Below are 71317 nucleotides of genomic sequence, written 5' to 3'. Positions count from 1 at the left end.
CCATAATACGCTGAAAATATTGGAATCCAATACCGTATAAACCCTTATTGGATCCCCATGTGTCGTACGGGGATCCAATAAGGGTTTACGATTCCAATAAACTCAGCGTATTATGGATATTGGAATCCAATATATTATATCGGCTACCAATAAAACTATATGCGAGTTGAAATATCACGTTCAGCATGACATTTCTTTGCAACGCAGTCTCTTGTGTGTATTTCTGAGTGATAAAATAAAAAAGTGTTGTTGTCAAATTATGAATAAAGAAGCAAAACACTGGGCTTATCCATACCAAATATATTTAACATATTCCTGAACTGAAGGATCAGGCATTTACTGCAAAAGAAAGTTAATAATTGTTTAGGACCCTCATTCAAAAACTTGCTGTTTGAAAACAAAATGTGAAATCCTCACCTTTTAATAAAAGCAGCACCTGCTAGCTGTAGCCATATAGAAACTGCAAAATAAAAATTTGTGATTACTTCGCAACAAGTAGCAATCCTTCACTAAGCCGGATAGATTCAAAATTATGTCTGCGTTTGATTGTGGAAAAATAAGCTTCCATTCCACTGCCGCGGATCATTCTGAGCTCCGTCAATTAAATAAACCTATCGGCTCGTCTGGCTTCACAGTTCCTGCTTTGCACCTAACTAAAGTATCTGGAATGCTCACCTTTGAGGAAAAACAAACTGCTGCTTGCTTGCTTGTAGGCCATGGAAACTGGAAGAGAGATTTGCGATTAGTTGCGTTCAAGTTGCAATTACATTGAGTAGCCCCGTAAAGTACACCAAGTCGAAAAGATTAAAACAATTACATGCACAGGCCATAGATAACCTCTTGCAACGTAACTGGGCATACGTCAATGTCGCTCGCGTGTATTACAGAAAAATAAGCTTCAATGCACGAGCCCCCAGTCGTTCCGAGCTCTGACAATTAAAAATGCTGTAACGGTCGTCTGGCTTCAGTATTCCTGCTTCGGGAATCTGGAATTCTCACCTCTGAGAAGAAGCAAACTGGGACCTGCTGGCTCTTAAGCCTTGGAAACTGTCAGAAAGATTTGCGATTAGCTGCGTCCAAGTACCAATTTCTTTGACCAGCCACCTACAGCACACTAAGCCAGATAAAATCAAAATTACATGTGCGTGACATAATATGCCCCTTGTGACACAACTGGGCACATGTTTTGTCGCCTACAGCAACACTGAAGCCAGACAGACAAGCGATACGGCATATTTAATTGACGGAGCTCAGAACGACTCGGGACGCTTTCACTGAAGCTTGTTTTGCTACAATACACGCGTGTATTGCAGCAAAACAAGCTTCAGTGAAAGCGTCCCCAGTCGTTCTAAGTTCCGTCAATTAAATATGCCGTACCGCTTGTTTGGCTTCAGTATTGCTGCTTCAGAGCAAACTAGAAAATCTGGAATCCTCACCATTGAACGAGAGCGAACTGGCACCTGCTGGCTTGCGGGCCGTGGAAACTGCAAGAGAGATTTTTGATTATAGTTACGTACAAGTAACAATTTTTTTCGAGTAGCTGCCTACAGCACATTCAAATTACATGCACGGGACATAGATGCCTCATGCGACGGACCCCCTTCATCCTTGTTTTCCGTTAACTCTGCTCACCTTCACCACCCGCCTCCAATTTCTGCGCTACTTCTTTAATCTCGATTCCCTGGTTCCCAAAGGTCATGCCATGGCTTGTGCCAGTCACAGGTCTGTCAGCTCTGCAACTGGCGCCATTGTGGCAAAGACGCCAAAGCACCTGGCGCTTGATGTGTTCTTTTAATATTTTGAGCATTGCTGAAAACAGGTGGATGGGTGTCTGGTATGCCCTTTGATTAGTTGCGGATCGTTTCGAATCAGAGGGTAGGCGCTTCTGCGATCTGAGCGCATGCTCGGTATTTAACAATAGTTGACATTGAACTCTGCAGGAATCTTCAATCATAACAAACAGAATGTGCATGCCAAAAGGCTTAGCAATTGAAACACTCACCATCTATCTATTTTCGTTTCTTGTCCGCAAGAAGCTGTCGTATATGTAGCCTCCCTTGCTTAAGCCGCTCCTCCCTAGTGTCCCGGTTGGGTCTCGTCCTGATGAATCGTCGGTGGAGACCTGAGGTGCAGTCAACATCAGATTAGACCTCTTGAGACAGAACCATATACTTGCTGGGAGGAAGTACACCCAAACGAATTTTAGCCATGTCATTCATAGGGAGTTTTAAAATGAAAGGCCTGACGTAAAATGAGACGTCAATACTGACGCACCCCTTTTGCGAACCTAAAATTTTGAAGGCCTTGTCCCCCTAGCTAGGGGGACAAGGCACATGAATCCCGGCATGTGGATGAAATTTTTACCTTAAGGTCCTGACTCAATGCCCATCCCCGAATATTCGACCACCACACTTTTAGAAAAAGATAACTTTTTAGAAAACACCAAGTCATCGACCACCCCTACAAAAGCCTGAACCAAGCCTACTCGTACCATGGCTTGTTTGCTCCGGGCCGCCTTGAGTTAATTCGGGCTGACAATTTTTTTTCAAATGGAACCCAGATTCTTAGTTTTGGTTTCACTTGTAGAGGCAGGTGGATACTTTTGTAAAGCTTCCTCCCTATGCGCTTCTGAGTCAACATTTTTGCAATGGCCAACCCCCGGGCTGTGACTTTCGCGCTCCTTGACAAATGCTGAAACTCATATAGCAGTGATGTGATTGGCCTAAGCCGTTTTGGAGCAGAAAAAGTGGCCTTTGGAGCAGCCAAAACAGTGTTTTGGAGCAGCAAAAGTAGCTTTTAAAGCAGATATTCTAATAAAAATAAAAATATTAGTTTTAAATGCTGGACACGCGAAGAGAATCGTGCTCGCCGAAATAAACCAATTATGGTGAAGTTCGGCCACCTGGGAGTCTTTCAAGATGTAACTGAAATGCCAATGACATGACACATTTCTTTTTGCTTTTCGAAACATTCTGCAAGGCTGGAGCAAGCTTTGCTTTAGCTTAGGGTAGTAATGAATGTCCAATTTCAATGTCTCCAAAGAAATATTGCGACATCCCACAAGTGTACAGTGCTGTAGACATTGCCAAGCAATTCGGAAAAACTGCTTGCCACCGTTTTACTGGTTGCCGACGTGCCAGATTTTCGTCAAAACTAATTAAATGTAAAACAATGAATTGCAAGCGTCCCGGCTGGTGCCTCTGTTGTGCAATTATGTTCGCATCGTTGGTTCACATGCACGTGAGGGCAACTCCTGCAGGCTTGCAGGTCACGTGCTTCGTCGCGCGAGCGAAACGGCTGTTCGATCGAAACCAAAACCATGCCTCTCCGCTCTGCCGCCAACTGGTTGCCAAAAGTCTATGCAAAATGTAACTGCACAGCATGCGACAAAAAAGAGTCCAGCGCCGCGTGCTTGCAAGGCCGGCAGGTGAGGTATGAGATAAACACAGAAAAAAAGAACCTGAGCGCATTGATGCAAGACATCGCGAGCCAGGGTCGCTTTGTGCAACGACTGAACTCGAGACAAACAAGCGCGCTCTGTGGGTTCAGCGTGCAGACATTCCCTTCTTTGCTTCAGCTCACTTCAACTTTTCTTCGCGACACATTTTTCACGTACCGGGGTCCCTCTCGAAAGAAAGCCCACCAAAAGAAACCTAGGTAATCAATACTTCGACACAGCAGTCTTTGAGCTAGAGAGGGATTTTGTAGCAGCGTGTTTTAAACAAGAACATGAATGTTGATGAACATGCGGCGGTCCTTATGTTTCAGTTTAGGAAGCTCCACATCTCCAACAGGAGCGAGAGCTTCAGCTCAAAAAGTAACTCCCGCCGCGCCGAAACATAGTTTCGTTTCACAGCGTCACGTCATGGCTGGTACCCAGCACGCTAGCGTCGCAGCACACACACACACGCCGGCAACTATCGTTAAAAAAAAAAAAAAGCGAGACGAGACTTACGCTTACGAGACGACGAGACATGAAAGGAGAGACGGCATGGCGGAGAAAAGCATGCAAAAGACCATGGACGATTGATACAGGGTATTTTGTGTCGGGCGGCCGTTTGCGCCGCCTAGCTCATGCATGCTCAGTTACGGTACTTAGTTTAGTTTCAGTTTTGAAAGGCGACCGAAATTGGCCCTTTGGCGCAGATTACCCATATTTTGGCAAAATGTAGCAGGATGTAGCAGGGTTAGCCCCTTGGCGCAGTTTGGCGCAATTGGCGCAGCCATCACATCACTGATATAGGCGGGCAATAGCTCGCCTTGAAAATACTTGCTCTTTGTGGCCGAGAACAAACTCGTGTTCCTGATTGGCAGCCATTTGCTGCGAAGAATACTGCACATATCCTAAAGAACCCAGTCTTAGTCTAACACAGATGCTTAGGCCAGACAGAGATGCAAAAGCCTGACACAAAGACCACTATAAAGACAGGAAATAGAGTGTCTGTGAGGAATAAAACACACAACTCAGATAGGCATCAATCACTCACCTTGAAAACATTTGCCATGAGCGGCAAAGAGCAAACTTCTGGCCTTGATTGGCTGGTGCTCGCTACCAAGACCTGCATGTATAAGAAAGACCCAGTCTTAGTCAAACTGGGGTGTTTTTGCAGAAGAGACACAACAAAATACTAATGCAAGACCAGAACACATAGGAAATGCCATCCAAGAGGAATGAAACAAAACTCATACAGGCAGGTAATAGCTCACCTTGAAAATACTTGCTCTTGGTGGCCGAGAACAAACTTGTGTTTCTGATTGGCAGCCATTTGCTGCGAAGATTACCTGCACATATCCTAAAGAAACCAGTCTGAGTCTAACACAGATGCTTTGGCCGGACAGAGACACAAAAGTCTGATACAAACCACAAAAAGCAGGAAATAGTGTCTGCGAAAGATGAAAACAGACCGAGGTGGAGAGGCTCGTTCTGTTTCACCTTAGTCAAATAGTGCAGCTCATTTTGCTAAAACAATGCATATTTGCTAAAAAAAAAGTATATATATTTTGCCCCATTTGGCAGAGTTTACTGCCAAGGGTATTTGCACACCAGAATAAGTCAGACTTAGTAAGTTTTTTTTTCTTCTTTTGATGAGCGACAACAGAATCCTAAACGGGTGATGAAACAAAATATGAGCCCAGCAAGACAGGCTAGTTTGCCGTGTGCAAGCACAGTGCCTCGGAAGACAAATGAGTTTCTATTCTTGGTCACTTGTCATATTTGATGGGAATAGTAAAGTAAATGAAAATAAGGCTATCTCTCTTGCAGCCGACAGCTGCAAACGAAATTCATATACCTCGATAAACGACCTAAAAATAAAATTGGGTGGTGGCCAAGTGGTTTATGGTGTCAAATTTCAAATTTACAGACTGTGTAGTTCTGGTTTAAGTCCTCCTGGTGTATATTTTTATCCTTATTAATTTTATTTAAATTTTTTTTATTATTTTTGAGGCACTAGCACATAATTTATATGCTAATTCAACTTTAGAAGCGTTTTAAGAATACTCCACGGCTTAATAGTGCTCGTAATAATTTCTCATGAAGAGCGGCTTTCAATTTTTTTCTTGCTCTCGCTGCTGCTTGCTTCCTCACCCTTAAAATGCTGACAACTCGACACAAAAGTAATAAAAAAATGTGCTTCAAATGTGATGAAGATGAGCATTTCCAAGTTGTACTCCTGCTTCATGCGCTGACCATGCTACCATACCATAGCTGAGCACAGCGACGAATGGTCCCAGGTGCTGTGACCCGACCGTATATAGCCTTACGGTGTGGTGCAACTCATGCAGCCCCTATGCTTGATGATGGAGCCAGTGTGCGAGGTGCGACCTGCTTGAGCTGTGCAAGCCACAGCTTTACAGCCTGCAAAGGGTGGGAAGATGCCCCTCCCCTTGCAGAGCTTGCAATAGCTCAGCAAGAAGCTATTGCAAGCACTAGGGAGCCAGTGTGTGAATAAAAGCACTTCTGAATGTGAATTAGTGTGTAAATTATGCGTCTATACGTTAAAACTTAAAAAAAGTATTATTTATAAATATATATATATATATCAATATATACTGTAAACGACTAAATTTTCGCGAGGAACTATTTTTTGCGAATTTCGCGAATCGCCTACAAACGCGAAAAATACGTCCCGCGAACAACTCGGGCAATATGTGAACACTACGGAAGCTAAGCTCGGTTCGCAAAAATTAGAACCCGCGAATAATTTCAAATTTTCAGCTTTGGCCCGATTCGCAAAAATTTGAGCCCGCGAAAATGAAGTCGTTAACAGTATACTAAAAAAAGGCAAAAAGAAAAGAAACGTCTCCAGGTGGGTTTGAACCCAGAGCTCCACTGCCCTTGATTTCAGTTCCCTAAGGACCACTTCAGACGGGGCAACGTTTCTAGCAATTTTGAGGTTGCTGGCGGGTTGTTCCCTAGGTTTTCCCAGATCAGCACGAATTTCTGAGATCAGGTTCGGCTCAAAACAGACAAGCAACTCTAACAAACTGGAGAAGTTTGAAGCGGCAGCAGCCAATCAGGGATGCAATATTTTCACGTGACACCCCTGTGGTGGTGAGGATGACAGCTGAAGACTTGGTCCTGGTTTGAAATTGATCATTTTGGAAATAAACTTTTTCAGAAACATGAGTGAGTATTCTCAACGCCACTCAAAGATATAAAAACACGTTTTTAGCACGTAGTTGTGCGTCTATATAGTGCAAGAAAAATCCAAATTCATGATGATGGCAAGTCATAGCAATTCGGTTGCAGCGTGTGAACGCAGGCGGCCCGTGTTGCTGGTGTTGCGACGTTAAGTTGCTGGGGGAAATTGCCCCGTCTGAAGTGGGCCTTAGGCTCGCTTCCACCGCTCACGCTCAGCGAGCAAGCCTGATTCAACCGTTCACACCTCAAGGCAAGCTGGACAGCTACAAGCCACCTATACGTCTACCGCCGCATCCCCGGCCAGGTCGTGACGCGACATAACTTATTAAAAGTCTTGCTGTCACTGCCACGGCCGGCCAGAGTGAAGTCGAGAAAGAATCATATAAATCATTTCGTAGCTTTCTTGGAACGACCCCCCTCAAGAGAGAGTCGTCCCTCCGCCCTTCGTCGATTGTTGGACTGACGCAAAGCAACTAGCCGTCTTGGCCCAGCAGTTACAAATAATAGTGCTCATTAACTCGCCTGCCAGCATTCCAGGTGCCAACCGCAATTTCCGCCAGTTTACCCGACACCCGCTGACAATCTTGTCTGCCAGTGTTCCCGGTGTCAACTGCCATTTCTGCGATCTTTCCAACACCCACTGACAAAAACCCATCTGTACTCCAGGCCTCGACAAGCGCTTACTTGCCTACCGCATCACCCCAAGCCTAAATTCTAAATCTGCAATGAGTCCTGGCTGTTTCCCCTCCTACCACTCGTTATCCTGCCTTCCAGCGAACATGCCGTGACTGTCCTCTGCCTCTGAAGACAACTTTCTTACATCTTAAACGCGCTCCCCGTCTCTTGCCAACCACTAATCTGGGGTACCCGAGAAAGTGGGTCTGCAACCTCGTTCTTCGAGCCCTTTAGGTACTCGATTCGAGGAGACACCTGCTGAGCTCTGCCGTGAGACAAGTCGCCAAAATTCCAAAATATTTGTCTCAACGGGCATCGTTAGCGTTAGTGAACAACCCGCTTAACGAATCCGTGAACTCCCTGGGGACGACTAGAAGCAGAGGCATACCGAACGAGCCCCACGTTGGATTTTCCATTTTAATGTTGGTTTCTTTATGGAGTTCGCTTAGCTACTAATAATCACCGCCCAATTGGTATGCGCTCCGCCTGTCACCCAGGGAGTGACATACAGCAACGAGAAGACAGCAAATAAGTTGACTGTACCTCACGGTTGCCCGTCGTTCGGAGCCGGCAGTCCAGGCACGCCTACCCTTGTTGTCGCTTGTCGATCAGAGCTCACAGTCGGAGTCAGTGTACAGGCCTGCGGATCGTCCTTGCCACGCCAGCGCTGCGTAGACTGGCTGTCCCGGGCTATCACTGCCCGAGTCTCGCTGTGGAATCACCCCGGGATCGTCATGGCCTAGGCTAGATGGCCAGGACTCGCCGTTTCTACCGGTCCGGACTTCAAACCTCGCTGGTGGACCGCTCCGGGGTTCGGCATGGGCCAGGCCAGGCAGCCCGGTTCCGATGTTCCTGCCCAGCTCCAGCCTCGCTCAGCACGCACTGTCTCGCGCCAGCTCGTGACTTCTCCACCGACCGCCTGTCATGCCCTCTGCCTAGTCTTTCACCCTTGGCTCCCAGAAAGTTAAGGAAAGGAAATGTACCATTATGTTCAGTGAAGTTCGGTGAGAAGACCCAGGACTCGGACAAGAATGCCGTTATCCTTGGTGTGACCCTATGAGACTCTCTTGCTGCCTTTGCTGGGGTTTATCTAACTGATGTAGCTGTCTGAAAAGTAGAAGAAACATATGTGCATAACACTCATTATTCACAAGAAAATTTGTCAACATCCAAAATGACCCACAGAGAAAATTATGCGAGGAATTTGTCGGCCACGTTGGCCGAGTTACCCCTCGTGGCCAATGCTTCATTGCAGCTTTAATTGTAGTAAAGAGTCATAAGGTATATTACAAAGTGCAATTTGGTTTTGTACGAACCTACAACACACAAAACAGCACTCTAATACAGTATGTAGAGGTACCTCTAAACAAATTCCAGGGTTTCATGGAGCCTCCTTCAGATAACTGATGTTGAACATAAAATATGTGCACCAAGGAGTGAGCAAACAGTGACTTCCAATTAGTCTCAAGCACCAGCGACATGTCGACAAGGAGTGCAATGTGTAGAATGTCGTCTAGAAATGTGCAGCCAAGATGAAAAGGCGGGATATAACGATATCAGAATAAGATCACACCAAAAAGGTTCCGTTACAATCTAGGCACAGTGATGAGTCAACCGACGTTCAGCCGCGATTCACTTTGCGTTGAGGTGAAACATGGCCAACAAAATATAAAAAACGCGTTTTTTTTTTTGTTTTTTTTTTCTGTACATTATTTGCTTTGCGCCGTTGATAGAAGCACAGTTGGGCGGCGTCACAAAGTCACTCGCTAGCGTTTTTCAAATTCGTTCATCGGCACTCATGGTCTACCCGGGAGGAGAAAAGTACGAGCTCAGAGCCGAGCCGCCGAGCGTCGATTGCGACTTTCCTAAACGAGTCGCCGAAGGTAACACTTCGGCGACTCGTCAGCTTCAAACAACGCCTCTTCGAACCAGCTTCGAACGAGCCTGACGCGCCCGCGAATCCAATGCGCCGAACGGTCGCGGCAGAAAGCACGCCGGAAGGAAGGGGGCTGGACGCTGAGTATCCGAAAGAGACGCGGCGCTGGTTTCTACGTCTATTTCGCACATGAGATAACAAACTGGCAAAGCTAGCCGAGTGTGAACAGTGACTGACGTTACATTGGAGCACACGCAGTCGAAATGACGCCTGCAACAGAGCACAGCTAGAGGTTTTCAACAGCGGACACATCCGTTCAAAAAGGCCGCGATTTAAAAACTTCGTCTCCTTTCTGTCCTTTGGTGTTTACTTTGATCCGCGTACACCAAAGCACTCAATGCTGCAAGTAATAAAGTCGTGTATACGTACCTTTCGAAGCAATTGAAAGTGTGTAGGTTTCGCTCGATGCCCACGAGCACAGAGTGCGACGAACGCCAATCCCGCCGGCAGCGCGACCGGCGCGACGGCGCCGGCTGGCCGGGTCGCCGGGTCAGCCGGGTCGCGCAACCGACGCCCGCCCGCTGCGCACTGCGCATGCTCGGCTTCTCGGCTCTCTCAGCGTCTCAGCCTCTCAGCTCTCTCGGCCGTTCTGCTGGCTCGGCAGCACGCCGACTCGCGGGCATCGCGGGCTCGCCGGGCTCGCTCCCTTCGAAGTTCGAACAGTTCGAACAGTTCGAAGTTCAAACTGCTTCCAAAGCGCGAGCTTGCGCGCGCGCGCGCGGGTTGGCGATGGAAACTATTTTTTCGAAAAATGAGGCTGTAACGTATCGTTTGATGGCGCAAATGCACGTATTTTTCACGTCGTTTTTTGTACAGTGTGTGAATCTCGCGAAACAGGCGACGAAAAGTGGTGGGTGAAATGTGCTTGCATGTCGTCGTGGATGTTGTGTACCACGTAGGATTACCCAGAAAGGTGGGTCAATATCGATAAATGTGCGCGTAAGAAGCAACTACATGCACGTGACCTGTCAAACCTATTCACCCTCATTATTTTATCGTGCGAACCGACATTGCCACGTATCGTGTTCGATTTCAGTTCCAACACCGGTAACTTCGAACACATCGTGTTTGATGTTGTGTTTCTCGCCGTCGGTAACTTCGTATTGATATCGTATTCGGTCTGGTGGTTGTGTCTCAACACCGATGGTTTCTTGTTGTATTGCGATGTTGTGTTGCAACATCGAATTGTATCCCGGTACGTTGGGTTTATCGTTTGGCGATCAACTTTTGTTGTATTACAACTGCAATAAACATTTGTTGGAAAACAATCACTCCAATGAGCACGTCGTTATTGGGCTTTGTCATTAAAAGGTACGTCGCGGCGGGTGTCCCGGCTATAGTTATTCTGAATGGTTTGGTGGTTGTCTAGTTTCAAACGCGCGAGGCTGTGTGTACTGTGTGCCGTACTAACAGCTGTACATACTTGCGCTGTCGATCAATGTTAATGTGTTCGCAACGCAGAACGTTTATACTATGTGTGTATCGACACCCAATATATTTCTCGCGTATTTCCGTGTGGATATGCCAACGTAATTCATGTTGGTAACTTGGTGTCCGCGTTCTGAGATTTATGCGCGCGATATCATATTGTATTCTCCTTTGGTCCCATGATCGACGACCGATATTTGTATATCGTGTGGCCGTACAGTATGTCCATGTCGGTCACCAATATGCACGCGATGTCGTATTCTATTCCAATAACCGTGTATTACATCGGGGTATTGTGCTCCGATATCGTGTTGTATACCAATAACCGCAAGTTATATCGGGATATTGTGCTCCATCCGCGTTCTGAGATTTATGCGCGCGATATCATATTGTATTCTCCTTTGGTCCCATGATCGACGACCGATATTTGTATATCGTGTGGCCGTACAGTATGTCCATGTCGGTCACCAATATGCACGCGATGTCGTATTCTATTCCCATAACCGTGTATTACATCGGGGTATTGTGCTCCGATATCGTGTTGTATACCAATAACCGCAAGTTATATCGGGATATTGTGCTCCAATATCCTGTTGTATACCAATAACCGCATACTATATCGGGATATTGTGCTCCGATATGAATTCCCATCGTGCTTATTGGGTTAATCGGATAACAATACGTTTTTATTGGTTTCCATCATCTTCATTGGAATACAATATTTCCAATAAGCCGACTTCATATTGGCCTTTTTCAATAGGGATGATCGACCTGCCAGCATCGAACGGTGCGCTGAACAGCAAAAAGCGCTTCTCGCAACGGGGGCAAGTAAATTCCTGACAGGCTGGGGAAAAGGGTTAATCCCTTAAAACAGCGGTCAAAATCCGCGCCTCTATAGTCAGACAGGCGATAATGTCTGGGCCTCCGTGCGGCGCTCCCGCAACGAAACTTCGTGCGGCGCTCCCTAAACAAAGGTGACCCCAAAAAGAGCGCGAAACAGTGCCCCAATTCAACCGGAAACAGGTTGGGAATCGAAATGCCTGCCTGATCGAAAATCAGGTCCCACGTTGCGGCGCCAGTTTATGCGGGTTTGTTCTAGCTCCGATTCCCTCAGACCCTGTTCCCGGATGAATAGGACACTGCAATACTTCGTCCTCGGCAAAAGGGTTTACTCACTCACTCATTGCCTTGGGGGGGTTTCGGGATCGGGGGACGGCCACCAGCGAGGCCGGGGGAGAGTCCGCTGCCACAGCAGCTTCTCCGATTCCCAGCGGTGGTCGTCCACACCGCGTCATGGGGACGTCGTCGTCCAGGGTCGCTGTCCGGTCGGTTTGTCGAGTCCGCCACTCGACGTAGTGCCCGCATTTTCCCCGCGCCTGCGTCCGTCTCCCGCCAAATCCCGCGCCAGCGTCCTCGTCTCCTTGTCACAGCTGCACCATCCTTCGTGTCCCGCCGTTCGAGAGCGCTGCCGTCCAAGAGAGGGGGCCTTCTTTTGTCCGGCTTCCCCTTTTCAAGCCTTGGGTCCTTCCCGTGGCGTCAGACGGCTTAGAGGAGTGGTCCAGCCGGACCTTGTGCTGCGCGAGGCCATGGCCGGTCCCCCCGAGACATGACGCATGTTGGAGGCATCGAGTGCGAGCTGCCGGAAATTGGGGTCCGGAGGTTCGGCGCGGGGGAGGGCAGCCAGATCTCCACACACTTCAAGGGTTGAAATCAAATGTAGGGACAAATAGGTGAAAGAACATCTGTTATTTTGCAGTGCATTATCTTCATTATACAATCATATGCTTAGTGAGTTCTGCTAAAAAACAAGGCATGATCAGTAATTGTTACAATGGACTCAGGTACCGCATTCCAATACCGTATACACAAAAAAAGGCGAGAGTTTTTTTGTTTTTTTTTTAATGTTGGTTCTGGCAAAGGGCATTTTTATCTTCTCGCAATGATCACGGCGTAGGGAGACATGACTGACTGAAGAGAATTCATGGTCAGTCCAGTACTTTTAGGCGGGTTATGAAAAAAGGATAATCTATCTACGGTGCGTCTAGTGTTAAGAAGAGGTACTGATGAAGAAGTCTTAAGGGCAGAGATGCTCGCGGGTGAGTAGTCAGCAAGAATGAATCTAGTTGCGCGGTTTTGGATTGATTTGAACATGTCGGATAGGTAAGCCTGATGGGGGTTCCAAATGGTAGAAGCGTATTCTATCTTGAATCTAACATGTATGCAGAATGACAGCTGTTTGATTTTCAGTGAAGCTTGACTAAGTTGGCGTCTTAGAAAACCTAAAGTTTTATTATCACTGGAAGGTATGTGTTCAATATCAATTCTCCATCAGAGGTCAGAGCTTAAGCGCACGCCAAGGTATTTAAAAGGTGAAACCTTTTCAATGGGCTGGAATGTAAGTTGATAGGTGTAATTTACTGGATTACGGGATTTAGAGAAAAATATACATATTCACATTTATTATGGTTAATGGACATAAGCCACTCGGCACCCAAGGTTTCAACTAGGGATAGGTCTTCTTGTAGTGTTAGGCAATCATCTTCACTGGAAATAGTGCGATAAACAAGAAAATCGTCAGCAAACAGACGAACACAGCTGCTCAGGCGATAACCGATATCATTTATATAAATACGGAAGAGCAATGGGCCCAGTGCAGTACCCTGTGGTACGCCTGAAATAACTGGTAAGGATTGTGAAGATGTTTCACCTAGACGTACGGATTGGGTTCTAGTCGTAAGAAAAGTTTTTATCTAATTAACTACAGTTGCATTCATTTTTAAGTTTTGTAATTTTACGATAAGTCTGTAGTGTGGCACACGGTCGAAAGCTTTCGAAAAGTCTATAAAGAGAGCATCTGTTTGTTTTCGTGAGTTAGGATATATCTTCAATATACAATTTTGCTGAATGTTCTGCTCGTATGGCACAAGTTACTGTAACATGTTCATATTTAAAACAAAAAAAAAACAAAAAAAAAACGTAACAAGTAATTAGAGTAATCCGTTACCAATATTTTGTAACAAAATTACATTACAACTTACTTCCGAAAAAAAGTAACGTGGCAATTTATATTTAAAAAATTACAAGTAATTCGTTACCTGTAATGGTCGATTCACACGACGGACTGATCCGCGGACGGATTGGTCACGTGATGACAAATCCGTGGAGCCTCGAGCTCCCGAGAGCATCCACACGACGGATGAGACGAGCAGACGACAACCAGGAGAACTCTCGACCCCACAGGGCCGCCAGGCCCGCGAAACGCCAAAAGCGCACTGTTGTCCAGAGTAATCGTCAAAATGGAGGTGGATCGAAAGCGTCGTTTGGCCGCGATGGCCGCAGCGTTATCTTGCGATGAAGATGAGTCGTGTGCGTCCAAGAGATCGCTTTGGATGAAAGACTGGATGTGCCGAAAGGAACGCGGTATGCCAAACGAACTTTACGAGGAGCTCCTCGACAACGATCCCGAGGAGTACAGCAGGCTGCTGCGCGTCAGCCGCGAGCAATTCCTGCAGCTGCTGTCTCGCGTGGGACCCAGAATAGCGCGGCAGGACACTGTGATGCGGCGAGCAATTCCACCAGAGACACGGCTACAAGCCACTCTTCGTTTTCTTGCAACAGGTAAGTAACTTCACTCCAGCCTTCCTTCGTTGTACAGCGCGTAATAAATTTCTGGAGGCTACGACCTCGGATCTGTTATCACCCCCAGATGTTTGTCTCTCTTGTCGGCGGGTTCCCGCCTAAGCCACCCCGGACCTCTCGCCTGCAAGAATGTAAGAGCTAGCTGTGCAGATAGCTGGACGGGGCAGTGTTCGTCCAATGTTGTCACGGGCTCGGGATGCGTTCGAGGTAGCGGTGGCCGGTCTATCCACCTGGTAAAGAAGGGCCCAAATTGGTGTTTAATAAGAATATATATATATATATATATATATATATATATATATATATATATTCTTATTAAACACCAATTTGGGCCCTTCTTTACCAGGGTATATATATATATATATATATATATATATATATATATATATATATATATATATATATATACAGTGTAATCCACTTATAACGATACCAGATATAACGATATATCGCTTATAGCGATCAAATTTTTTAGATTTGTCAATTCTCCCATCGCCCCTATGTAAAAATAAACCATATATAACGATAGAATTATCGGCGACATATCGGATACAACGATAGAATTCTGGCCGCCCGGAAGGTGCTTATCACGAAAAATTTGCCTGGAAATTTGAGAAAAATTAAAATACTTGAAGCGAACGACATGAAAACTAGTAAAAATATCAAAAACCGGTCGGCGTGGAAAGATCCGCTAGGTGACGCGAGGCGCCGCCCGATTTAAAAAGTTCAGCCTCATCCTTCGGAACTAAGTGCTATCGTCATCGCAATCGCTGAAGGGAGGAGAGAAAGAGCTTGCTTGGCCGCCGCCGCGCAACGCTTCCTAGTTTTCCCCCGTTTCCGCACGTTCGTACGTTCGTGAGGTAAAAATGGCGCCGACTAAGCGCAAAGCGATATCTCTGGAGGTGAAGCAGCGAATTCACCGGGATTTCCGACAAGGATTCAAGGTTGGTAGCCTCGCAAAAAGATACGAGCTGTCTCAATCAACGATTTCTACAATCATCAAGGCTGGAGATGTCTTGAAGAAGGCTGGCACCAGCGGTCACGACGACCAGCGAAAGCGGGTTAGGGATCCTTTGTACGGCGACGTTGAAGACTCCCTGTACCAGTGGTTCTTGACCACTCGCAACCGGAACGTGCCCATAAGTGGACCTATTCTTGCCGCAAAGGCGAAGAAATTTGCTTCCCTTCTGGGACGGGAAAACTTCGAACCCGGCGGAGGATGGATTCAGCGGTTCAAGGATCGCCACGGCATCGTTTATAAAAACGTCGTCGGGGAGGCTGCCTCGCTGGACGTAAATGCGAAAGACGAATGGCTGGCGACGAAATTACCCGAGCTGTTGGAGCGCTTCCAAGAAAGTGACATTTTCAACGGCGATGAAACAGCACTCTTTTATGAGATGCTGCCTACAAAGACGCACGCGCTGAAAGGTGACCCGTGCGTTGGTGGCAAACATAGCAAGGTCCGGGTGACGGTGTTTGTGTGCGCAAACATGGACGGTACCGAGCGTCTCAAGCCCTTTGTGATCGGGAAATCGAAAAGGCCTCACTGCTTTAGGAATCAATGCATTCCAGTCCGCCATCGAAATAACAAGAAAGCGTGGATGACGCGAGATCTCTTTGAGGAATGCCTCCTCGAGTTTGACGGCGCTATGGAGAAGCAGAAGAGGAAAGTGGTGCTGCTCCTCGACAACTGCTGCGCACACAACGTCAGCCCGAAGCTAACGTCCGTTGAGGTAATGTTTCTGCCTCCGAACACCACGGCAGGTCTGCAGCCCATGGATGCCGGCGTAATCGCCAATTTCAAGGCCCTCTACAGACGTCGCATGCTGGAATGGCTCATCATGAAACTAGACTGCTCAGGATTGTCTCAATACGCCGGCGGACCTCCTGACCTGAAGGTGAGCTTGTTAGAAGCGGTGCGGTTCGTGCATGGTGCGTGGTATGAGGTGAAGCAGGTTACACTCAAGAACTGTTTTAAAAAGGCAGGCTTCGTGCGCCACAACGCCACGGTCTCGGAAGAGACAAATGACTTGCTCATCGAACCTGCCGATGTGGGTGAACTTTGGGACCACATAGCAGCTTCCGAGGAGAACATCGGCGGAGCTCTCTTGGGAGACTTTTTGAACGCGGACAACGCTGCCGCTTCATGCGAGGAGTCTACTGATGAGGCCATTGCCGAGGAACAGCAATCGCGACGAAAAATCACATCGAGCGACTGCGAAAGTAGTGACGACGACGGCGGCGACGAGAACACCCCGCCTCCAATGTCTTCACAAAATGCCCTGCTCTCCATCCAGTCGCTGGTCGGTTTTGTGCACGCAAAAGGACTGCCGCCAGCGTACGCGCAACAACTGGAAGCAATGCACACGGCAATTGTCAAACTTCAGCTCAAGCAAGCGCAAATTTCCGACTTTTTTAAGCATGCTTAAATTATTTTATAGTCATTTTCGTACCTTTTAATAAAGCCTTCGGTTTTCTTTGCCTCGGCTCGCGTTGTAGGACCTGATTCACTCATCGCCCGTAAGTAACTTCTCTTTGTGTTTTTTTTTTGTCGGTCCAGATATAACGATAATCGGCTATAACGATTGGATTTTGCGGTTTTCTCAATATCGTTATAAGTGGACTGCACTGTATATATATATATATATATATATATATATATATATATATATATATATATATATATATATATATATATATATATATATATATATATATATATATATCGACGTTTCGGACTCCGGCCGAAACGTCGAAGATTAAATCGTCCGTTGTTGCTGTTTTCACGAAGGGTTTTTTTTTCTCAGTTTTACACCCACGCCTTCGGCCTCCCGCCACCATGCCCGTTGTTATATATATATATATATATATATATATATATATTCTTATTAAACACCAATTTGGGCCCTTTTTTACCAGGTGGATATATATATATATATATATATATATATATATATATACCAGGGTTGGGCAGTATCGCGATACAAACGTATCGCGATAGTATTTCAGAGATACATTTCGTATCTGTATTTCTGTATCGCGATACATTTTTTTCACCAGTATCTGTATTCTTGTATCGAAATACAATTTGAATGTTCCTTTGTATCGCGATACAATCAGGATGAAATGTATTTAGTTACATTTCTTGAGAAATACTCTTCCCCCCCCCCCCTCCAAAAAAAAAAAATCTGCACGCTTTTTTTTTTTTTTTTTACTTCTACGGGCACCAGACTCAAGGAGATGCTGGGGTATATTGTTACTATGCTGACCAAGGTTCCTTTTGATTCTGCAAACTATTTTTCTATCCGTCCTCTTCTCTCTTCTGAGAAGTGTTGCCTAGTCGGGGATTCGAGCCAGGTGGCGTGCCAGGAGTGGAGTCAGAGCATCTTCTGCCGCAGGTCCTTAGGTAGGGATTTCTTGAGTCATTGTTTCCTGGCATCCAATGCCCGCTGCTAACCGTCTCTCTCGCCTTAGCGTACAGAGTACACCCAGCCGGCAAAGCTGAGTCACATTCCGTTGCAGCACGAGCCAGGCGGTGGTTGACTTGAATTAGTAGGAAGACTCACGCTGTGAAGCTCAACACACATTCGAATGCATCTGCGGCTGCGCCCGTAACATTGCACGGCTCAAGGGTATGTCATCAGCCGACGTGAACGTGACCCGCTGCTCTGGTGATCCGAAACCCAGAAGGAGGCCAGAAGTGGCCTCGCTGTGCCATCCCAGATTATGTACTCCCGCGACTAGTCTCGAGACCGCTGTTTCTTGGACAGCTCGCACCTGTGCCGGCAATATCAGCTCGCAATCCACGAGGTCTCTGTTTGGATAATGCTAGGCAAAACTTGAGGACTGCAATCCATGCGTCGGTGGCGGAGGGTCGGTAGTAAGGACCTTCAGAACAGGGATGCTACCGTATACATAGTTTTTTCAACTGTAAAACAGAAGATAAGACATGTATTCTAAGATGCTTCAGGTGTTCCACTATTCTCGAAAATCTCGAATGACACTGCATGCACGATCTTCAGCTAGGTAGCCTACAACAAAAGTATGCATTGTCCTTTCATACAGCAGCGTGGTAAAGTTTCATGTTCAAGGCCACACCTACAGATAAAGAATTCTAGTTCATTCCACCGTGACATAATGTGATCGATGTTGACAGGATTCCCTCGTCAGACAGACAGGATGTTATGGAAGGGACCGCGGTCAGCAATTGTTGGAACGTTTTTTTGGGCCCATTGAAGACTCCTTGTCGCCCGAAACCACTACCTTCAAGGCAAAGTGCCAAGCCTAGAGGAAAGTAATTTCGGGACCGAAAACATCCACTTCAAACTCCACGCTTCAACTCAGTTGGCGTCTCAAAAAATTTGGAAAATGTATTGCAGTATCAGTATTTCTGTATTTGTATTCCTGCCCTCCCTAAAATGTATTCCTGCATTTCTATTTCCAAATACTTTTTGCCTTTTTTTAAAATGTATTTCCGATACGTATCGCGATACATTTTTACAGGTGTATCAGTAGTTTAGCTACAATTTCAATGTATCCCAGTATTTCTATTTCCAAATACATTTTTTGAGTATTTCTGCCCAACCCTGATACATACATACATACATATACATCAGCATGATCATCAAATATTCCACAATATCCCTGCCCCAGAACCCAGTATAACTTTTCGCTATCTGGGTTATGGAACAAGATATCTTATTGGCTTATATCTGGATATTGTCACGGGTGGTAACCAAAAGAACAATAACTAAACAGAAAGAAGTAAACGTTTAATGTGGCGAACTTGTGCCAAAACTAAAAGGGTACAAAGAGAATAACAGAGCGTCGCGGGCGTCGAAGTCGGCGTAGCAGCACAGTCGAACACTGGGGCGAAACTGAACTCGCTCGCCTGGCGGAATCCCTTATGTACCCTCGTGAGTTTCCGGGTCGTTCGGCGTAGAAGGTTCGGTGTGTAGAACATTCTAACCTCGAATCAGCAAGACGGTTCTCGAATTCACTAGAACATCAAATTACACTGTCAACAAAAATGTGTAGTCGCGGCCAGGAATCGAACCCTGGCCCTCTGCGTGGGAGGCAAGCGCGATAACCGTTAGGCCACGCGCGCGCTGCCTACTTGTCCAGCTGCACGCTCGGCATTACTCCCCCCCTTAAAAAGTGCATCGTCCCGATGCAACCCAAAACAAAACAAAGCACATAAAAAGAACGGCAAACTAAAGAGTCACTTGAAACACATAAGATCCACAGTCTTATCGAGCGTAGTACGGCTTCAGGCGCACGACGTGGACGACTTCAGGTCGTGGTGGGCGGCGTGATGATGTTCTTGTTCCGTCGGGCATCACCTCGTAGTTCAGCTCGCCGAAGCGACGAAGTACCTTGTATGGTCGGCAGTACTCGTGAGAAGACACGTGGCACGGTACTCCTGCCCCCTTCCAGGTGCTTGATTAATGCGCGCAGCTCAGGATCGTCCCGTTGACGTCGTGCCATATCGTCGGTGTTCACTGCTCCTAGGAAGCACTCGTCGTCATTGTCGTCACTGCAGCCGGAAGGGGTTTCGACGGGGGCTCTGGACAGGCAGTCGGCGTCGCTGTGCTTGTGGCCTGACTTATAGACCACTGTCATGTTGAACTCTTGTAGTCGAAGACTCCATCGAGCGAGGCGTCCTGACGGGTCCTTCAGCTTCGCAAGCCAGCAGAGCGAGTGGTGGTCCGTGACTACACGGAACGGGCTCCCGTACAAGTACGGACGAAACTTCGTTATTGCCCAGAGGACCGCAAGGCATTCTTTCTCAGTTGTGGAGTAATTTTTCTCCGCCTTGGACAATGTCCGACTTGCGTAGGCGATGACTCGCTCGATGCCTTCTTGCACTTGGAATAGTACTGCGCCCAGTCCCGCGTTACTTGCGTCCGTGTGAATTTCTGTTTCCGCATCCTGGTCGAAATGTCCAAGCACAGGAGGAGTCTGGAGTCGTCGTTTCAGTTCGTCGAATGCCTGCTGTTGCTCGCCGGCCCATTCGAACTTCTCGGCGTCCTTCGTGAGATCCGTAAGTGGTGCGGAAATCCTTGCGAAATCCCGAACGAAGCGTCGATAATAGGCACAAAGTCCGAGGAATCTTCGCACGGCCTTCTTATCTGTCGGCGCTGGAAATGCCGCGACGGCGCGAGTCTTCTCGGGGTCTGGGCGGACGCCTTCGTTACTAACCACGTGGCCAAGGAACTTCAGTTCGTCATAGGCGAACCGGCACTTTGACGGCTTGAGTGTGAGTCCGGCGGTCTGAATGGCTTGAAGAACAGCTCGGAGTCGTCTCAAGTGCTCGTCGAAGTCAGCTGAAAATACTACGACGTCGTCAAGGTAGACGAGACAACTCTGCCACTTCAGCCCTGCCAGTACGGTGTCCATGACACGCTGGAAAGTTGCTGGCGCCGTGCATAGTCCGAAGGGCATCACCTTGAACTCGTACAGTCCATCCGGCGTGACGAAGGCTGTCTTCTCTCGGTCCCGTTCGTCGACCTCGATTTGCCAGTAGCCGCTCTTCAGGTCCATCGATGAAAAGTATCGAGAGTGGTGCAGCCGGTCTAGAGTGTCATCGATGCGGGGGAGTGGGTAGACGTCTTTCTTCGTAACCGTGTTGAGCTGCCGGTAGTCCACGCAGAACCGAAGAGTTCCGTCCTTCTTCTTAACCAGCACGACTGGAGAGGCCCATGGACTGCTTGAAGGTTGGATTATGTCGTCATTCAGCATCTCTTGAACTTGCTGATGGATCACCTCCCTTTCCTTAGCGGAGACTCTGTACGGCGATCGATGCTCAGGGCGCGCGTCGTCCTCGGTAACGATGCGGTGCTTGGCAACCGCGGTCTGGCGCACCTTCGACGACGTCGCAAAGCAGTCGCGGTATTCGGCGAGGAGGTTAACCAGCTGACGCCGTTTAGGGTCCGGAAGCTTAGGGTCAATGTCGAGCTGCGCTGGCGACGAACTGTCTTGCTGGGGCGGCGAGGATTCGTCAGTAATCGCGGCGATTTCGGCGGGGTTTCGGAGTTTCTCGACGTGGCTCACGGCTGCACCTTTCGTGAGGTGTTGCGTTTCGTTTCGGAAGTTCGTCACGAGGGCCACAGTCCGCCCATCCTGAAGTTCAGCTACTCCCCTTGCGACGCCTATGCCTCTTCCCAGGAGCAATTGGAGGCTTCCCTCGAGAAGAACTTCGCCACAGGAAGCTTCATCGATCCCGACAAGTACGAAAAAACTCGACCGCGGTGGTAGGTTTACGTGGTTTGCGAGGACTCGGACCGTGGGTAACGTCGCTTGGGGTTCCTCCGCTGGTGGAGCAGGTTTTCGTAGCGTCAGCCGGTTTGTTCCGAGCTCGATGACGGCGCCATACTCGCAGAGAAAGTCCATTCCGAGGATAACGTCCCTCGAACAGTCTTGCAGAACGACGAACTTGACAGGGCACGTTTCACCGTGGATCTCGACGCGAGCAGTGCATCTCCCGACTGGTGTGATGAGATGTCCTCCGGCGGTTCGTATTTGGGGTCCTTCCCACGGCGTCATGACTTTTCGAAGGTGGCGGGAGAGCCTCCCACTCAAGACTGAGCAGTCTGCTCCGGTGTCCACGAGTGCCGATGCGTCGTGGCCGTCGATGACGACGTTTAGGTTGTTGGACACCGTTGCAGGGGCGTCGTAGCGATGCGTGGCGCTCCGGCGTTCTTGGGCCTCCAAGAGCGCTCCGGCGTTCTTGGAGGCTCTTTACTCGGGTCGTCTTCGGCAACGGCACCTCCAGGCGTTGCCGCACTTAGTTTTCCCGACGAGATAGGGGGGACAGGCTGTCACGGCGCGACCGGCGGAAAGGCGACGCGGAACGTCGGGGGGATGGAGAACGGGAACCTCGTGGTGCGGTGGGCGCTGGTGACGGAGAGCGACGGAGGTATTCCTCGATGTCCCTTGGTCGTTCTCCAACACGAGGTCGACGGTCGTTTGGAGCGAATCCTCGCAGGCCGAGCTGGCGGTAGGGGCACCTCCGGTAAACGTGGTCAGCCTCCCCGCAGTGGAAGCACACCGGGCGTCCGTCATCCGTGCGCCACACGTCGGTCTTTCGAAGTCCACGCTGCTCTTGGCGCGGCGCGTACTGCGGCGAAGAGACTTCTCGTTGGGGTGCAGCTGGGTACTGCCGAGCAATAGGAGGCTGCGGACGACGAACAACGGCGGCATAGGTCACAGCTGGTGGTTTCGGTGCGGCGTCGGCGAGAACGTCTGGCTGGAGCGCTTGCTGGACCTCTTCTCGAACAATCTCGGCGATCGAGAGTGAAGCTGCGCGTTCGGCAGCAGGTATCAGCTTCTTCAGTTCTTCACGGACGATGTCCCGGACTATTTCTCGGATCCCCGGAATATTGGGGGTAAGGGCGCAGCTTGACGGCGTGGGTGCAGCGACGGCAGGAGCTCGATGGAAGTGAGCGGCTCGTGCTTGCAGGGCCCGTTCAATGTTGGTCGCCTCTGTTACAAACGTTTCGACGGTGGTCGGCTGGTTGCGGACGAGGCCTCCGAAGATGTCATCTCGTACGCCTCGCATCAGGATCCGGAACTTCTTTTCGTCGGTGGCTTGAGGGTCGGCGCGAGTGACCAGGCGCAGGACATCCTCGAGAAACTGGTGATGGTCTCGATTGCGCCCTGGGTTCTCATTCGAAGAAGGTCCTCGGCCCTCTCCCGTCGATACTGGTTAGTGAAAGTTCGCCTCAACTCATTCTTGCAGGCGGTCCACGAGATCAACGAAGTCTCCCGATTCTCGAACCAGTGCCTGGCCGTTCCTTCGAGCGCGAAGTAAAGGTTCTGCAGGCGCTGGTCGTCCGTCCATCGGTTGTGCTGGGCCACCCGCTCGTACTGTTGAAGCCAGTCCTCGAAGTCTTCGTGGGCGTCCCCGTGGAATGGCGTCGGAGTGCGGGGTGCGACGGGCAGGTAGATGAAGGCAGGAGCGGCCGGGGTCTGCGACTGGTTGGCCATCGTCGTCGTCTTCGGCTTGGGCTTGTCCAGTAACGAACCGTATTCAGGATCCTCTCCCTTGATGCGCCGGCTGGTCCGGGTTTCGGATTCCGCGGGGACTGGTCTCCTCACTGGGCTTGGAATTGGACTTGCACTGCGGGCTCTTGGAGGGGAACGCTGGACGGGCATGCGGTAGCCCGCATTTCCACCAAAATGTCACGGGTGGAGACCAAAAGAACAATAACTAAACAGAAAGAAGTAAACGTTTAACGTGGCGAACTTGCGCCAAAACTAAAAGGGTACAAAGAGAATAACAGAGCGTCGCGGGCGTCGAAGTCGGCGTAGCAGCACAGTCGAACGCTGGGGCGAAACTGAACTCGCTCGCCCGGCGGAATCCCTTATGTACCCTCGTGGGTTTCTGGATCGTTCGGCGTAGAAGGTTCGGTGTGTAGAACATTCTTACCTTGAATCAGCAAGACGGTTCTCGAATTCACTAGAACATCAAATTACACTGTCAACAAAAATGTGTAGTCGCGGCCAGGAATCGAACCCTGGCCCTCTGCGTCGGAGGCAAGCGCGATAACCGTTAGGCCACGCGCGCGCTGCCTACTTGTCCAGCTGCACGCGCGGCATTACTCCCCCCTTTAAAAAGTGCATCGTCCCGATGCAACCCAAAACAAAACAAAGCACATAAAAAGAACGGCAAACTAAAGAGTCACTTGAAACACATAAGATCCACAGTCTTATCGAGCGTAGTACGGCTTCAGGCGCACGACGTGGACGACTTCAGGTCGTGGTGGGCGGCGTGATGATGTTCTTGTTCCGTCGGGCATCACCTCGTAGTTCAGCTCGCCGAGGCGACGAAGTACCTTGTATGGTCGGCAGTACTCGTGAGAAGACACGTGGCACGGTACCCCTGCCCCCTTCCAGGTGCTTGATTAATGCGCGCAGCTCAGGATCGTCCCGTTGACGTCGTGCCATATCGTCGGTGTTCACTGCTCCTAGGAAGCACTCGTCGTCATTGTCGTCACTGCAGCCGGAAGGGGTTTCGACGGGGGCTCTGGACAGGCAGTCGGCGTCGCTGTGCTTGTGGCCTGACTTATAGACCACTGTCATGTTGAGCTCTTGTAGTCGAAGACTCCATCGAGCGAGGCGTCCTGACGGGTCCTTCAGCTTCGCAAGCCAGCAGAGCGAGTGGTGGTCCGTGACTACACGGAACGGGCTCCCGTACAAGTACGGACGAAACTTCATTATTGCCCAGAGGACCGCAAGGCATTCTTTCTCAGTTGTGGAGTAATTTTTCTCCGCCTTGGACAATGTCCGACTTGCGTAGGCGATGACTCGCTCGATGCCTTCTTGCACTTGGAATAGTACTGCGCCCAGTCCCGCGTTACTTGCGTCCGTGTGAATTTCTGTTTCCGCATCCTGGTCGAAATGTCCAAGCACAGGAGGAGTCTGGAGTCGTCGTTTCAGTTCGTCGAATGCCTGCTGTTGCTCGTCGGCCCATTCGAACTTCTCGGCGTCCTTCTTGAGATTCGTAAGTGGTGCGGAAATCCTTGCGAAATCCCGAACGAAGCGTCGATAATAGGCACAAAGTCCGAGGAATCTTCGCACGGCCTTCTTATCTGTCGGCGCTGGAAATGCCGCGACGGCGCGAGTCTTCTCGGGGTCTGGGCGGACGCCTTCGTTACTAACCACGTGGCCAAGGAACTTCAGTTCGTCATAGGCGAACCGGCACTTTGACGGCTTGAGTGTGAGTCCGGCGGTCTGAATGGCTTGAAGAACAGCTCGGAGTCGTCTCAAGTGCTCGTCGAAGTCAGCTGAAAATACTACGACGTCGTCAAGGTAGACGAGACAACTCTGCCACTTCAGCCCTGCCAGTACGGTGTCCATGACACGCTGGAAAGTTGCTGGCGCCGTGCATAGTCCGAAGGGCATCACCTTGAACTCGTACAGTCCATCCGGCGTGACGAAGGCTGTCTTCTCTCGGTCCCGTTCGTCGACCTCGATTTGCCAGTAGCCGCTCTTCAGGTCCATCGATGAAAAGTATCGAGAGTGGTGCAGCCGGTCTAGAGTGTCATCGATGCGGGGGAGTGGGTAGACGTCTTTCTTCGTAACCGTGTTGAGCTGCCGGTAGTCCACGCAGAACCGAAGAGCTCCGTCCTTCTTCTTAACCAGCACGACTGGAGAGGCCCATGGACTGCTTGAAGGTTGGATTATGTCGTCATTCAGCATCTCTTGAACTTGCTGATCGATCACCTCCCTTTCCTTAGCGGAGACTCTGTACGGCGATCGATGCTCAGGGCGCGCGTCGTCCTCGGTAACGATGCGCTGCTTGGCAACCGCGGTCTGGCGCACCTTCGACGACGTCGCAAAGCAGTCGCGGTATTCGGCGAGGAGGTTAACCAGCTGACGCCGTTTAGGGTCCGGAAGCTTAGGGTCAATGTCGAGCTGCGCTGACGACGAACTGTCTCGCTGGGGCGGCGAGGATTCGTCAGTAATCGCGGCGATTTCGGCGGGGTTTCGGAGTTTCTCGACGTGGCTCACGGCTGCACCTTTCGTGAGGTGTTGCGTTTCGTTTCGGAAGTTCGTCACGAGGGCCACAGTCCGCCCATCCTGAAGTTCAGCTACTCCCCTTGCGACGCCTATGCCTCTTCCCAGGAGCAATTGGAGGCTTCCCTCGAGAAGAACTCCGCCACAGGAAGCTTCATCGATCCCGACAAGTACGAAAACACTCGACCGCGGTGGTAGGTTTACGTGGTTTGCGAGGACTCGGACCGTGGGTGACGTCGCTTCGGGTTCCTCCGCTGGTGGAGCAGGTTTTCGTAGCGTCAGCCGGTTTGTTCCGAGCTCGATGACGGCGCCATACTCGCAGAGAAGGTCCATTCCGAGGATAACGTCCCTCGAACAGTCTTGCAGAACGACGAACTTGACAGGGCACGTTTCACCGTGGATCTCGACGCGAGCAGTGCATCTCCCGACTGGTGTGATGAGATGTCCTCCGGCGGTTCGTATTTGGGGTCCTTCCCACGGCGTCATGACTTTTCGAAGGCGGTGGGAGAGCCTCCCACTCAAGACTGAGCAGTCTGCTCCGGTGTCCACGAGTGCCGATGCGTCGTGGCCGTCGATGACGACGTTTAGGTTGTTGGACACCGTTGCAGGGGCGTCGTAGCGATGCGTGGCGCTCCGGCGTTCTTGGGCCTCCAAGAGCGCTCCGGCGTTCTTGGAGGCTCTTTACTCGGGTCGTCTTCGGCAACGGCACCTCCAGGCGTTGCCGCACTTAGTTTTCCCGACGAGATAGGGGGGACAGGCTGTCACGGCGCGACCGACGGAAAGGCGACGCGGAACGTCGGGGGGATGGAGAACGGGAACCTCGTGGTGCGGTGGGCGCTGGTGACGGAGGGCGACGGAGGTATTCCTCGATGTCCCTTGGTCGTTCTCCAACACGAGGTCGACGGTCATTTGGAGCGAATGCTCGCAGGCCGAGCTGGCGGTAGGGGCACCTCCGGTAAACGTGGTCAGCCTCCCCGCAGTGGAAGCACACCGGGCGTCCGTCATCCGTGCGCCACACGTCGGTCTTTCGAAGTCCATGCTGCTCTTGGCGCGGCGCGTACTGCGGCGAAGAGACTTCTCGTCGGGGTGCAGATGGGTACTGCCGAGCAATAGGAGGCTGCGGACGACGAACAACGGCGGCATAGGTCACAGCTGGTGGTTCCGGTGTGGCGTCGGCGAGAACGTCTGGCTGGAGCGCTTGCTGGACCTCTTCTCGAACAATCTCGGCGATCGAGAGTGAAGCTGGACGTTCGGCAGCAGGTATCAGCTTCTTCAGTTCTTCACGGACGATGTCCCGGACTATTTCTCGGATCCCCGGAATATTGGGGGTAAGGGCGCAGCTTGACGGCGTGGGTGCAGCGACGGCAGGAGCTCGATGGAAGTGAGCGGCTCGTGCTTGCAGGGCCCGTTCAATGTTGGTCGCCTCTGTTACAAACGTTTCGACGGTGGTCGGCGGGTTACGGACGAGGCCTCCGAAGATGTCATCTCGTACGCCTCGCATCAGGATCCGCAACTTCTTTTCGTCGGTGGCTTGAGGGTCGGCGCGAGTGACCAGGCGCAGGACATCCTCGACGAAACTGGTGATGGTCTCGTTTGCGCCCTGGGTTCTCATTCGAAGAAGGTCCTCGGCCCTCTCCCGTCGATACTGGTTAGTGAAAGTTCGCCTCAACTCATTCTTGCAGGCGGTCCACGAGATCAACGAAGTCTCCCGATTCTCGAACCAGTGCCTGGCCGTTCCTTCGAGCGCGAAGTAAAGGTTCTGCAGGCGCTGGTTGTCCGTCCATCGGTTGTGCTGGGCCACCCGCTCGTACTGTTGAAGCCAGTCCTCGACGTCTTCGTGGGCGTCCCCGTGGAATGGCGTCGGAGTGCGGGGTGCGACGGGCAGGTAGATGAAGGCAGGAGCGGCCGGGGTCTGCGACTGGTTGGCCATCGTCGTCGTCTTCGGCTTGGGCTTGTCCAGTAACGAACCGTATTCAGGATCCTCTCCCTTGATGCGCCGGCTGGTCCGGGTTTCGGATTCCGCGGGGACTGGTCTCCTCACTGGGCTTGGAACTGGACTTGCACTGCGGGCTCTTGGAGGGGAACGCTGGACGGGCATGCGGTACCCCGCATTTCCACCAAAATGTCACGGGTGGTGACCAAAAGAACAATAACTAAACAGAAAGAAGTAAACGTTTAACGTGGCGAACTTGCGCCAAAACTAAAAGGGTACAAAGAGAATAACAGAGCGTCGCGGGCGTCGAAGTCGGCGTAGCAGCACAGTCGAACGCTGGGGCGAAACTGAACTCGCTCGCCTGGCGGAATCCCTTATGTACCCTCGTGGATTTCTGGATCGTTCGGCGTAGAAGGTTCGGTGTGTAGAACATTCTAACCTCGAATCAGCAAGACGGTTCTCGAATTCACTAGAACATCAAATTACACTGTCAACAAAAATGTGTAGTCGCGGCCAGGAATTGAACCCTGGCCCTCTGCGTCTAAGGCAAGCGCGATAACCGTTAGGCCACGCGCGCGCTGCCTACTTGTCCAGCTGCGCGCGCGGCAATATCAAGTTTCCAATACATTTCCAGTTGCATTTATTTTTCCATAATCCAAATAGCGAAAGGTATCTTGTTTGTTCGGATCGGCATGTTTTGTTTTTTTTTTTAATACAGAACGATTTCCACCCTTTTAAAGACATGTTTCCTGTCCTTGGGTGGTTATGTGCAGGAAGTTGTAAGGTCTGGGGACGAATTTCTTTTGGGGAATGATAGTTTGTGGAAAGTTTCTCTTCCTGTATCCCTGTAAGTCCCGTGCTGTGCACTCCTCCTTTTTGTCCAATAAAAAATCAGCCGTGTTTGAGACTTCTGTGTTTGTGTCATCTTTTAGAAAACCAATTTCAGTTAAAACCACCACTTTTAACCAGAATCGGCTCGTTGTCACCCTCATTTCTTTTTTCTTTTCTTTGGTAATTCAATTATTTGTATCTAATATACTGACCTTCCTCGGCTCTGCCTGATGCATCTGGAGAAATTTCTAGATCATGCCATTTTGAGATAAGCCGAAAAATTGCAACTTGATTTTTCTTCGTGCATTTGACAGGAGAGAGTCATCATTCATTAAGCCGTCAATTCAGGCTCGGACACTCAAGTGTCAATGACCTCATCCATGAAACGTGCACAGCACTCTACGAAGAGCTGAAGGAGGACTTCATAAGAACTCCAAAGACCGAAGAGGAGTGGCTGGATGTGATCAGTGGTTTCGCCCAGAAATGGCAATTTCCAAACTGTGCCGGCGCACTCGACGGCAAGCACGTCTGCATCTGGAAGCCACCAAACTCTGGATCTGTGAACTTTAATTATAAAAAGACCCACAGTATCGTACTCTTCGCTGTAGTAGATGCAAACTGCAAATTCATCTACACCGACGTCGGTGCCCCGGGATCACAAGGAGACACCGGCATCTGGCAGACTACACCGTTACAACGAGCTCTGGCATGCAAGAGGATCCATCTGCCAGAGCTGGTGAAGGTAGCAAACTCACCAGACAAGTTTCTGCCCCCCGTTTTTGTGGGCGATGATGCATTTCCTATCGGAAAAAATCTCATGAAACCGTTTGGTGGCACGAACCTCACGGAAGAACAGCGGATATTCAATTACAGGTAAGTTCTGGTGGTATGTCAGATAGAGGAGAATATACGAATCCAAGTTAAAAGTTATTTAATCAATCAACGCTGTTTCACAGACACTTTGGGCATAAAAACACATCATGTGTTTTTATACATGAAAGATTCTAACCGGCCAGTCTACCCATCTCTTCCTGGATACGGTGCACAATTTTGAGAATGGCTTTGCAGTATTTCTGCTACAGATCAGGAATCCCAAGAGATGTTTGCAACAATACTGGCTTGTCTGTTGCAAACAGCTTCCAAAAAAAGAGCACTGGCAGCATCATAAGGACTGGAAATCAAGATTGCTTGGCTTGCATTCAACTTCAAGAAACCTGCAGGTTTTACAGAACAAGAACAACTCGTCTGTGAACTGCTTGTCATCACTTGCCTGATTTTTCTATAGTAAGCCGAGCTGGAAGATATTGGGACAATATATTACGATCATCTATCTGTACTGACTTACCTCTCAAGCCCACCGTCCTCCAAATCCAACGACTCGGCTGATTGCGGACTGGCAGGATGTTTTATTCTTGCCAAAATGGCACTTCTCTTGAATGTCCGTAGCCTGTGACAGGCTAAGAACTCGGCAGATGCTGTGCCTCGAGCACGAGCTGTGTGCCTTTGATAGTATACTTCGTCGCACACAGCCCAAACCTGGGGGAAGGCAACGAGCGCATGCTGGAGACAGAACATCTTGTGGGTTTTTACCCTGTTATTGATTATAGGGAGGAGAGGTTTCGACAAAATAGTTGTTGCTACGTGCCGGCAATGTCTGAAAAGTGGCGTTCTTAAGTCATAATTTTACATTTCCGTCGCTGGCAGTCTCTTGGTTTCAGCTAGAACAAAAAAGTCTGCTGCCTACTGATCTGCTTCTTAGTCTTGATGACTCGCTCGATACTTGATTGTTCCTTTCCAGGTTGTCCAGAGCTAGACGTGTTGTAGAAAACACATTCGGAATCCTGGCCAACCGTTTCAGGTGTTTGCTGAAAGTGATAAACGCCATTCCCGAAAGGGCTACTGCCATCGTCAATGCTGCATGTGTCCTGCACAACTTTCTCAGCAACGACGTGCTGCCCCAACAAGCATCAGGGGCAGATGCAGAGAAGGAACGCCGAGGTCGCCCAACGTTTTTCAGCTTCCCAGCATCGCGTGGATGTGCTAGCACATTTGGCGCTGCAGTGAGAGAGGACATGTGTAGTTTTTTTCAATGGCAGGGGTGCTGTGTCATGGCAGCGAGAGGCCGCCTACGTTGAGTTAGACAAACACTGCTCACGCAGACAGAAGAAAGAAGCGCAGACAAAAAGAAGCAAGTAAACAGTTAACTTCAACTTTTATTCGGTCAGATGTTTTTCTATTACACTGAGTATTTCAGCCTGGCAGCGAACCAACTTTAATGGGTTCACTGGTCGCATGAGTGCTGCAGCAGCCTTCGCAAAATGTGCAGAGGCGTCATCTGCGTCGGAAGGCTGTTGAACAGCAACTGCTATTTCTTCAAGGGCAGCTGTTCTCGCAGCCCAATCGTTAGCTGAGGGCTGCGAGCTTCGAGCTTTCCTTGACACGCTACTACTGCTGGCCGTACTCACAGAGGCAGGCGACGGCTGTGGCGCATACTCGATGTTGGCGTCCGGGTCGGCATCCTGCTCCGCACTTTGCTCAGCGTTTTGCTGTAACTAAAAGTTGCATGCAAATTCATTTTATCTATGCACAAAGCGAGTTATGCCAGCCTTCGTGGGCTTGAAGAAGGTTGACCTGCCCTGTCCTGCAGAGAAGGAAACAAACTCCAGTAATATCAAAATTATTTAATTTACAAGATGTTCAAGAACTGACTGTATTTTTATGTTAAAGCAGGTGTTTTATATTGTCTTCATATGAGGGTACGGTACCTCATGAGAGTTGAAATGCACTCCATGTGCCCGATATACTTGAGCAAAGTATTCGGTGTTCCTGCTTGCATCCCTAGCTTTATGTACTCGTCTCATGAATAAACATGTGCCACTTTAATTCACACCGACAGTATGTAAAGTGCTTATGTGTGCACAGAGTGTGTGCACAGAGTAGCTAAAAAATTCATAAACGCTTGTAAATTTAGAAAAAATGATATAAAGCTGGCATTTGTACTGCAATGGCTGAATTTTTCATTTACAGTGGAGATAAAGGACAGCGCTTGGCGCAGTCCAACTTCCCGCTGTCAAAACTTGCACGCAAAAAATTACTTAGATTGATGCTGCACGTCTTGCGTTAATGTTTCAGTTGTCACTGTGGTGGCGTAACCGTAACAAGTCTATTGTGCAAATTAAGAAAAGCAGGAAGAGATCATGCTCCTCTTTCCACTTCAGCGAGTGAACACGGGACAGAAGGGGAGTCGCTCCTTGCCTCCACTCCAGCTTTCTCTTGCTAAAGTGAAAAGAGTGGGAGGAGCTTGTTAGGCTTTTCTTAACCTGCAAAAGTAGATAGTCGCTCAAAACAAGAATCTACACAACAGATAGCAGTGTATCGCAATGACTTCTGGAATGGCATATATAAGGCAGCTACAAAATTTACCGCCTCTGGCTCTGCCACCTCAAAAGCCTCGCTGAAGGTCCTTGTCCCTGTCGGCTTGGCAGCATCTAGGAAGTTCAGACAATGGAAGAACTTCCATTTGCCCTTGTATGAATCGCTGGAAGCTTGGCCGCTTTTCGATGACTTCAATTTTTTTTCTCTGCACGGTAGGTCCTCCTTTTGTTATTAAAGAATGTCTTCAGCGTATCTGTAACACAAAACATATTTTACTCTTCAAGGGCTGCGGGTAATGCAGGGCACAATCACTGTGTAAGCAATTTTTTTTCCTGCACTTTCAGGTAAACAAGCTTTGCAGGGTTCAATACCATTGAACACCAATGTATGCAGCAGTAGCGATCCCCCACCGCAAAAAAAACAGAGAAAAAAAAAACTTCAAATCTGGATACAACAAACGCGTCACACTGCACGATCTCCGCAATAAGATTTCATCGGTCGGCTTGGTAAGAATAGCTTTCTGTTCGCAGTCTAGCAGAGAGAACAATGAAAGGTGTGCTTCCGTCCAGAATTTCTCTGGGGAGCCCCTATTTTAAGCAACCGAGCCATCTCGAAGCAAGAGATCGAATCTCCCTACGGGCGACACGCCACACTGCAGGCACAGTAATGGGAAACGCGGCAAACAGTTTAAAGAAATAGGTGTACTGGGTCTCGTGAGTACTGCCCAAACGTTTTCTGCATGCTCGGATGGAATAAGAAATGGAGTACATTATAGTCATAATACGTACCGGGGACGTACGGGCCGCATTCAGGGTAGCGGTCCTCCATCTCGTCGGCGATTTGTCGCCACAACGCGCCTTTCAAAGCGTTGTTGGCGTACTCGCTCATCGTCATGTCCCAAAGCGCTGGGAAATGCTCCACAAGCGAAATGAAAAACATGCTTGCTTCATCGCTTAATTTTGAGCCGTACGAAGGGCCAGGGACAGCAAAATCGGAATACGGTTCGCCAGCCATCTTTCTCGCGCAAACCAGAAAAGTTTCACTGTTGCCCAACTAACTACGTTTTTTGAGCCAAAGCATTCGAGATCCTCCGTCAAAAGTCCGCGAGTGAAAAAGGCGCTTGACTTTATCACTCCGCGACTCCGCGGAGGAGGCGCGGATCGCAGGAATCGGTGACGTGCCGGTCACGTGGTACACGGTCCGCGGACGAAAATCGCGATTCGGTCCGTCGTGTGAATCGGCTATAACGGATTACTTCCCAAGTCTGGCAGGGACTAACTCCAAAGGCTGTGAAAGTGAGAGCGTGTAGCCTTGGCTGCCTCGACTGGCACTCACTGCACGAGCGCTCGCGCAGCCGCCGAGAAGTGACCCAAAGCAATTAGATCGCGCCTTTACCATGCATGGGTCACCATAGTCCATGCTAAGGTGAGGCGAACTTCAGCTCGGCCAAGAAGGTCAAGGAGGTCAATAAAGATTTATTATTATTCTTATTATTATTATTAAAAAACACTCCAAAGATAACAAAGAGAAATCCCAGCCTGAAACAGACGTCTACCCATCAAAGTGCCACCCCACCCTTGGTTAGTGTGATTCTGAACCAACAGATGGCGGTGAGATCGCCTTCCAGGCCTGTACATCAATGCGAAAAAAAGGGTCTGTGGTGGCGCTTCAATACGGCTGGGTACTTTTTTATATCCTGAGTTTGACATCCCTTGTCCCTTGCTTGTTTTTCTCTGCACGAGCTTTCTCTGGAACGCGCATGGCTGCGCCAGTTCTCGTGCAAGGGGGCCAGTTACCTACACTCCGAGCTCGTGTCTCCAGCAAATGTGGGCAAAACAAAACGCGAAAATCGGCGAGACAAATGCACAACAAATCCACGGACGCGTTGAAACATTAAAACTGCCTGTACGCCATTATCGAAGATTTCAGAAGCCAATGGACCTTTTCCATATACCGACGGCACCAGGCCATTGCTCATGCTTCGCGATTTGAGTGAGGTAAGGCAAAGCGAAAGCCTCCTGCACCATTCGTTGCTGACTAACGCGCCCGATATTGCAGCTACAACGACATATTCGTTCGAAAGCGAGCGGCGCTCCCTCACTGTGGCACCGCCATATTTCCCCGCATCCCTACCGAGCCAGTCACGTGATCTCAAAATCCCTCTTTTAGGTACTGCTGCTAACTTTAGTCGTGGTTAGCGCTTCGAGCAAACAGGCCCAGAGTAGCGACACGACGCAAAACTGTCTAGATGCACGACGTCAGGAGCGCCGATAGTGATCTCCATTTTGGGCCTGGGAGCTTACCATGGTAACCGTGCTGCTAACGAAACTGGGCGGCAACTTTTTTAGTCCAGTTTCGTTGATATCTCAATTCGTTCATTGAAAAGTGGTAAAAGACGCTTTGCATGTAGGTCCACATGACGGCGTCATTTGCTTCCAAGGGCCACTGGAGGAACGGTGCCTGTTTCTTCTGTCAGTACAGCGAGTTCGGCACGGGCCTCTAGAGGAACGGTGCCTGTTTCTTCTGTGAAATGACACGATTTGCAACCAGGCGGCTGTCGGGCGACGAGAGCTGCTAGGTATCGTAAGTGCACGGACAAGGCTATTGTTTTCCCGCGCCGCGGGATGACGGCCCCTTCGTGGGACGTCTATAAAGGACTTTCGGACTTCGCTCCCATGGAACGAAATCCGATTACGCCGGCCACGACAGGACGATCGCCTCGGGACGTGACTGCTGCTCGACTACCCCATAGTCAGCGAATATGTGCTTAGCATCATACTTCTTCAAGACCCAAATATCCACTCAAGATGAGAGTGTCTGACCGACTTGCGAGGAGCGACGTCGACGACGGTCTCATCCGCCGACGACGGTCTCACCCTCGTTTGTGCGATGAACAGCCGAGGGGGTTCAACCAAGAACAGTAGCATGGTGGTCTCCGGGGGATTGTTAACGCCATCAAAAGAGACGGACGCCGGATATGAGGTATTCTTGCCAAAAGGCCAAGTGGGCGTCCGGAACTTTACCAGCATGCAAAAAGTCGCATTATTTTTATCTGGCGTAGCAGGCATATCCGTGTTAACCCTTTAACCCGCATATTGTCACGGGTGGTGACCAAAAAACAATGAATAGACAGAAAGAAATAAACGTTTAATGTGGCGAACTTGTGCCAAAAATAAAAGGGGTACACAGTGTTATGTATAATACAAGCAACATTCCGGCGCTTTGTGGAACTCTTTACGGCGCCACTCGGGCGATCACGTAGTGCCGCCATCCCGCCGCCATCCCGCCGCCATCCCGCCGCCGCGGCATCCGAAGGTCGGGTTACCCGAGCCGCCCGCAACGCGAGCAGGCTGGGCCGTACGAAGATCGTGGAAATAAAAGCAGTTCATACTCAGCCAGCGTCTGAAGTGGTCTCCGTCTACATGCGGGCCGAGACGCCCCAACATAACATTGGCGACGAGGAGCTGGATCCGAACCTACAAAGCCTGACTTCTACGGTGGGACACCGGGCCACAAGTCATGACGACGGAGCGGACAATCGAGGTTTTCACGGGCAAGTGCTGGTCTTCCTGGAGCGAGCGGCTGAGCTTCTACTTCGTGGCCAACTCGATCACCGATCGGGTGAAGAAGCGTGCACTTTTACTAACCTTGTGTGGCGCGGAGACGTTCGAGACTGTTCGGGCTCTAGTTGCACCAAGAACACCAGGGGATGTCAGTTTTGAAGAACTGGTCTCAGCCCTGAGAACGCACTTCGATCCTCAACCGTCTGAAATCTACGGTCGCTACAAATTCCAGCGTCAAGATCAACAGCAAGGCGAGTCGATTAGCAGCTACGTCGCAGCACTAAAGAAACTTGCAGCCGACTGCAATTTTGGAATAGTGACAACAGCGACCACGACCGCCGTATCGATAACGGATTCGTCGGGTCAAGCAGCCACGACGACGCCCGTGCATATCACCAAACTGCCGCTAGACGTCATGCTACGTGACAGGTTTGTTTGTGCTGTAAAAGACGATTTCCTGCAGCAGCGCCTGTTTACGGAAAGGGATCTCACTGTCGAGAAGGCTTTTGAGCTCGCAGCCAGAGTCGAAAGCGCTTCAAAACAGCAACAGAGTATCAAGCATAAGACTGACCTCCCCCTCGTTCACAAGACATCGAAGGGAAAAGCTGAGAACGCCGGACGATCGTCCACTCGACCTTGTTTTCGATGTGAAGGCCAACACAATCCTTCGACTTGCAGATGCCGTAACGAGGAGTGCCGTTACTGTAACAAGCGTGGACACATCGAAAAAGCCTGCATCACGAAGAGAGAGAAGGGTAAAAGTGCAAGCCGTAAAAGCAGTCAGCACAACGTGGACTTGACGCCCACAGCAGTCGACCGGCAGCGAGAGGAACATGGAGATTTTTACCATCGGCTCAACAGCGGGACAGCGCACGAACCGTGTCCAAAATTCCTTGTGACATTGAAGATTGAAGGCAAATCACTAGAATTTGAAGTCGATTCCGGTGCCTTGTGTACCCTGATCAGCGAGGAGACGTACCGCAAGGTGTAGCCCCAAAACCCTCCTCAGCTCCACGAGGACAACCTGCATTTGCGCACCTGGACTGGAGGAGGCCTGCAACTTCTCGGTGTAGCGCAAGTGTCCGTTCGCTTCAAGTCTAGAGACTTCTTGCTGCCACTACTCGTCATGAAAGGGGCGGGATGCAACCTTCTTGGCAGAGATTTTTTTCCAGCGCTTCGGATTCGCGTCTGTGGCATAAACCAAATGCAGCCAACTCCAGCAGCCGTCATGACAACGGAAATACAGGAGGTCCTCGCACGCCACCCGGATGTCTTTAACGAAGATATCGACGGTTACGCGGGCCCTTTGGTTCACCTGGAACTGCAAGATGGAGCAGCGCCCAAGTTTTGCAAGTCTCGTTCTGTGCCCTTGGCTCTGCAAGGACCAATGGAAGAAGAACTTGATCGTTTGCAACATCAAGGCATCCTTGAACAGACGCAACATGCTGAGTGGGCCACACCAGTGGTGTTCGTACGCAAAGGCGACGGCACATTTCGTGTTTGCGGCGATTACAGGAGCACTGTTAACGCAGCCGCAAAGAAGGCATCGTACCGCTTGCCAACAACGACTGAAGTGTTCGCAAATCTGCGCGGTGGAACTGTCTTCTCGACTCTGGATCTGTACCAGGCATAGCAGCAAATGAAAGTCGACGACGAAACTGCGGCTGTGCTCACCATCAACACTACCAAGGGACTGTTCCAAGTCAAACGGCTCCCGTTCGGAATTTCTGCAGCACCAGCCATCTTCCAACGCATGTAGGAGACCACACTGGCCGGAATTCCGGGGGTGAGTGTTTACCTTGACGACATCATTGTCAGTGGGAAGGACACTCTTGAGCATGCTTAACTCATTGACAAGGTTTTATCGAGGCTAAGCGAGGCAGGGCTACGCCTCAAGCAAGAGAAGTGCCAATTTGGCTTCGAGTCAGTTGAGTTTCTGGGATACAAAATTAACGCTAAAGGAGTACACACTGCCGAGGAGAAAGTGCAAGCTATCCTTCAAGCGCCCGAGCCAACCGATAAGACATAGCTGCCAGCTTTCCTTGGGCTTCTCGCATTCTACGACCGCTTTTTGGAAAACCGCGCGATAGTTGCCGCCGAGATGTAAAAGCTCCTGGAGAAAAATACGCTCTGGAAGTGGGAAAGGAAGCACCAGACTGCTTTTGATGCACTTAAGGGCTTGATTTAATTTTCCACTGTGCTTGCTCATTATGATGAGACGAAGCCTCTTCTCTTGTCTGTCGACGCGTCACCGTACGGTGTCGGTGCCATGCTCGCCCAGAAAGATGAACTCGGCAGAGAGGCCCCTATAGCTTTCACATCGCGAACACTGGGAGCCGCGGAAAAGAATTACTCCCAGCTCGACAAGGAAGGCTTGGCAGTAGTTTACGGTGTCAGTCATTTTCACCAGTACATTTCAGGCAGACACGTGACAGTTTTAACAGATCACCCACCTCTGCTTGGCATCTTGGGAGAAAAAAAGCAAATGCCCCAAGTCCTGTCACCTAGGATGACACGATGGTGCCTCAAGCTTGCCACTTACGACTACAATTTAGTCTACAGACCGGGGAGACTCCATCAAAACGCTGATACACTCAGCGGGTTGCCGCTTCCGGCACAGGTCGACGAGCCCTGTCTCCCGGTGGACGTACTTATGTTAGCGTCACCTCCAAGTGTCGAACTACCGCCACGTAAACTCGCTCAAATGACCCGACAGGATCCACTCTTATCTCGAGTGCTCACAGCTATTTCAAGTGGAGGACTGCATAAACTGTCAAAGAAACAGTTTTCACCGTACTGGAGACTCGGCACAGAACTTTCAGCGCAACAAGCTTGCCTCCTGAGAGGCTCCAGAGTGGTCATTCCCACAAAGGCGAGGAAGGATGTGCTTGACTTGGCGCATGCGGGTCATAGAGGCGTAGTAGCTATGAAGGCATGCGCACGAGGTTACTTTTGGTGGCCAGGTCTTCACAGTGACATTGGAAGACTGGCAAGAAGCTGCGAAACTTGTCGGCGAAACCAGAAGGCACCACCCAAGGCACCAATCCTCGAATGGATGCGTGCGACGACGCCTTGGCAGACCATTCATGCGGACTTCGCTGGCCCCGTGGAGGGGAAGATTTTTTGATTGTTGTCGACGCATACAGCAAGTGGCTAGAAGTACGCTGCATGCGTAACATACAGTCAATCACACTGATTGAGGAATTGCGGGAACTCTTCGCAACGTTTGGAGTCCCCGAAAAGATGGTAACGGACAATGGGACCATCCTTTGTTTCGTCCGAGGTAAAAGACTTCCTAAAGAAAAATGGTGTGACTCATATAACAAGTGCGCCTTACCATCCCGCCACAAACGGACAGGCGGAAAGAATGGTCTCTGAGACGAAGCAGGCATTGGCAAAAAGTCAAACTGAAACAGCAACATTCGCGTGCAGACTGGCAAGGTTCTTGCTAAAACAGCACACCCAACCGTCTGTACAACAACTGGAAAAACACCAGAGGCGCTCCTGTTCAGCCGCGAACTTTCTACAGCGCTCACACGCCTACAGCCCCGCGTGCCGGAAGAGCCGGCATCGGAATACCGCAGAGAAAAATCACCTAGAGAAGTTACAGTAGGACAAGCCGTCTTCGTCCGCAACTTCGTTGGAAACCCTACTTGGATTAAAGGAACCGTTATGAAGAGACTGGGGCACCGCTCTTGGCTGGTGAAGCGCGAGAATGGAACGGTTCGTCGACACGTGGATCACAATAAACCCGGTACACAGAAGAATCAGACAACAAGCCCGACATCGCACAATTCCAACAAGGAACCGGTGACAAGCCATGTTCCGGCTGCATCTGTTCTACAGACGGACTTCCCAGCATCGTGTGAATCCAACCGACCTCCAGCGCCCGAGTCCCAAGATGAAACTGGCGCGCAATCTGACCCGTGCGACACAGTACCTGCCGACCAGCGGAAGAACGAGTCAGCGCCAGTTTCCACTGCGGTGCCAAGACCCCAGCGCGAACGGCGTCCCCCGGACCGCTACGGTGACTCAATTTGAGGAGGAAGGGATGTTATGTATAATACGAGCAACATTCCGCCGCTTTGTGGAACTCTCTACGGCGCCACTCGGGCGATCACGTAGTGCCGCCATCCCGCCGCCATGGCATCCGGAGATCGGGTTACCCGAGCCGCCCGCAACGCGAGCAGGCTGGGCCGTACGAAGATCGTGGAAATAAAAGCAGTTCATACCCAGCCAGCGACTGAAGTGGTCTCCGTCTACATACGGGCCGAGACGCCCCAACATAACACAAAGGATAATAACAGAGCGTCGCGAGCGTCGAAGTCGGTGAAACCGCAGGATCGAGCGCTGGGGCGACACTGACTCCTGCTTGCCACGCGGAGCCGCTTTTGTACACGCGTTGGCTTCTGGAGCATTCGACGTAGAAGGCTCGACGCGTAGAACATTCTAACCTCAAATCAGCTAGACGGTTCTTGAATTCACGAGAACATCACATTACAGTGTCAACAGAAATGCGTAGCCTCGGCCAGGAATCGATCCCTGGCCCTTCGCGTGGGAGGCAAGCGCGATAACCGTTAGGCTACGGCCGCGCTGCCTACTTGGCGCGCGGCATTACTCCTTCCTTAAAAAGTGCATCGCCCCGATGCAACACAAAACAAAACAAAGCACATAAAAAGAACGGCAAACTAAAGAGTCATTTGAAACACATAAGATCCGCAGTCCTATCTAGCGTAGTACGGCTTCAGGCGCACGACGTGGACGACTTCAGGTCGTGGTGGGCGGCGTGATGATGTCCTTGTTCCGTCGGGCATCACCTCGTAGTTCAGCTCGCCGAGGCGACGAAGTACCTTGTATGGTCCAAAGTACCGTTTCAGCAGTTTCTCACTGAGGCCGCGGCAACGGATGGGCGTCCACACCCACACCCTGCCTCCGGGCTCGAAGTGAACGTCCCCGCGACGAAGGTTGTAGCGGCCCGCGTCGATGCGTTGCTGGTCTTGAATCATGAGTCGGGCGAGCTGGCGGACTTCTTCGGCGCGTTGAGCAACCGCCTGGGCGTCGTCGCTCTCATTGTCAGATGGCTCATGGGGCAGCATTGCGTCCAGCATGGTCGTTACCTTCCGACCATGTACCAGCTGGAAACGGGTGAATCCAGTGGTCTCCTGAACCGCCGTATTGTAGGCGAACGTGACGTAGGGCAACACCTGGTCCCACGTCTTGTGCTCTACGTCGACGTACATAAAGATCATATCGGCCATTGTCTTGTTGAGTCGCTCGGTCAGCCCGTTGTTCTGCGGATGGTATGCAGTGGTTCGACGATGGCCGGTGCCACTGAGACGAAGGATCTCTTGCGTCAGCTGGGCCATGAATGATGATCCACGGTCTGAGATCAGGACTTTGGGAGCGCCGTGCCGGAGGACGATGGTCTCGATGAAAAACTTGGCGACTTCAAGAGCCGTTCCTGATGGAAGGGCTTTTGTCTCGGCGTACCGCGTGAGATAATCGGTTGCGACGATTATCCATCGGTTTCCTTGCGTCGACGGTGGGAAAGGTCCGAGTAAGTCCATACCGATTTACTGGAATGGGGCAGATGGCGGCGCAATAGGTTGAAGAAGTTCTGCCGGTCTCGTCGGTGGCTTCTTCCGCCGTTGACACTCGTGGCAAGATCGGGTGTAGTGGTGTACTGTCTTCGCAAGCTTGGGCCAGTACTACTTTTCGCGTATTCTTGGAAGAGTCCTGCTTTAACCAGGGTGTCCCGCCGTCGGGTCATCGTGGCAGGCTTGAAAAATTTCTTCTCAAAGACTGGAAGGGATCACCAACAGCCACGCCGTGTTGTTGTCCCTGAAGTTCTCCTTGTACAGCACGCCTTGTCGGATGGAGAACGTTGGCAGTGTTCGTAGAAAACCGTGGGGAACGGCGCTTCCTTGTCCCTCTAAATGCTCGATGAGTGCTCGCAGCTCAGGGTCGTCTCGTTGGAGTGCTGCCATGTCGCTGACATACAGAGGGCCGAGGAAACACTCATCGTCGTCCTCTTTGGTTCAGGCAGGACCGGCTTCGACTGGGGCCCTTGACAGGCAGTCGGCGTCATTGTGCTTTCGGCCGGACTTGTACACCACGGTCATGTCGAACTCCTGCAGTCGTAGGATCCACCGAGCGAGGCGTCCGGAGGGGTCCTTCGGATTCGCCAGACAGCAGAGCGAGTGGTGGTCTGTGACCACGCGAAAAGAACTTCCGTACAAATATGGGCGAAACTTTGTTATTGCCCATACGACAGCGGGGCACTCCTTTTCAGTCGTTGAATAGTTCCTCTCCGCGTTAGACAGCGTCCGACTTGCGTATGCGACAACTCGCTCTGCTCCATCCTGCACTTGCACTAGTACCGCACCCAGTCCGGTGTTACTGGCGTCGGTGTGGATCTCGGTTTCAGCAAACTGGTCGAAATGGCCAAGAATCGGGGGCGTCTGGAGTCTTCATTTGAGCTCGTCGAATGACCTCTGGTGTTCTTCTCTCCACTCGAACTTTACGGCGTCCTTCGTGAGGTGTGTCAGCGGTGCGGATAGCTTGGCAAAGTTTCGAACAAAGCGCCTGTAGTAGGCACAGAGTCCGAGAAATCTTCTCACGGCCTTCTTGTCAGACGGCGGCGTAAATGCAGCTACGGCGCGGGTTTTCTCGGGGTCAGGTAGAACACCCTTATTGTTCACGTCGTGGCCAAGGAACTTTAGTTCCCCATAGGCGAACCGACATTCTGTTGGCTTGAGTGACAGGCCGGCGGTCTTGATGGCTTGAAGCACGGCTCGAAGTCGTCTGAGGTGTTCGTCGAGATCTCGTGAGAATACCACGACGTCGTCCAGGTAGACGAGGCAGCTCTTCCATTTCAGACCTGCCAGCACGGTGTCCATGACGCGCTGGAAGGTGGCTGGTGCTTTACAAAGTCCGAACGGCATCACTTTGAATTCGTACAGTCCGTCGGGAATGACGAAGGCAGTTTTCTCCCGGTCACGTTCGTCGACTTCAATCTGCCAGTAACCACTCTTCAGGTCCATCGACGAAAAATATCGGGAGTGGCGCAGTCTGTCTAACGTATTGTCGATGCGGGGGAGCGGATAGACGTCCTTCTTCGTCTCAGCGTTCAGTCGACGATAGTCTACGCAGAACCGCAGGGTACCGTCCTTCTTTATAAGGACGACTGGGCTTCTTGAGGGTTGAATGATGTCGTCGTCGAGCATCTCCTAGACTTGATCTTGAATCACTTTTCTTTCCTTTAAGGATACTCGATACGGCGACTGGTGGACAGGAAGTGCGTCGTCGTCGGTAACAATGCGATGTTTCGCCGTTGGTGTTTGACGAATCTTCGATGTCGTGGCAAAACAGTCACTGTATTAGGCAAGGAGATCAACCCGTTGCCGGCGCTTCGTGGCTGGGAGTTCGGGGTCGATGTCGAGCGGCGGCGGCGTCGTGCTCTTCTGCTGTGGTGACGAGGTTTCCTCGGAGATTGCGGTGACCACGGCTGGCGCCGGTAGCTCCTTGACGTGACCCACGGTGGTACCCTTCGTTAGGTGCTGCGGCTCCTCTCGAAAGTTCGTCACAAGAACAGTTGTACGTTTTCTTGGAGATCCGTTACGCCTCTTGCGACACCAATTCCTTTTTCGAGAAGCAGTTGGACGCTGCCTTCTAGAAGAGCTTCACCGTGCACGGCTGCGTCGGTTATAACGGTATCGCGGTTGACGTCGTGTTGGTCTCCACCGGCGGTAAAACAGGTTTTCGCAGCGTCAACTGGTTTGCCCCGAGATCGATGACGGCGCCATACTCACAGAGAGAGTCCATTCTGAGGATAACGTCCCTCGAGCAGTCTTGCAGAACGACGAACTTCACAGGGCACGTTTCACCATGGATCTCGACGCGAGCAGTGCATCTCCCGACTGGCGTGATGAGATGTCCTCCGGCGGTTCGTATTTGGGGTCCATCTCACGGCGTCATGACTTTTCGCAGGCGGCGAGAGAGCCTCCCACTCAAGACTGAGTAGTCTGCTCCTGTGTCCACAAGTGCCGATGCGTCGTGGCCGTCGATTATAACGTTTAGGTTGTTGGACACCGATGCAGGGACGTCGTTGTGATCCGTAGCGTCGAGAGAGTGGGAGCGCTCCGTCGTTCTTGGAGGCTCTTTACTACGGTCGTCTTTGGCAGCGCCACCTCTAGGCGTTGCCGCACTTAGTTTTCCCGGCGACGCAGGGGAGACACGCTTTCTCGGCGGGGTCGTGACACTGGGGACGCTGAACGTCGTGGCGATGGGGAGCGCGCTTCACGGCGGAGAGACGACACTGGGGAGGGCGAGCGTCGCATGTACTCCTCGATGTCGCGAGGGCGTTCGCCGTACCTCGGACGTGGGTCGTTCGGGTGAAACCCACGCAGGCCCATTTGCCGGTAAGGATAACGGCGGTAGATATGGTCTGCCTCCCTGCAGTGGTAGCAGATGAGTAGTCGGTCCGCTGTCCTCCACACGTCGGTTTTTCTTGGCACCGGCTGTTCTCGGTGGTCGTACTGACGTACTTCTTCGTTGCGTCGGGGGTACGCCTGCGTTGGTGGGTCTCATCGTGGCGCCACCGGGTAATGTTGAGCAGTTGGCGGCGGTCGTCGGGCCACTGCGGCGTAGGTCACTGTCGGCTCATCGGCTGCGGCCACGCTGGCAGGAGTCTCCGGTTGAATTGCCCGCTGAACTTCTTCGCGTACCACCTCGGCTATCGACAGCGAAGCCGGCTGGTTGGCAGTAGGCAGCAGCTCCCTGAGCTGTTCCCGGACGATGTCGCGGACAATTGCACGAAGGTTGTCAGCGCTGATGCCGCCCTCGTCGAATCGGGAAGACGTCAGCGTCGAAGCAGCAGGCGTGCCGGCGAGTCGGTTGTAGTGGGTGGCTCGGATTGACAGGGCCCGCTGGATGTTAGTTGCCTCGGCGACAAATTCATTGACAGTAGTTGGTGGGTCGCGAACAAGGCCACCGAAGATGTCACTCCTCACTCCTCTCATCAGAACGCGCAGCTTCTTCTCCTCGGTGGACTGAGGGTCGGCGCGGCTGATCAAGCGGAGGACGTCTTCAACGAAGCTGGTGACCGTTTCGTAGGGCCCTTGAGTTCGTACTTGAAGGAGGTCTTCCGTTCGCTGTCATCGTGTCTGGTTTGTGAATGTCTCCTTCAGGCCAGCGATACAGGTGTCCCACGACGTAAGCGACGCCTCGTGGTTCTCGAACCACTGCCTCGCGGTACCTTCCAAGGAGAAGTAGAGGTTTTGGGGGCGCTGCTCATTGGTCCATTCATTATGGCGTGCTACACGTTCGTAGTGCAGAAGCCAGTTCTCTACGTCTTCGTGGGTCTCGCCATGGAAAGTCGTCGGGGTTCGCTGGGCAGCAGGCAGGTAGATGACGGCGGCGGCGGTCGGGGTCTGCGACTGCTGGTCGTCCATCGTCGGCTTCGTTGGCTGCTTGGTCCTGGATGGCAGAAGTCCGTATTCCGGGTGTAGACCTTGGGTGCGGCGACTGGTTGATTGATTGATTGATTGATTGATTGGGGTTTAATGGCGCAGCAGCGACTAAGGCTATAATGCACCAACTACTAGGACTATTGCTGAAATTAAGGTTAAAGAGTAGAAAGAGTTATAGTAGGCTTGTGATTTAATAAAACAATGATCATGAAAGTACAAGCGCATAAGATGTGGCAATGAATACGACGAACTATTAAAATTATAGCTGGTTCAGGAGTCTTATATCCTTAAAGGGGTTATGACACAAAAATTAAACGGATAGATTATTCTTGAAATAGAATGCTCATAGGCTATTTAGTATATACACCAAGTTACGCGATTTTTAGAGCTCTGGTAATAGCAATATTCAATTTACGAATTTTTATCCTTTTCATCTGGCGACCAGGCAACACTGCCCAAGTTAGTCACACCATGGTGTCCATAAACCACGTGACTATAAACACTCTCTCATTCTAGGCGCCCCCATGATTTCTCAAGCTCTCCTCGTCCCGGTACGATCAAAACCGCTCACACAACTCGGTAACCCGAAAGCTATTCTCGCTCTCACCCCCAGCTCGTTGACCTTCCACCTTGCATGCGCCTGCGAGATATTCCCGGACGACGGTGACCACGGCGAGTTCGTCCGTTACTCGTCGTCGCTGGAGCTGGTCGCCAGTGGGTCGCAGTCAAAATGAACAGCTTCCAACACCTCTTGATAGCAACCACTTTCATCGCTGTTGCGATCAATGTCGAACACTTCGACAAGGCGAGCGATGCCGTAGACGTAATCGTCACGGACCGCATGCTCGAAACGCGGAAGGTAAACGAGGAAGCTGCTCGATACGCCAAGAGAGCCAAGACTGTGAGTGCGTGCAAGGAGACACCGCGCTGGAGGCTGGCTACGTCATCAGCCTCCAGGTCCGCCCGGATCTGCCCCTCCGAGGGGCCCGCATATAAATCGATTTATCGACAAAATTATCGCGCCTTTTTCAAAACAAATTTAGAAGGATTATAGGAACATACAATGGGTCCTAGAGGTACCGTTATCTCATATTTTATTTTTGACGTGTCATAACCCCTTTAAAAAAGTTGAAAACACACTTGTGGAGAATCAACGGCTCATCACTGAGTAAAAGGGCGAGATGTAATGGTGTATGCTCTTGGTAAACCTTAGCAAAGTGTTTGTGGCGTTCTTGGTCATACAAAGGGCATACAAGTAAGATATGTAGGATGCTTAACGGAATGTGGCAGTGTTCACACTCCGGAGCATCCTCCCCACGCAAAAGATGCCCATGGGTAAGACGGGTATGACCAATTCGCAGTCGGCACAAAACCACCTCATAAAAACGCTCGCGGTGACGTGCACTTTCCCATTCCTAAAGTAGTGGTTTTACTGCGTGCAACTTATTGTTTATTTCCCGGTCCCATTCCTCTTGCCAGTTGCGTCTTGTGGAACATTTCAGAACATGTCTATAATCTCTGCAAGGTATTTTCCACAGGTCGACTTCTCGATCCTTAGCTGTACATGCTGCTCTGTCAGCATCCTCATTTCCGTTAATTCCGACATGTGAAGGAACCCAGCATAATATTACTTTTTTCTTCCGTTTTGTGGCTGAAATTAGCCTGTTCCTTATTTCTATTACAAGTGGATGGCGACCATCTCCCACTCTGGCAAGAGCTCGTAAAGCACTAAGTGAGTCGGTGTACACAATTGACTTGTGAAGCTTTTGTTTGAGGATCTTATCTGTGGCGAGAAGTAAGCCATAGAGCTCTGCCGTAAGACTACAGGCACTCTCATTAATTCTCCGGACAAGCTGCATCCCAGGCCCGATCACTGCGCAAGCCACAGAGGAATCAGTTTTACTACCATCAGTGTAGAAACTTATAAAACCGTGATACTGTTCTTGGAGTTCAAGGAATTCTTGCCTCAGGACTTCACGAGGAGTGTCTTTTTTGTTGAATTTCATTAGCTCCAGTTCGCACTGAATGGGAACTAGATCCCAAGGGGCTGCCGAACTTATGTACTGTACACTGGAGGCAACACGTCCAGTCCTACAGACTCCGTGAAATTGCGAACCCTCATAACAAGAGGTGGAACAACTGATGGCTTATTACTGAAAGTTCGCTCATAGCGTATTTGTTTCATGCAGTGTAAGGTTGGATGGTTAGGAACCGTTCTAATTCGCATAAAATACGTGAAGCCCAGTTCATATCTTCTTTTCTCCAGAGAGAGCTGGTTTGCTTCTGCGTATAGACTGAGGACAGGAGATGTGCGAAAAGCCCCGGTAGCAAGCCGCAGCCCCTGATGATGAACAGGGTTCAGCATTTTGAGAACCGGTGTCCGGGCAGGCAGAGCCATACACAATACAACCGTAATCAAGTCGGGATCGAACGACCGACCGATAGATACGTAAGAGACAAAGACGGTCAGCACCCCAGGACACATGCGATAGGACCTTAAGTATATTAAGTGATTTAAAACACTTCATCTTCAGGCTCTTGACATGCGGAACAAAAGTCAATTTGGAATCAAATATAAGACCTAAAACTTGTGTTCAGTTTTCACCGGGATAGGAACATCATATATAGTTAAAGAAGGTTCGTGCAAAACTCCGCTTCGACGAGAGAAACTCACACAGACGGTCTTCTCAGGAGAAAATTTAAAACCGTTGACATCAGCCCATTTGAACAAGTTGTTGATTGCGAGCTGGAGCCGACGTTCACATATGGATGGATTACAAGACGATACAGAAATCTGCAGATCATCGACGTACAGTGAGTGCTGAACAGATGGAGCTATTGCGCGGACAATTGAATTCATCTTCACAATAAAAGGAGTGACGTTAAGTACACCATACTGAGGTACTCTATTTTGCTGCGAAAATTCTCTGGAAAAAGTTGTCCCAAGCTTCACGCGAAAAGTCCAGTTTTGGAGATAACTCTGAATGGCACTTAACATTCGGCCCTGTAGACCAAGGCTAAACAGACCTTGCAGTATGCCATGGCGCCAGGCTCTATCAAATGCCTTTTCCAGGTCAAAAAAGACAGAGACACAATGCTGCTTATTTACAAATGCCTCTCGCACAACAGTCTTAAAGCGAACTAGGTGGTCGACCGTGGATCGTCCTGAACGAAAGCCATATTGGTACTTGTCAAGAAGATTATTACTTTCCAAATAAAACATCAGCCTTCTGTTAATCATTCCTTCTAATGTCTTCGAAAGACCGCTAGTTAGTGCTATAGGCCTGAAGCTGGAGGCGCAGGCAGGATCTTTTCCTGGCTTTAAAAGGGGGATAATGACGGCAGCCTTCCAGGACAATGGGGGAAAAGACCCTCGACCCAAACTTGGCTGAAAAGGTACAAGATGAGCTCTAGAGTAGATGGATGAAGGTGCTGAAGCATTTGGTAGTGGATACCGTCCGGTCCAGGGGCAGTCTGTCCGGACGAATCGAGAGCCATCTGCAGTTCGTGCAGCATGAAAAGAGAGTTATAGGGCTCTTCCAAACCACCGGTCGTAGGATCATACTTTTTTTCTGCATGTAGCTTATGCCGCCTAAATGATTGCGTATAGTGTTCGGAACTAGAAACAAATTCGAAGTGCTCACCAAGAACGTCAGCCTGTTCGTCAAGGCTTGCAGGACATATTCCATTCCAGCACAAGAGTGGGACAGGGAAAGCACCGTAGGAACCCTCAATTTTATGCACGCGGTCCCAAACTTCCTTAATAGATGCACTGCTATTAATTGAAGAGGCATATCCTCTAAAGCTTTGCCGCTTGGCTTGTCTTCGAATAAACCTTGCCTGTGCCCTTTTTCTTTTAAAACCAATCAGATGACTTGGAGTAGGGTAACGCCTAAAGATGCCCCATGCACGATTCTGTTCCTATTTTGCCTGGCGGCAGTCTCTATTCCACCACGCCTTTGGCCTTTTTGGAAGATGTGAGGACGTCATGGGAATGGCGAGGATTGCGGCCTGTAGTATGTGTCGAGTGATATGCAGAGTGACATCATCGATGGAAAGATCACCAAGTGATGAACAAGCTAAAACTGAAGAGTTTGTAAATGTTGCCCAGTCAGACCTCTCAAACTTCCAACGAGGGGTACGCGTTTGAAGACCAGCAGGAGGACTGCTAAACTCTAAAATAATTGGAAAGTGGTCACTTCCATATGGGTTTGGGATGACCCTCCATGAAAACAGGGAGTAAAGTGAAGGATGGCAGATAGAAAGGCCGATGGAAGTAAAAGTCCTGGTGGCTGAACTAAAGTGTCTGGCTTCCTTGGTGTTAAGTAAGCACAATCCTGTGGAAAGAAGAAAACGTTCAACAAGTGCTCCTCTAGAATCCCGTTTACCACTCCCCCACAATCGGTTGTGTGCATTAAAATCACCTAAAATTAAGTATGGAGCCGGGAGCTGACTAACAAGATCCTCTAGCTCTTCGTACTGCAGCTGGTATCCCGGTGATATGTACACTGAACAAATAGTAATCACCCGGTCTAGCAGTATCCGGGCAGCCACAGCCTCGAGAGTGGTGTATAGAGCCACTTCGGCAGATGGGGTTGTGCGCTGGGTAACTACAGCAGCACCACCAGACGCCACAGAGGAGTGCAACCTATCTTTTCTAAACACTTGATAATGGCGCAGTACATTTGACCTAGTTTCTTTAAGATGCGTCTCCTGCAGACAGAAGGCCACAGGGCGGTGTTCGTCTAATAAAAAAGTGACATTATCATAATTACAAAAAAGCCCACGGCAGTTCCACTGTAAAAACAGACATGATTAAAATTAAAACTGGAAATTGAAATTAAAATTATAGCTGGACTTTAGGACACCGCAAGATGACTAAGTAGACAGTTGCTTATGATTCATTACTAAAGGGACTACGATCCCTTTGGGGGCAAAATTCTAGGAGGTTTATTTTTCTTTTTCTTCTCTACGACCTGAGAAGGTAGTGACGACTTAGCACCTGAAGGGAGCAGGTCGTCGTCAGATGGTGACACGCTCTCATACATCATTTCATCCACTGACTGCTGACTTGCGGGCGAGTACGCCTCGTCCAGCTGGCCAGGCTTTCGAGAGCTGGTCGAGGCGGGATTGGGCAAAGCCCTGCTTCGACCTGAAGGGCGTGCAGACGACGAGGGTGTCCGCTCCACCTCATTAGAGGAGGTGGTCTGCGAGGGACCCTCTTTAGGGCCTGAGGGTGGTGCGAGAGGCACCATCCCTGATGCCTTTGGAGGGGATACCTCCTTTGGTGCCATAGTGTCCATAGCCTCCTTCAAAAGAGGCGCGGCAGCACCATTCAGGCACTGTGAACCTTTTGGCTCCTACGACAAACGTGGTCGTGGAGCCGACATTGGGGGGAGGGGGTGTCGGTGGGGCTACCAGGTCTTTGGGATAAACCTGGGTCCCCACCGAGGTTTTCGGTGACACGCCCTCTGTGCGTGTCACCGTAGCGAAGGATCCTTTCTGTAGAAAAGAAAGTCGCTTCCTAGCCTCAGGAAACGAGATGTTTTCTTTTACTTTGAGGGTAATTACTTCTTTTTCTTCTTTCCATTTTTTTACATGAACGGGAGTAAGCGGCGTGTGTTTCGCCGCAGTCAACGCAGTGTGGTGGGTTTGCGCAGTTGTCCGACGGGTGATCGTTCTGACCGCACTTGGCGCACATGGTCTTGCCCCTGCAGCTCTGGGCACTATGGCTGAACCTCTGGCAATGGAAACATCGCCTGGGGTTCGGCACATATGGCCGCACTCTACAGTTCAAGTACCCAGCCTTGGCTGACTCAGGAACTTTGCTCAACTCGAAAGTCAAAATGACATGCTTTGTGTTGATCTCTTGCCCCTCACGACGAAAAGAGATTCGCTTTCCAGCGACAACTCTTGGTCACTGAGGCCATCTACGAGTTCATTTTCTGTACTTTCGTGGAGGTCATATACGGTGGGGAGTGACAGTCACTTTATAGTCGGAAACTGAATTTAGTGATAGGAGTGCTGTGCTCTGTTCACTGGTTTTAATCTCGACGAGCAGATCTCTGGATGTAATTTTTTTGGCAGAGAAGTTTTTTCCAACAATGGACTCAAGTGTTTTGGAAACAAGGAATGGTGACAGTTTTGCCAAAGGTTTCTCACTCTCAGAGTGCATCACAAGGTATCTTAGAAATTTTTCTGCAGATCTAGTAGAATTAATTGCATGTACTTCAGTGCGGCCCCTTTTAGGGGGCCGATCAAGAAAGGTTTTTTGTTTAGTACCCATAAAGATGGGAGAGAATTTTGGTGCCCTGGGTGCACTACCCACCACGGAGCCCAACACGGGGGTAGGCAATGTGCCATAACAAGTATGGCTTTGCTGACAACATTACACTACCAGTGCTGCCCAGGCCCTATAACCTAGTGTGGATCCAGACAAGGGCTCTATCGCCACCCAAGGTTAGCCCTTGCCGCCAATAAAGGTGAAAATGAATAAAAGAAGAGTAGAGAAAAGAGAAAGATAGGAGGGGATAGTAGGAGTGGCGACTAGACTGAATCATCCTGGCCGGGCTTTTTTTACCAGGACTCCCGTCTACGAGAAGCGGGGCCGAAGTGGTGTATTGCCTCACCCAGGGGGCCCCGAAGGGTCCAAATTTACCCCGGGCTTGGCTCCACCACCAGGATGCCCTTTTCCCGGACACGGGAAAGCCACGCACAGCCAGACGTGGGCGGGCGAACCCGCATGGCTTGAGGTCCGTGGAGACGCCACTCTCCAAACACCTGCTTTCACATGTGCCCCCTGCGGGGGGCGGCGACTGGTCCGAGTTTCAGGTTCCGCGTTGAGTGGTCTTCTCACCGAGCTTGGAATCGGGCTTGCACTGCGGGCCCTGGGAGGGGAACGCTGCACGGGCATGCGGTACCCCGCACCTCCACCAAAAGTGACGGGTGGTGACCAAAAAACAATGAATAGACAGAAAGAAATAAACGTTTAATGTGGCGAACTTGTGCGAAAAATAAAAGGTGCAGAAATGATAATAACAGAGCGTCGCGAGCGTCGAAACCGCAGGATTGAGCGCTGGGGCGAGACTGACTCCTGCTTGCCACGCGGAGCCGCTTTTGTACAGGCGTTGGCTTCTGGAGCATTCGACGTAGAAGGTTCGACGCGTAGAACATTCTAACCTCGAATCAGCCCTAGACGGTTCTCGAATTCACCAGAACATCACATTACAGTGTAAACAAAAATGCGTAGCCTCGGCCAGGAATTGAACCCTGGCCCTTCGCGTGGGAGGCAAGCGCGATAACCGTTAGGCTACGGCCGCTTTTTTTTATTACCGTTGTGTAGATGACCATATATACAGGAGAGTGACAATGCAAAAAAAAGCACAAATACACAAACAGAAAAGACAGTGACTAATGAAAAGTCCAGACCGCCCTGGGCAAGGCACGACCGCCTAAAATCTTTTTATGGTCATTAAGGATTCTACGAGTGGAATCCAGTCTGGCACGCACACTTGTGCTTTATGCGTTTCAACCAAAGAAGCAATACTTTCGCGGAAATAGTGCCCCGCCTCGCGCGCGTCAATATCGGCATGGCGCGTAGCCATCCGGCACCTCCAAATGCTGTGCAGGCCCAATAACATCAGCATATCAAAGGGCACCCCGTCCTCATTTTCTATGGAAAGATACCTGATGCCGTGTGCGTCTAACGGAAAGTCTTTCTTCAGAGTGCTTTGGAGGACGTCCCATAGGAAGGCGCCGTCCCAGCACTTCAAAAAGACGTGCTCGATTGGTTCAGGTCTTTTACAGAGCAAAGAATGGTCACCCCACGGGACAAAGATTCCTTTCATCGCCATCCATGTCTTTACAGTTAGCGTGCCGGTGTGCAATTTAAAAAAGAAAGACTTTACACCCGGCGGAACCATCATTATCTTAACACGTTTCAAGACGTCTTGTGCTGGGCCTGCACAATACACATCTCTATACAAAGGAGCTGGAAGTACAACATCACAAAGGTCTCTGTACAACCTTCTACGCGACACTTCGCTTAAGTAATTTAAAGAAAAACGCGCTGCCAAAAATCGGCATGAACCAACAACTTCTTTAAGGTAACCATAAACACCACCTGGCTCACTTGACGCAGAAACAATAAACTCGGGTAGGGAACTACTCAGTCTGTCTTGACAGACGGTGCGTAAAAAGGGATTCACTGACGTCGCGAAAGAAAAGGAAACGATTAACAATCTGCCGCAAAAACAAATGTGACAGTCCTAGTCCGCCGTCGCGTACGCGCCGGAACAGGTTCATACGACTCGTACGTTCCCATGTCGAGCCCCAAATAAAAAACGGCGAAAACGCGGTGCAATTTTTGAACATTGACTCTTGAACAGTGTAAAACTTGTAGCACGTACTGCTAACAAAAAACAAATTGCAAACTGTGGCACGGGCGAAAATTTAAAAATCCTAACCTCTGAACTTCTCTGCCTTCTCCCGGAGCTTTGCGACCTGTCTACGCCAGTAAGGCTCATTGTCCCAGTAGTTCTCGAGTGGAACACCCAAATACTTCACAGGACTCGTTAATTACTTGACATTTTCAAAAACGTTTGGGGTGGAAGGCCAAATGCCATGCCAAAAACCGAAGCATTTACTCCAATTCACGGCGCTACCAGAAACAAAACAAAAACGTTTGACAGTGCTCACTACTTCAACTATGCTTTCTTGGTTTACACAAAAGGTAGCAATGTCGTCCGCGTAAGCTAATATGCGCACTTCGAATGAATTAAGTTAGAACCCAGAAATGGCATTGTTTCTGACGATGCTAAGACAAAATGACTCAATGTAATTGCAAAAAAGAAGAGGGGAAAGGGGGCATCCTTGCGCACAGAACGTTGCACTCTGATACGGCTTCCTACCGACTTATTAACTATGAGACTAGTCGTACAACCGCTATAAGCCATCCGCACGCCTTCGCGTATAACAGAGCCGACCATCACGTGATCCAAAACAGCTAAAGGAACATCATGGGGCACCCGATCGAAAGCTTTTTCAAAATCGATTTGAAGCATTGCCACTCCCCTATTCATTACATCGCAGCACTCCAGCACGCTACGGGCTTTTTGAGTGTTTGTGACAATGGTCCTCCCCTTTATCCCACACGCTTGGTGTGGTCCTACCAGTTCCGTTACGAAAAATTGCAGCCGTCTAGCCAATATTTTCATAAATATTTTATAATCAACGTTTGTAAGGCTAATGGGACGGTACGATATAAGCTGACGTAATTTAGCGGCGTCCTCTGTCTTAATAATAAGTACAGTGTGTGACGTCAAAAAAGATGGCGGAAGAACGTTAAGCTCGTAAGCTTCGTTAAACACACTGCAAAGAACAGGGGCAATCTCATTCTTGAACGCCTTATAGAAGGCTGCACTAAGCCCGTCGGGACCCGGGGACTTGCCTGGGTTTAAAGTCTCGATTGATATTTTAACATCCTCCACCGAAATGGGGGCTTCCAAACACTCCTTCGTTTCGTTGTCGAGACGAAGCATAAAAAACAGAAATTCAATTTTAAATTGCTCAACTGAAACTAGGATGTACGCGAAAAGCGCGCTGTAATACTCGTAAAAGGCACACTCGATATCAGACTGGTCACTAGAGACCGTCCCGCCACAGTCTATTTCGGCGATGTCATTCCGACACGCGTTACGCTTCTCAAGGCCGAGTGCTCGTTTTGTGGGTGTCTCCCCGGCTCTCACCTTTCCTGCAAGCGCTCTGACTAGCGCACCGCGATATCGCTCTTTATTGATAAGCTCAAGTTTGGCCTTCAACGAACAAATGTCGTCTTTGAAATACCCCGGCGTTTTGCCCTCTTTTTTAATTAGAATTTGTAAGGTGTTGTGCAGTAATGTTTCAATACGTCTTTCTTCGTTTTTAATCGCACTGGCCCTTTCCAAGGCTAAACTTTTAATTCCCTGCTTAAACAGATCCCACTGCGCCCACACTCTGAAGTTTTCCAGTTTCCTACTTCCTGTAAATAAGCCTGAACGCTGGCTTTAAAAACGTCATCCCCTAAAAGTTTGGAATTAAGCTTCCATAGCTCCCAGCTAAAACATTTTCTATTTTCTTTTTCGCTTCGCAGACAACAAGAAACCAAACAATGGTCAGTAAATAAAACAGGTCACACGCGGTATTCGAAACAAAAAGGCAAAAGCTCTAAGGAAACATACGCTCGATCCAAACGCACTTGGCTTGCCCCTTGGAAGTGGGTAAACAATACATCCCTCCCTTTCCTCAAACATTCCCCGACGTCGTCTAGGCCGTTCTCACTAATTACTCTACTAAGACTTACAGTGCTCGCATCCCTATGCGGCGTCGTACTTGTTTTGTCATGCGAGGAACATACGCAGTTAAAGTCCCCAAGCAAAACAAGCAGGCGCTCGCAGTTACAATATTGTTGTATAAAATTGAAAAAAAAGAAGTGAAAGCCGTTTACAACTCCCTGTAACGCCGAATTAGAGCGCAGCTCTTGCGGAGGAGGAGGGAAGGGTACTGGGGGGGGGGGGGGGTCGTGACCTTGGGGGGGGAGGGTCAAGTGACCTGGGTCACGTGACGATGACGATGCCGATGACGTCATCAGTAACGATGACTATGCGGATACCGATGACGTTATCAGTGACGTCACTGACGAAGTCATCAGTGATGATGACGATGACAATGCGGATGCCGCTGATGTCATCAGTGATGATGACGATGACGATGCGGATGCCGGTGACGTCATCAGTGACGTCACTGATGACGTCATCGGGGGTCACGTGACCTCAGGGAGTCACGTGACTTTGGGTGTCACGTGACCTTGGGGGTCACGTGACCTCGGGAAATCACGTGGCCTAGGGGTGACCTTGGGGTACAGGTGACCTTGGGGTGACCTTGGGGGTCACGTGACCTTGTGGTGATCTTGGGGGTCACGTGACATTGGGGTGACCTTGGTTACGCCGACGCCGACGTTGCGGCGTTTTTTGTGAGATGCAACAGGTTGCATGCAACCTGTTGCATCTTCACTGAGCTGCATGCAACAGGTTGCACAGGATGCAACCTGTTGCATGCATCCTGTTACATCTTTTCTGGGCTGCATGCAACAGGTTGCACAAGATGCAACAGGTTGCATGCAACAGGCTGCATGCAACCTGTTGCATGCAACGCGCGGTTACGCCGACGGCGACGGCGACGGCGACGGCGACGGCGACGCCGACGCCGCTCAGGCTGGAAACGGGCCCCTAAGAGCTGCGCTCTAAAACGCCGCTCTTCCACCCTCGTTGGAGCATAAACGCAAATTATTCGCCATTCGAGAGCAGAAAAAAAATAAATCACAAACAACAAAACGTCCTGAATCACACGTCGTTACGGCCTGAACTGTCGCGCCCAAACTCTGGCGCACGAGCAGCAAACACCCCGCCGAGGTCCCTACCCCGTGGCTGACACATACATTATAAAGTGTCGTGAAGGGACGCACCATAAATTCGGTCCGGTCCTCGCTCTTTACTTTGGTCTCTTGCACCGCAACGATATCTAGGTCCTGTTCGCCGACCAGACGACACAGTTGCCCCTGTCTCCTGCGTTCGTTGAGCCCTCGCACGTTTAGGGTCGCAAAACGAACGGACCTTTCTAAGGAGACCGTGAGCTAGCGGGACCAGACCAAACGTACGGCGCTCACCTCCATATGCTGCTGTCGCTTGAGACGGTCAGCTGACACACCAGTTCACTGTGACAGTTTGTCACGTCTCTTCGGCGCCGAAGGCCGCTGCTGGCCTTCCGCTCCCGTCCATCCCGCCACCACCCTCCCCTTCTTCCCCACCTGGCGCAGCCGACGCCCTTGAGTGGCACCCGTAACGTCTTCGAGCGGGCGCTTCGCAGCACCCACCTCGACGTCCATCTTTTGTCCGGCTAAGTCCCCGTCAGTAGCCGGAGCTGCACCTGCCTCGACGTTGCAGGGTGATGACGCTGTCGGGTGCTCGCCCGCCAGTGGAGTGGCTGGAGCCTCGGTCGAAAGCATCCCCGGCGGTGGGGCGTTCGCCCCCTCGGTCACGGTGTCGGGCACCTCGTCCTTCTTGGGCTTCTCCGTCGGGGGCATTGCAGAAGGCGCCGCTGTTTCGGCCTCCTCCTCATCCATGAGGTGGTCGTCGGTTTCGTCGTGCGCACCTCGTCCTGCGGTCTGCGCGTACGAACGGACGCAGTCGGCCCGCTCGTGGCCAAAGGCCCGGCACTCGGTGCACCTGGGGGCCCGGCAGTCACGACGTATGTGGCCCGTCATGCGGCGCTGGAGGCAGATGGGGGCCCTCCCTGGCACGACCACGAGCACCGAACCACCGCCGAGTCGAAGCTGGTAAGGCAGGCGGTCGAGGCTGACACCCTCTCGCAGAACGAGGCGCACGATCCTGGTCGTCGACTTGGCGCCTTCAAACCCCGGCACCCTCCAACGCTCGTGCGCCACCTCCTTTACTTCCCCGAACTCGGAGAAGGCCCGGTTGATGACGTCGTTTGAAACGCCGAATGCCACCCAGCGCAGCTTCAGCCGCACCTCTTGCCGGAAAGGGCCGACAACGAGGCACGTGCGGCCTTTGACGGCAAGGCGCCCCGCTTCGAGGAGCTTCGTCTTGGCCGCGTCGGTTTTGAGGTTGAGGAGCCAGACATGGGACATCTGGAACGCCCCAATCTTGGCAACCTCACCGAGCACTCCTGCTTCACCGAGGGGTTGACGGAAGTCCTCGATGCGATATATGGGCGACAAGCCATGTCGCTGTGCAGTACGACGGCACGCTTCATCGCCTCCCCTGAAGGCAGCTGGAGCAGAACAACCCTGTAATCTTCGGAGCTGGAAAAAGCAGAGTCACCACGGCCGCCGGGGCCGTTATCGCCGCTTCGGAGGAGCTAATAATTCTGCGTCCGATTGCTGTCGCTGCCGGAAGAAGAATGCCTTATGGCTATGCCATCGCCTTGGAAACTCGTTTTGACCATTAGTTTTATACGAGATGCTTCGGCTGCAAATGCAGTTAAGCCTTCAGCATGTTATGCAAAGTACTCGTACATCACTCGCCGTACTTCACTTCTACTCACCTGCCATGTAGAGTACTTCGCGTCGTAGAACGATCCTTTTGTTCGCGCGTTTCCGGCCCAGTAGACCTGGTACACCTTGTCGTCTTCAACTACACCGCTAAAGTCCCTTATACCGTCGGAACTCACAACAGGCTGGGTCTTGTCGAGTAGAAATTCTACTAAAACATAAGACATTGTAGAGCCCGGGCAGGATTGACAGGTTGGAGAAAGCGGGCAAAACAAAACGAGTCGGAAGCGATCGTTCATGAAAGATCGGCGAAGCCTCTATGGGCGAAGCGAAGTGGCGTGTTCGGAGTTTCGGCGGGCTTAAGGTTGTCGGTCGGCTGCGTGTCATATCTCTAACATCAGCGGTTTTATGGGCTAACGTCCCGAAATCGTTTTCTTGTGCATAGATTATTTTTGTATTCATAGATTTGACGAAATAGTGGTATCCAAACGAACTTTACGTCCTTTGACCGTACGTCTGTCTGCACGTCAAAGCTTTTTGACGTACAGTCAGAGACAATCGATGTACAATCAGAATCGCCACCAAGACATCTTGATGGCATTTCGCGGCGGCCGACTGCCACCAGGAAACCATCAGAAAGCCGACAAGTGGAGTCTGACTGGAGTTTGACTGTCGGTCAGAGTAACTTGTTGGCCAATCAGACATGTTTGACGTACAGTCAGGCACAGTCAGCGGTCCACTAGAAAACATTGACTGCCAAACAGGGTTACATTGACGGATTTTTCCTTCGGGGAAGCACTTACACAGCGCTTTGTGTTTTTCTTTTTGTGCTTAGGACATGAAATGTATGCCTAAATATTTCCCACCACTTTAGTTGTAATACGAGCGCTATTATCGATAAATACTTTCAATACCAAAGCCGCAGTGGCATGCCTGCAACACTTTTGCTGTACCAGCATGTGGAGCGCCTCTTTGCTCTCAACTCGCAGCTCAACAATTGTGTCGACTATGATCGCGGACCGCCTTATAGTCTTTCAAGCACCTAAACATAACAATATTTTTATACCGTGTTCCTGATACATGCTCTTTCAAATGTGTAAACTTATGAATTCGCTCACCTGAGATAAACGCTTCCCACAGCGGCCAGAATGCGGCCAATACGGAGAACGCCAGAGAATGAAAAAACCCGCGTTTCTGGCAATTGAAACAGCAGCATGCACCCTTTGTCAGTAGTTTTATCAACTTTAGTTAAGAACATGTGTCTCAAAAACTTTAAATTTAGCGGCGTGTATTTGTATTTGGATTCCGCCTTATTTTAGTGTCTTTTATATTTAGGCCTACAATATTGTTGATCTGCGGGTTAAAGGGCTAACAGTGTTGCCCTCTGTACAAGACACATTTTTGCGGATGCTTCTGTGTGCAACAGCTCGCGCGTAAGGTAGTTAGATGTTCACATTAGAATGAATAATGTATTCCCACTAATATGTGCGTATATTTTATTGGCCATTTCTGGATCTTGCTTGTGCACGCGTTTTTGATACACACAGGTGCATGAAAAACAGGAGTCCTTTCGACGAAGTCGTTTCACGTCTTCGTCACCCTCATTGAGAGAAACTCACGAAGGGATATCCTGTGTTGTTAAGATTCTCTATGTGTTTGCACAACTGCGGCAACACGTATTGTCCTTTACCGGTCCCACTATGACTTGCTTGTTGCGCCAATTTCGTTTTTTGTCGAATGTAAACTGAACCGAACAATTGGTCTTTGATGAGGGAAAACCAGATTCCCATCAAGAAAACTTCATCAGCCCAGACTAATGCAAAACAAAACAATATGGCGGTGCTGTTTGCTCCACTATTCAGATGAAGTGACTACAGGACTCCAGAAAAGCACACAGCAACGGCAGGTATACTTTGTGTATCTGCGTGTGGACATAGACAAAGCAGAGCGGCAGCGAACGGCTTCAAAGAGGTCTGGTAGCAGAAGCATCGCAATGAGGGACGCTGTAGTAACTGTTTTAGGCTGAAACGAAGTGTAACCATGGCAGCGACCTCCAGATACAGAGCTTTGGATTCAGATTCGCAGGCATTCCACTTGGGCCGGAAGTTCCGATGTCACTGTCGCCAAAAGAAACTGTGAGACTGCTAATTTTGACGAGCCTCGTTTATAATTTTAGTTTGAACGCACCTTGGTGCAATTTCATTCTTATATATACTTTTGTATCTGTTTGGCGCACGAAATGTCTTTAGGCGCAATCGGCGCTGCAGTTCCATTCCTGTTATTGGCTAATGCTACAATCTCATTGACTGTGTAGCAACAAGATGCTCAGGGCTTGCCATGCTCTACATTTCTCCAGCTTTCATTTACTGTTGAGGTAAAGTAGTACACTTCACGGATACTCAAAACAAATTTCTGAACAATTGTAGGCACCTTTGTTCTGAGGCTCAACAGCAGGAATGCCCATGGTTCACAACAAATTTCTGAAAAAAACAAAAAACGCAATCACTTTTAAACTGGGTTGCAGGCGCCTTTAGTATTGATTAGAATTAGTGGTTTGGGAGCCCTCCATAGAACATACTCATGCCCTCCGAGAGTTCGACGATTTGCACAAGCACACGCCTGTAACGCTTCCAGAACTTCGCGAACCGCAAATTCACCAACTCGACAGTTATCTACTCCAAAACGACAGGACCAGATCCTTGCTTACCGGAATTATCGCTGACTTGCGACGAGGTGCCCTGCATGGCTTGCCACTCAGCTATGACTGCAGAGAAAATGAACATTATTTTCTAGTGTTGTGTGAATAGTGATTTTTCGAACCGAAGCGAGAGTGGGCAGAGAGGAGCGGCGGCTATGCGGTCGCTTCAAAATCCCTTCTGCTTCATTCTGCAGATTTTGGCCTTCCTTGGGACATGGTTACCTCCTCCTCGCCAGCCAGCCACCATCTTTGCACTGTCATCATGCACTGTATTCCTGGAGGCTATCGGTGACGACATCGCGCCCGTGTTCGATGCCACGGTTGCGTCCCTCCCCTTCACCAAGCCAGCATCATCGTCAAAGACAACAGGATTCTCTGCGAATTTAAGCGCCATGGCCACCACAGGACGCTTTCAGTGGGCACAAAGGAGCGGCGGCTATGCGGTCGCTTCAATATCCCTTCTGCTTCATTCTGCAGGTTCGTAAATACCCATCGTTACACGTTAAACAATCTTGTAATGGTTTTGTGCTGCTCCTCCAGTGCCCGCTGGTTCTTTTTAGAGTTGCTTATGTGCGTGTTCACGTTTTTAAGTTACTTTTGTTGTCTGGGGACGTTGAGTCAAACCCCTGCCCTATCACTAACGCTGATATTCTGGCTGCCATTGCTGAACAGTCTACGAAGAACGATGCGCGTCATACCGAAATGGTTGGCATGCTAAATCAGGTCAAAGATAACCAGTATCAACCAGAACTAAAAGTGTTAGACATCAATTTAAGACTTGCAGGAGTCGAATCACTTGTAGAATCACTAGATGTGCCAAAGCATCCTGCTGAGCTGTTTAATATTGTTAGTGAGGCCGTCCGAGGCGAAACTACCGTTCTGAATTCAAGACTTAATGAGCCTGAAGATAGATCACGTCGTGACAACTTACTTCGCTGCGGTATTGCTGCCCTTTCCGAAAACTGGTCGCCGTCGGAGACTCATATCCGAGACAATCTTTCCACGATATTAGGACTAGATTTACCTGGCGAGGCGATATCCCGTGCTCATAGATTAGGCTCATACACAACTAATAATTGCCGGCCAATAATTGTTAAATTTTTCTTCCTTTAAATTCAAGGCGAATGTATTTTCTCAGCGTTTTAAGTTGAAAGGAACAGGAATTTTAGTCACCGAGGATTCCTGTCCGGCTACGCCGCATTTACTTAAAAAGTTAATCGATTTCGGTAAAGGCATCGGTCAGAGGTTCTAACTCAGACTAAACATGTTGCACGTTAACCAAAAGGTATATACTTACTGCCCTATAACTGATTGTGTTTGTAAAGTGACTCCTAGTCCTGCTCGTGAAACTAACAGCACTGCGTCTCTCCCCCTGGGCGTCAATAATACGGTTTCCTCGCCGCAATCTGGCACCGATAATGCAGTTTCCGCACCTGTCCCAGGCAATAATTCACACGCGCCATCAACATAACTATCTAAAGGCCCGGCGACTAACACCATCTCAATATTGTATCCTAACGTGCGAAGCGTGTGCACCAAACGCGATACCTTGTCATCTTTTATCGACACGTGTACAGCTGATATTGTTATCCTTACCGAAACGTGGCCATCTAGTAAAATTGCTGACAGTGAAATTTTTGAGTGTGAAGATATGTACAAACTTTATCGTTTCAATCGTGACTCGCGCTCAGGTGGCGGTGTTCTCATCGCTGCTCGTGATTCTATGATATCAAGCGTTGTACCTCTTAACATATCTTTAGAGTTTGTGTGTGCCCGGGTACATGTCAGGAACAAGGATTTTATTTTTTGCGCTTGCTATCGACCCCCGCTTCGTCTAGTACATTTTGCTCTGAGCTTCACGATGTTTTAGATAGACTGGTAGTACGGTTTCCTTCTTCGTCTTTGCTTCTACTGGGGGATTTTATTTTCCCACAATTAAGTGGAGAAGCGACACTCCCACAAGAAATGGTCACTCATCACAGGCTTTCTTTTGCCTTGATTTTAATTTAAAGTAACCTGTACAAGAGCCTACCCAATGTTCATCTCATTCTTCCAATGTATTAGACCTCATCCTCCCTACAACCTCTGAGCTTGTGTCTCCTTTAACGTATTTACCAGGTTTAAGTGACCATTGTGTTATTTAGTTTGACCTGCAGGCATCTGCTTCCTCATGTGAAGCATTTAATATTATTCGCGACTACCGAATGCCAATTTTGTTTCAATTAATAATGAATTAGACACGTTTCTAACCGATTACATCTCACGTTTTCATAAACGAACGGTTGAAGAAAGTTGGTCCCTCTTTAAACAAAAAGCGAGTGACCTCACTAACCAGTACATCCCTCTGAAGCGCATCCTCTCTAATTCACAGGCACCTTGGTTTAACGGACTTCTTAAGCGTCTGCGAAATAAAAAGAAACAGTTATTTCGACGCGCAAAACTAACAAAATCTGCTGAGCGCTGGCACGCATACGAAGCTGCTGATACGGAGTATAAACAAGCTGTCGCACAATCAAAGCAGGAATTTTATCAGTGTACAATTTTTTCTCTTTTAAAAGATAACCCACGAAACATTTGGAGCGTGGTCAGTGGTAGGAGATCCAGTGCGATTGAGCTTTGTGATGCGAATAATGTTCCTGTAGATCTAAACGATGGTTGCAATGTCATGAATGATGTGTTTGCTTCTTATTTTTTCCGCACGACTTTTGCCTGTTATCCAATTGTTTTAGCGCTAATTTTAGTCCTATGTTTCGTGTTAGTATTGATTCATTTGGTGTCGACTGTTTAATCCAGAAGCTTAAAATTGCCGCGTGTGCTGGGATTGACGGAATTAATTCAAAGTCCCTGAAGAGCACCGCCACCTATTCATCTTTGATTCTTTCCGAAATTGTCTCACAGTCTTTGCAGTGTTGGACGTTGCCCAACGATTGGAAGGTAAGGAAGGTGGTTCCTTTGCATAAATCAGGTACTGTTCACTCCCCATTGAACTACAGGCCCATATCAATGACTAGTGTGCCGTGTAAATTACTTGAACATATAATTTACTCTCACCTTGTTGCCTTTCTCGAGTCCAATTCTTTTTTTACTAATTGTCAACACGGGTTCCGAAGATTGTTTGCTTGTGAAACATGGCTTGTATCGTTTAGTAATGACTTGTCGGTTGCTATTGATGGCGGGCTAATAGTTGACTGCATTTTCTTAAAGTTTGCTAAGGCTTTCGACTCTGTCCCGCACGACCTACTTTTCTTGAAACTTAGTAAACTTAATATTGATCCTAACATCTTGGGCTGGATTAATTTTTTTTAATATAACCGCTCACAATATGTTTCTGTCAATGGGAATAATTCTTCTACTACTCCTGTAACGTCCGGTGTACCACAGAGATCTGTCCTGGGGCCTCTCTTGTTTTTAGTCGGCATTAACGACCTCCCATCGCAAATTGTCTCCTTTATAAAGCTGTTCGCGGATGATTGTGTACTGTATCGCGTAATTATTAATGCCCAAGAGTGTGCTATACTACAGTCAGACCTCGACGTAGTTTCTTCCTGGTGCCCTGAATCCCTAATGAAGCTTAACGTTACTAAATGTAAAAGCCATGCGTGTTTCCCGACTCTCTAAAAACATTGACCCTGCCATATACATCTTTAATAATATACCATTATATTATGTTGCTTCATACAAGTATATTGGTATTCACATAACTCATAACGTTTTCTGGAACATGCATGCGACTATGTCTTTAATAATGCTAATCGTATCCTTGGATTTTTGCGACGCCATTTCCGTTCCGCTGATCTTCCGGTCAAACTTCAATTATATAAAATCTTAGTCAGGCCAAAACTCGAATACGCCTGCCTGTTCCGTTTGGGATCCGGGACATGTAACATATGAAACATTCTCGAATCAGTCCAGAACCGAGCAGCCCGTTTTATCCTTTCTAATTATTCTCGTACTGCTAGTGTTTCATCAATGAAGACAACTTTGGACTTACCTGACCTCGCTTTACGCTGTAAATAGTTTTGTCTTTGTCGTTTCCATAAATTATATTATACTAACCCAATTCTAAAAGATCAATTACTTTTTCATACGTCATATGTGTCACCTCGCAACGATCACCAGTGTAAGGTTGGCACGCCGACAAGTCATACGAACATCTATTTTGACTCTTTTATTCCAAGAACATCTAACGAATGGAACCACCTCGCTGCCTCAATCGTGACCATTCAGGACGCCACATACTTCAAGAAATTCGCCAACGATTTCATCTGTATCACCCACTCCTCTCTGTAGAGCCTCCGGGCTTTGAGAGTATGAAAATAAATAAATAAATAGCGGAGACAGCGAATCGAATATGAATTGAATAATTTTCGAATAGATGGTGCACTGTTTATAAAGTATAATGCTCATTATGAGTCATTAGAAACTATTGTAGTAACGCAAGGCTAGCTAGGTGAAAATGACTCGAATTGAGAGCTGCAAAAGATAGCAAATTAAAATGTGTGAGTTTGCCGACTACACCAGCATTTTGGTGTCGCTAAATGAGGAAGCAGCACAAGAATCACGTGAACAAATCCATTCCGCAGCACTGAACACTTAAAATACGAGTGAAACAGGGAAAACCAAGAACGTCAGAATGCTGAATGTGAGCTCACGTTATATCACAGAAAGCAACGTAGAGAGCTTTGTAACAAAACAAAATTCTACTTTGAATCACATTCCCTCCCAAAAGCCACATGGGGGCGGAAGCAGTTTAAGATTATGATTCAAAGCGTGCGAGAAATATAATAATAATCGTCATTAGAAAAAGGTGCTCAGGGCGGCTCGCAAGGCTAGGCAGATAGGTATGGTTCCATACGCATGAGCGTCTGCTAGCAATCCAGTTTCGCGAGAATGTCTGCAGTTGACCCTGGATGTAGCAGCAGACGGGTAAAACAAAGTCGTGGGACTAGAGACAAACTGGCACTGCTGGTGACTGGGGAGCCTACATGGAAATTTTTGAGAGAAAAGCGTAGTGACATTTTATGGCATGTATGACAGGCAGGTAAGCGCCTATGGAGAGAAATTCGCGGCGCTGAACCGTTGCAAAACTGGTTCCGACTATTCGGAAATTATTCGTGAAATATTCGGAACCTTGAAAAACAACTATTCGCCATTCGAATATTACGAATATTCGTGCGTCTTCCAGCATTTCACACGTTACATTTTACACTGGCTTTTAGGTAGTGCTCAGGCTTTTCAACTCACCTCTCATCAGAGAGCAGATTTGAAAGTGAACGCGATTACTAAAATTACCTTGCTTCTCCTGTGATTTGAAGGCCTTACAGAGACTGAAATAAAAAATAAATACTCACCTCTAGCTTGGTGGTTCGTGAGGCTCTTGAAGACCTCATAGACATCAGCCGTCAAAGTTATTGCTTCGCTTCCCGCAGTAGCCATGGCCATGCTTCGATATGAAGAAAGTCACAGTGCAGAAAATTGTGTTCTTTGCACGTAGCGTGGGTACGGTAGCACCTCGTTGGACCGGCACAGCCAAGGAGCTCAAGGAGCACAGCACAACGAGGTTGTGCCTCAGCGAATGGAAACTCCCGTTCTCTTTGCTCAGTGATACTTGCGAGAGTTTAGGAGGTAACTAGAAAATCGAAGGGAGCGCCACTTGCGGGTAGCAACAGCAGCAAACCGCCACCTTCTGCCGCTCCGCGTTCGGGTGGTGAGGGTCACGTGGTACGCCGCCGGCGTGAGTTCGGTTGCCGGTGCCACCGGCGGCGCGGTCTTGCTGGCGATTGACCACGCGAATTTGCCATTAGTAGGACCCGCACCCTCATCCCCCGGCGCATTTTCATCAGTTCTCAGGGTCCCTCCAGGCAAAGCAGCCTGTGTCGATGGCCACGCGTTCCGGCGTTCGGGTTTCATTCCGTGCTGACTGTACCTAGATACCTTTTCGTATGAGTAACTGTAACTTGTGGGATTCCTGAGATCTGCATTCCCTGATGGCTGCGATAACGGCTGCGGGTCAAAGCGCTCGGCCTTCTTCGCCGTGAACTCCGACCTGTTCGTTAGGCGGGGGGTCCCCGGTCTTGGAGGGCCCTCGCCTCACCCTCTCACGGGGTGACCTCCTTCCGCTCCTCCGCTCGGATGCGGATAACTGTTGACAGGCGAGAAGGTTTCGCCTCTTGTTCTCCCGCTTTCGGGAGAAAGACTCGTCTGGTGACCACGAAAGAGATAGGACGTGTATCGGCGACTTCTCCTATGCTTCCCCGATCTTGGTTCTCCGGAACCCCGCGTCTGGCAGGTAAGGACCTTTTCTTACCTTGCCGGCGCGGGGGGCATTTTGGATGGGGACATGGTAGTGCTTTTAAAAGAGTGTTGTAATAAATGCTCTTAGACTGTCCTTTTTTTTTTTTACGTGTGCCTTCTCTTTCGCTATATTGAAGAGAGTGAGACAAGGTAGTCAATCACTGGCACCAATAGAGGTAATTTATCGAACCGACCCGGGGTAATGTAGCCCTATACGTCGTCTATTTTGCCGCGGAGATGTGGGGATCGCGCTACAAGGTTTGACGTCTCCTTTGAGATCGCCGCCGCTGTTGAGATAACCCTTTGGTTACGCTATCGGTACCTATGTTGGTAGCAAATTCCTACAAACTTTACATTCTGTACATTTGTGAAGTAACTTTACAACGGTGTTGCACAAAATACTCGATAAAAGTATAAATTAGGGCCACTCCTAGTTAAGCACATTAAGAACGTACATAGACAGGGAGAGCCCCTAATTCCATCTCCCTCCTGTAGCATCGATCTCGGTACTATACAGATGTTTCACTTTCTCTGCTCAAAGTCCTAGTGGGCCTGACACGCAGGCCGTCTCACACCACAGCGCTCGAACAAAAGTAGCTAATGGCTGTTGTGTTTCTAAGACCATGGAGTACTCGCAGCCGTTACGAATAAACCTTTAGTACATATAGAACAACTATTTACAATCAGGGTGATTCCGGTATCGGCAGACGGCAGCGTTCGGCTGGCTCGCTGGCTCGCGTCGGTCGCTCGAGCTCGCTTCTTCCTCGTCGTTCCGTGTGTCTACTTCTGGACACAACACTCCCTCAGACTAATCACAGTCCGTACCGAGACACCGGCTTGCGTGCTCTCGAGGGGTATCGGCGTTCCGCGCTTTCAGACGTTGTTCGGGCACCCGGAGAAGGGACAGTTGCTTTTAAATCTGGTTTCCCACGTTCCGCTGATGTACTTTCCTCCGGTTCGGGATTGAACAGAGTATCTGACTCGGATTCCCCGGTGCCTGCAACTTGGCTTGGTCGGCGAAGAAGTTGGTTGACGTGTCGTTTCCAAACTCCGTTGGGCACCTTGACCTTGTAGTGCGCTCTCCCAAGACACTTCAGAATCGTGCCTGGAATCCAACTTCTCTTTGCCTTTCGGTAGTCTCGCACCAAAACCCTGTCTCCCTCTTCAAACTTCCTTTTCGGTTCTTTCTGAGCTTGAAACTCCGATAACTTCTCTGGGTGAAGTAGATCCAATCTCGTTCTAAATCTCCGCTTGAACAACAGTTCTGATGGTGCGAAACCAGTGGATGTGTGTGGTGTGCAACGATAAGCCATCAGAACTCGGGAAAGCTTCGTTTGTAATGACCCTTCGGTCTGTTTCCGCAGTCCTTGCTTGAGCACTTGTACTGCTCGTTCGGCTTGCAGGCTTTCCGCAGGTGACCCTTTTGTCCACATGCGTCACAGTCGTAGCCCTTGTAGCGGCAATCTTGAGGAGTGTGGTTGGTTTTGAGACAACGCCAGCAGGCAGCGCTTGTACTTGCTAGTTGTTTCACCTCGTCTTCAGCGGTGGCGCGCGCATCCTTGAGAATTTTCATTTGATCCTCAGCCGCTTCCAATCCCGCTACTAATTCCACAGCTCGTGTCAGAGTCAGATTTTCAATTGTCAGGCACTGCTTCTAGGCCATCGTGTGATTGAGACCACAAACAAATCGGTCGCGCAGTTGCTCCTCGAGTTTGTCTCCAAATTGACAGGTCTCCGCCAGCCGTCTTAGTTCTGCCAAATACGTGGTTGAAGGTTCACCTGATCTTTGATCCCGCTTTCCAAATTTGAAGCGCTCGGCTATCACTAACCGCTTAGGCGAGTAGAATCGACTTAGGAGTTGTACGAGCTCTTCATAAGTCCTCTTGCTCGGTTGCTCAGGAGACGAAAGATCCCGAAGTCTGGAGTAAGTTTTCTGTCCGATGGCAGTGATCAAAACAGAAACTTTCATCCGATTGGTCTTGATGTTTTCTTTTTGCAACTCGAAATACTCTTGAAGGCGTTCCTCGTACTCGTCCCAGCTTGTTCCTTCCTCATAAGGTCCAATCGAACGCGATAGGTCGTCCATGATGCACAGTACCTGGTTCGGTCGATTCTTGCCCTGGTAGATCAGGTCTAGGTTGATTCCTCGTCGCCACTTTGTTGTGTTTCTAAGACCATGGAGTACTCGCAGCCGTTACGAATAAACCTTTAGTACATATAGAACAACTATTTACAATCAGGGTGATTCCGGTATCGGCAGACGGCAGCGTTCGGCTGGCTCGCTGGCTCGCGTCGGTCGCTCGAGCTCGCTTCTTCCTCGTCGTTCCGTGTGTCTACTTCTGGACACAACAATGGCAAATTCGGGTAGTCATTTCCCGGCAAAATATTTTGCCCTATATCCGGCAAGGGCGTTCGCGAGGTCAAAGACTGGCGAGTGCGCGCCGTTGGGGTGGTTCTTCTCAAGCGTGTGCCGGTAATTCACCGGCACAATTTTTGCCCGAGCTTCAAAAGGTCGGGCAGCTTGTCTGCAAGACTGTATCCGGTATCGTTATATTCGAATCGGGGAAGGGAATCAAACGAAACAATGCTCGCCGATAGCGAGTTCGAGTAGAAAATGAAGTCATTGAGACAGACACCCATCTGTGGTCCTAGAAAAGACAGCAAAACAACACATATAAAGACAAAATATTTTAAAAGAAGCTTGCGCAAGATCAGTTTGCTTTGGGACACAGCGAGTCATTACACCGCCGTAAAACAAATGTATTGATAGTGCTGCAGCTCGACACCTAAACGCGCATAACTATTTAGAAGGGCTGGGTCAAATGAAAATGCTGAGGCTTCAAGAAAAAAGGTAACAACAAGAAAATAGAATATAAACAGCGGCACTGATGAGCCTTCTAGGATTCTTGCAAGATGGCAACGGTTCTTCCGGTGAAAAGGCGGATGTTACGTCTCTTTATGCGCTCTTGCAAAACATGATATATATTGAAGTCAATTTGTAGACCCAAATAGTGCGAATACAGAACCTCGTAATTATAGTACAGGCTTCCAGAATCGGCAGGGGCCTCGATCTGCACGTGTTTCCCGTCAACGGCCCCCACGCAATGGGGAACATTCCACTTGTGCCCCTCGGCAATTTCCTCCGTCTGTGACGCTTGGGAGCTTGAAGTACGGCACAAAGTTCACATATGATTTTAAGTTGTTATTTCAAGGCAGTTCACGTGATCTTACTTTATGTAGAGTGATACTGGCATACATGCATTCTCAAATATGAGAAATACTTGTTGGAGCTTAACAATTGCGAATACTTTTGAAACTGAATCTAAAAAGCAGTGTGTCTGTGCAGACTTGTACGTAATCCGTTACAAGTAACGAAATTACTTGTAATCCCTTACATTTATCAGTAATTTAGTAACGGAATAATTACATATTTTCTAGAGTAATTTTAAAGTAATTCCCTTACATTTTTTACGTAACGAATTCCTTGTAATCCGTTACATTTTTTTTTTTTTTTTAGGACCGAACCTCCCTCCCCCCCTCTTTCTAAAGAAAGGGATGTTTTTATTTTGGTAAAGTTGAGCGCAATGACACTGTCACGCGAATTGACCAGCGCAAAGGGAGGCTTGGCACTCTTCAGTTCCGCAAAGCCTTTTTTGCGACGCGAAGACCCTGAACCTATTTTTTAGACCCTAACAACAATGCAAAAAACTCAAAATAGGCATTTCTGCAAAAGAAAAAAAAAAGAGGGAGGAGGGAGGCAAGTTATATCCGCTTTTTTTTAGTTCCTTTGCTTTTTCTTTGCGATCGAAGACGGGGAGAAGAAACACCAAGTGATTGTGTGCCTCTTCGAGAAGCTCAAGGTGTTAAGCGCCCATACCAGAATTAACAATATCCTTCTTGGTTATAGTGACTACGAACATTTTCATAATGACACAACACGAGACCCCCCCCCCCCCCCCCCCCCCAACGTTCCCTCTACCCTAAAATCCACTAAAAGAGATGTGATGATATTGGAAGGTGTTACTGCACATTCACCTTCTCTTAGAGAACACGATGTATATTTTCTGATTCTCTCATCTTAATGTCCTTGTTTTATAAGCTACTTATTTTTTTCAGTCCAACTCCTAGGGTCGGTCCACTTTATTTTTGAATTCCAGCCAGGTTATCTATTTCTCAGTCACCCTTTTTGTGAGTCAGCTTTTTTCGAGCACTTCGAAAATGGTAACAGTCTTCCTTTCTTTTTCTTCCTGTTTTTACCCCAGCA

At 49.5% G+C, this 71317-nt stretch overlaps 3 protein-coding genes and 1 pseudogene across 3 annotated transcripts; 3 read left to right on the top strand and 1 right to left on the bottom strand.

Moving 5' to 3' along the window:
- The first annotated feature begins 13989 nt into the window (after positions 1–13989).
- LOC121047541 lies at positions 13990–29482 on the top strand. Its single transcript, XM_040502856.2, has 2 exons — positions 13990–14300; positions 28920–29482. Exons 1-2 carry the CDS (start codon positions 14012–14014, stop codon positions 29480–29482), a joined length of 852 nt encoding a protein of 283 aa, XP_040358790.1. The 5' UTR covers positions 13990–14011.
- On the top strand, positions 14742–16809 carry LOC115320981 (tigger transposable element-derived protein 6-like). Its single transcript, XM_029981234.2, has 2 exons — positions 14742–15832; positions 16445–16809. Exons 1-2 carry the CDS (start codon positions 15188–15190, stop codon positions 16748–16750), a joined length of 951 nt encoding a protein of 316 aa, XP_029837094.2. The 5' UTR covers positions 14742–15187; the 3' UTR covers positions 16751–16809.
- A 1336-nt stretch (positions 29483–30818) lies between the features above and the next one.
- LOC115326653 lies at positions 30819–32994 on the bottom strand (annotated as a pseudogene).
- Positions 32995–35393: 2399 nt separating this feature from the next.
- On the top strand, positions 35394–61706 carry LOC121836796. The gene is made up of 2 exons (XM_042292006.1): positions 35394–37329; positions 60954–61706. The coding sequence occupies exon 1, from the start codon at positions 35500–35502 to the stop codon at positions 36532–36534; it is 1035 nt and encodes a 344-aa protein (XP_042147940.1). The 5' UTR covers positions 35394–35499; the 3' UTR covers positions 36535–37329; positions 60954–61706.
- The last annotated feature ends 9611 nt before the right edge of the window (positions 61707–71317 follow it).

Source organism: Ixodes scapularis, unplaced genomic scaffold (assembly GCF_016920785.2).
Source record: "Ixodes scapularis isolate PalLabHiFi unplaced genomic scaffold, ASM1692078v2 PGA_scaffold2__306_contigs__length_199485367, whole genome shotgun sequence".
Lineage (NCBI taxonomy): Eukaryota > Metazoa > Arthropoda > Arachnida > Ixodida > Ixodidae > Ixodes > Ixodes scapularis.
Note: the sequence above shows the minus strand (reverse complement) of the source record. Positions and strands in the feature narration are given on the sequence as shown.

Excerpts from the sequence above, each read along its gene's own strand:
- LOC121047541 (XM_040502856.2), top strand. The coding sequence starts at position 14,012 with ATGGCCGCAGCGTTATCTTGCGATGAAGATGAGTCGTGTGCGTCCAAG. Across the intron at positions 14,301-28,919 it reads TCTTCGTTTTCTTGCAACAG|GAGAGAGTCATCATTCATTA; the intron begins GTAAGTAACTTC and ends TGCATTTGACAG.
- LOC115320981 (XM_029981234.2), top strand. The coding sequence starts at position 15,188 with ATGGCGCCGACTAAGCGCAAAGCGATATCTCTGGAGGTGAAGCAGCGA. Across the intron at positions 15,833-16,444 it reads TGGACGGTACCGAGCGTCTC|AACGCGGACAACGCTGCCGC; the intron begins AAGCCCTTTGTG and ends GGAGACTTTTTG.
- LOC121836796 (XM_042292006.1), top strand. The coding sequence starts at position 35,500 with ATGACGACGGAGCGGACAATCGAGGTTTTCACGGGCAAGTGCTGGTCT.